General features: G+C 45.1%; 1 protein-coding gene across 3 annotated transcripts; it reads left to right on the top strand.

Moving 5' to 3' along the window:
* The first annotated feature begins 23,316 nt into the window (after nt 1-23,316).
* LOC103641647 (WAT1-related protein At5g64700) lies at nt 23,317-26,842 on the top strand. 3 transcript variants are annotated; one of them, XM_020546094.1, is made up of 7 exons: nt 23,317-23,650; nt 23,749-23,811; nt 23,969-24,085; nt 24,151-24,436; nt 24,556-24,714; nt 24,922-25,073; nt 25,172-25,896. In XM_020546094.1, exons 1-7 carry the CDS (start codon nt 23,475-23,477, stop codon nt 25,386-25,388), a joined length of 1,170 nt encoding a protein of 389 aa, XP_020401683.1. In that variant the 5' UTR covers nt 23,317-23,474; the 3' UTR covers nt 25,389-25,896. The 3 variants fall into 3 exon arrangements, with proteins under 3 accessions (XP_020401683.1, XP_008663201.1, XP_020401684.1); XM_008664979.2 differs by having other exon boundaries at nt 23,318-23,650; nt 24,169-24,436; XM_020546095.2 differs by having other exon boundaries at nt 23,558-23,650; nt 23,724-23,811; nt 25,172-26,842.
* Nucleotides 26,843-60,720: the final 33,878 nt, after the last annotated feature.

Genomic DNA, 60,720 nt, shown 5'->3' on the forward strand with positions numbered 1-60,720 from the left:
GAATAAAATTTTGCTCGTTTGAGAATCCACCGATGTTGGCAAACATTTTCTTCAGTTTATCACAACATTGCGTGGCAACAGAAAAACTTTGCTCTGTTGATAACCGAAGCTCTTCAACATTCTTTTGAACTCTGTTTCGCTCAGTTTTGGCTATTTCACGTTTTTTCTTTTCAACTTCCAATTTTTTGTGAAACTCATCAAGCTTTTCTTCTAGCCTTGATACCTCAGATTTGTGTAGTTCTACCTGGCTAACAGTGCAGATTCTAGATCAACAATACTCTTCGAATCGGCTTTATTTTCTTCTTCTAGTTTTGTAACTTTTGAACTCTGTTTGGAAAAATTAACCAGTTCAACCTGGCTTTCTTTCAGTCTACCGACCAAAGAAAGCAGAATTTTATCTTTCTCAATGGCTTCGTGACGAAGGTTTATAACTTCGGAACGTAATTTTTTGAAGGCTATTTGAGTTCTTTCATCTTTGGCATCCTTCTGTGCTTTCAAAGCCTTGCTAAGAATAAGCCCCTGACGGCAGCAAAAATAAAAGGAGTAAATAATATAGAAAAATATCTGAGCAATCACCAAAGATAGAAGAGAAGATTGAACGCAAACCTTTAATCATCTTCGGATAACCCATGTTGTCCATCATCTTACAACATACATCTATTTCTTTGTTGTCCGGGATATAGTATAGATAATCATCTTCATCATTGCCCCCATATACTAAAGAACCTCGAGTATACTTCAAATCTCGAGCATAATGCTGAACTTCGGTAATTTGCTCCTTAGTCAACTTTTCCCCAAAGCATGGTGAATGATGTACTCAAATCTTTAAATGACATTGCTTTGGGTGCCACCAAACTTTCCTTTCTCGACAACTTATCAGACTCATGCCTTGACGAAGAGGATCCCAAAGGGTCGACTTTATCCAAGCCAGAACTAATTTCCACATTAGTAGTCATCTTTGGCTCCCCGACTATATCGTCGATAATCTTCGGTGCTGCAGGCGATGCCATTTTCATAGGCATCAGAACAGCCTCTAGCACATTCGCCATTCTTTTTCCTTTTCGTGGAGTCCCTGCCAGGGCAGACTCCACCTTCGGCTGCTCAAGCATCTTCGGCTGATCTTGCATCTTCGGATGCTCTGGCATTTTTGATTCTATGTCAATTTTAGACATTTCTACATTTGCTTTTTTTCTTGGGTTCCTTTGACTTCTATTTGAAAATTCCAAAATAAAGTTAGATCATTAACAACCAAGCTCGAAGTTAAAGAAAAAACAAAACTCATCACCTTCGGAAGCACAACAGTTACTTAATTCGGCAGCCTTCGTCCTTCTAGGTTTAGCAGCTGGCTAGGCAGGCAGTTCTGATGCCCTCTCCATATAATATGACTTCGGCCGGTGGGTCAGAATTTTTATTTTCTTTTGTTTGGGAGCAACAGAAGAAGTCTTAGGCGCATTTTTTTCTCTTTAAACCCCTTTTCCGCCTAGGGAAATAGTAGTCAGGATAAACAAATCCAATGACATCAAACACTCTATTCAACCTGCTTTTTCCCTGGGCACCAAAGGCAGTATCCATAGCTTTGTCTTTAGGCTTGGAATATGCCCCCAACAACTCATCACTAGTTGCCTCAATGGCCTCAAGCCATTCGTCATCTGGCTCGCCAAATTGACTCCTATAACGTAAGTGTACTTCAGATAATCGAGAACACCTTTGCTCAAATTAGAGTCGGTCCCCTTCGGCATCTCCCACTCGCTAACAAGGGGCCATACCTTGAAGGCTATGTGAGAGCACCTAGAGGGGGGTGAATAGGTGATCCTATAAAAATCTAAAACTTGTAGCCACAAAACTTGGTTAAGTGTTAGCACAATGAAATCAAGTGGCTAAGGATCGAGCTCTTGTGGAACACAATGGTCACAAGGAAAACAAGCACAAGAGACACAGTGATTTATCCCGTGGTTCGGCCAAGTATAACACTTGCCTACTCCACGTTGTGGCGTGCTAATGGACGAGGGGGTTGCACTCAACCCCTCTCAAGTGATCCAATGATCAACTTGAATACCACGGTGTTTTTCTTTCTTATACTCTTTTCCGTTTGCGAGGAATCTCCACAACTTGGAGCCTCTCGCCCTTACAATTGATGATCACAAAGAAGCACAGAAGTAAGGGTGGGAAGAGCAACACACACAAGACTCAAAGCACGAGCACAATCACGCACACAAAGTCACAACTTGAGCTCACAACACAACTCGAGGAGTTCTCTACTCAAATGGTGCTCAAGTCACTATCTTAAAGAATCGAATGCGCGAGAATGAAGTCTTGGTGCTTAGAAATGATCAAGGAATGCTTGGATGTCTCCTCCATGCGCCTAGGGGTCCCTTTTATAGCCCCAAGGCAGCTAGGAGTCGTTGGAACCCAACAAGGAAGGCAATTCTTGCCTTCTGTCGGGTGGCGCACCGGACAGTCCGGTGCACCACCGGACAGCCACTGTAGCATGTCCGGTGCGGATCTCCTTCCATTCCTGGCGCAGCCGACCGTTGGATCTTCGGGCTGGTTGGCGCACCGGACAGTCCGGTGCCCCCAGCCGACCGTTGGCGTGGGCCACGCGTTGCGCGTGGATTGCGCGGCCGACCGTTGCTCTTGCGGCTGTTGGCTCACCGGACAGTCCGGTGCACCACCGGACAGTCCGGTGAATTATAGCCGTACGCCGCCGACGAATTCTCGAGAGTGGCCAGTTCGCCAGAGCCCAGCCTGGCGCACCGGACACTGTCCGGTGCACCACCAGACAGTTCGGTGCACCCAGACTGAGCAGCAGTTGGCTGTACACAGCCAACTCTTTTCTAATCTTTTTCTTTTGCTGATTTTAGCACTTAGACAAATATATTAGTACACAAAAACCAATGTACTAAGTCTAGAACCATACCTTCTTGTCGATTTGCACTTCATCCATCATTTGGTATATAATTACTCACTCAATATGTGTTGGGCACTTAATCACTAAAATATACTTAAAATGGCCCACAGACACATTTCCCTTTCAATCTCCCCCTTTTTGGTGATTTATGCCAACACATAAAAAAGCAACAAATAGAAGTGCAACATCAATGCAATTGAGAACAAAAATAGTCTTTGACAAGATTTGACATATTTGGATCGTTCTTTGCCACCACATGGTTTGTTTTTGCAAATCAAAATCATTTTCCTATCTCTAAGTTAAACACACATGTTTAGACTCAAAGAGAGATAATCCAAGAGTAAAAATGATCAAGAGCCAAAAAACTCCCCCTTTTCCCATAATCAAACATTCTCCCCATAAGAGACCAAATTTTGATAGTAAGAGTTATTTTGACAAATCAAAAGTTCTACTCTACTCTTTTCAAAAATTTCACAAGTGGTAGCTGATCCATTTGCTTTGGCCTTATTTTCTCCCCCTTTGGCATTAAGCACCAAAACGGGATCAATCTTGGCCCTTAAAACCCCATTGCCTCACCAAAATCGCAATTACGAGTAAAAAGGCAATAAGAGCATGGAGATGAACTTGGAGTAAATTACCCTCTCATCGGAGCGCAGTGGAAGTCTTGCATGGTCCAAGTTCACCTTTCCCTTTCAATCCACCTTTGAGACTAGATTGAGTAAACTCAAGCACACGATTAGTTTCAAAGGGTCAAGTTGTAGCACATCTCCCCCTAAATATGTGCATCACTCACACATGGACTTTTGAGGTCCGGGGATTGCTTGCACAACTTGAGCACCATAAACAACAAAATGCATAAAGGAACATGATCAAAGACATAAAACACATGTATGCTATAGATCAATCCAAGTTATGCGAATCTAAGATATTTAGCTCACTACGCAGCCTGCAAAAGGTCTTCTCATCTAAAGGCTTGGTAAAGATATCGGCTAGCTGGTTCTCGGTGCTAACATAGAACACTTCGATATCTCCCTTTTGCTGGTGATCTCTCAAAAAGTGATGCCGGATGTCTATATGCTTAGTGCGGCTGTGTTCAACAGGATTATCCGCCATGCGGATTGCACTCTCATTGTCACATAGGAGTGGGACTTTGCTCAGATTGTAGCCAAAGTCCCAGAGGGTTTGCCTCATCCAAAGTAGTTGCGCGCAACACTGTCCTGCGGCAACGTACTCGGCCTCAACGGTGGATAGGGCAACGAAAGTTTGTTTCTTAGAACTCCAAGACACCAGGGACCTTCCTAGGAATTGGCACGTCCCTGATGTACTCTTCCTATCAACCTTGCATCCAGCATAATCGGAGTCTGAGTATCCAATCAAGTCAAAGGTTAACCCCTTTGGATACCAGATCCCGAAGCAAGGCGTAGCGACTAAATATCTAAGAATTCGCTTAACGGCCACAAGGTGACACTCCCTTGGGTCGGATTGAAATCTAGCACACATGCATACGCTAAGCATAATATCCGGTCTACTAGCACATAAATAAAGGAAGGATCCTATCATAGACCGGTATGCCTTTTGATCAACAGACTTACCTCCTTTGTTGAGGTCGACATGTCCGTCGGTTCCCATTGGAGTCTTTGCAGGCTTGGAGTCCTTCATCCCGAACCGCTTGAGCAAATCTTGCGTGTACTTCGTTTGAGAGATGAAGGTGTCGTCCTTGAGTTGCTTCACTTGGAACCTAAGGAAGTAGTTCAGCTCGCCCATCATAGACATCTCGAATTTTTGTGTCATCACCCTGCTAAACTCTTCACAAAACTTTTGGTTAGTAGAACCAAATATTATGTCATCGACATAAATTTGGCATATAAATAGATCACCATCACAAGTCTTAGTGAAAAGAGTTGGATCGGCTTTCCCAACCTTGAAAGCATTAGTAATAGAAAATCTCTAAGGCATTCATACCATGCTCTTGGGGCTTGCTTAAGTCCATAGAGCGCCTTAGAGAGCTTACACACATGGTCGGGGTACCGTTCATCCTCAAAGCCAGGGGGTTGTTCTACGTACACCTCCTCCTTGATTGGCCCGTTGAGGAAAGCGCTCTTCACATCCATTTGAAACAACCTGAAAGAATGGTGAGCGGCATAGGCTAACAGAATGTGAATAGACTCTAGCCTAGCCACAGGAGAAAAAGTCTCCTCGAAATCCAAACCTGCGACTTGGGCATAACCTTTTGCCACAAGTCGAGCCTTGTTTCTTGTCACCACTCCGTGCTCGTCTTGCTTGTTGCGGAACACCCACTTGGTTCCCACAACGTTTTGCTTTGGACGTGGCACCAGGGTCCAAACTTCATTTCGCTTGAAGTTGTTGAGCTCTTCCTGCATGGCCAACACCCAGTCCGGATCTAGCAAGGCCTCTTCTACCCTGAAAGGCTCAATAGAAGAGACGAACGAGTAATGCTCAAAAAATTAGCTAATCTAGAGCGAGTGGTTACTCCCTTGCTTATATCACCCAAAATCTAGTCGACGGGATGATTCCTTTTAATCGTCACTCGGACTTGAGTTGGAGGGGCCTGTGGTGCTTCTTCCTCCATAACTTGATCATCTTGTGCTCCCCCTTGATCACACGCCTCTTCTTGATGAACCTGTTCATCATCTTGAGTTGGGGGGTGCACCATTGTTGAGGAAGAAGGTTGATCTTGCTCTTTTTGTTCCTGTGGTCGCACATCTCCAATCGCCATGGTGCGTATTGCGGCCGTTGGAACATCATCTTCATCTAAATCATCAAGATAAACTTGCTCTCTTGGAGAGCCATTAGTCTCATCAAATACAACATCGCTAGAGACTTCAACCAAACCCGATGATTTGTTGAAGACTCTATACGCCTTTGTATTTGAGTCATAACCTAGCAAAAATCCTTCTATAGCTTTGGGAGAAAATTTAGAGTTTCTACCTTTCTTCACTAGAATATAACATTTACTCCCAAATACACGAAAGTATGAGACGTTGGGTTTGTTACCAGTTAGAAGCTCATACGAGATCTTCTTGAGGAGGCGATGAAGGTAGACCCGGTTTATGGCGTGGCAAGCTGTGTTCACAGCTTCTGATCAAAACCGCTCGGGCGTCTTGAATTCTCCAAGCATCGTCCTCGCCATGTCTATAAGCGGCCTATTCTTCCTCTCTACCACACCGTTTTGCTGTGGTGTGTAGGGAGCGGAGAACTCGTGCTTGATTCCTTCCTCCTCAAGGTACTTCTCCACTTGAAGACTCTTGAACTCGGACCCGTTGTCGCTCCTTATCTTCTTCACCTTGAGCTCAAATTCATTTTGGGCTCTCCTTAAAAAGCGCTTTAGGGTCCCTTGGGTTTCTGTTTATCCTACAAAAAGAATACCCAAGTGAAGCGGGAAAAATCATCATCAACAACAAGACCATACTTCCCCCGATGCTAAGGTAGGCGATGGGTTCGAAGAGGTCCATATAAAGTAGCTCTAGAGGTCTTGTCGTGGTCATCACGTTCTTGCTGTGATGAGTACTTCCCACTTGTTTACATGCTTGACAAGCTGCACAAGGTCTATCTTTTTCGAAAGAAACATTGGTTAGACCTAACACATGTTCTCCCTTTAGAAGTTTATGAAGGTTCTTCATTCCAACATGTGCTAGATGGCGATGCCACAGCCAGCCCATGCTAGTCTTAGCAATTAAGCATGCATCTAGATCGGCCTCCTCCTTCAAAAAATCAACTAAATAGAGTTTGCCATCTAGTGCACCCTTAAAAGCTAGTGAACCATCAATCCTTCTAAAGATAGACACATCTACATTGGTAAATAAGCAATTGTAACCCTATTACATAGTTGACTAACGGACAACAAGTTATACCCGAGCGATTCAACTAAGAACACATAGATATGGAATGCTCAGAAGAAATAGCTATATTTCCTAGACCTTTAACCTTGCCTTGGTTCCCATCTCCAAAGATGATCGAATCTTGGGAATCTTTGCTCTTGACGTAGGAAGTGAACATCTTCTTCTCCCCCGTCATGTGGTTTGTGCATCCGCTGTCGATAATCCAGCTTGAGCCCCCGGATGCATAAACCTGCAAGGCAAATTAGGCTTGGGTCTTAGGTACCCAACTCTTGTTGGGTCCTACAAGGTTAGTTACAATATCCTTTGGGACCCAAATGCAAGTCTTGTCTCCCTTGCATTTGGCCCCCAACTTCTTAGCAACCACTTTCTTATTTTTACATGAAAGTACAAAATTAGTGTTGCAGGCATGAAAAACAATACTAGATTCATTAGGCATTTTCTTAGGCATATGATGAATAACATTTCCCTTCCTAGGCCTACTTCTACCATGCACAAAGGTAGAACTTGAAGCAATCATAGCATGTGAATCATAAGCACCATAACTCCTGTTATAGTGAGTATTTCTAGAAACTTTTCTATCATAAATAAACGCATGATTCTTTTGAATGCAACTAGACATAGGGGACTTCCCTTTCTCCTTGTTGAGAATGGGAGCCCTTTGGCTTGTTAAGTTCTTGGCTTCCTTCTTAAAGCCAAGCCCATCCTTAATTGAGGGGTGTCTACCAATAGTGTAGGCATCCCTAGCAAATTTTAACTTATCAAAGTCACTTTTGCAAGTCTTAAGTTGAGCATTAAGACTTGCTACTTCATCATTTAATTTAGAAATGGAAATTAAATGTTCATCACAAGAATCAACATTAAAATCTTTGCATCTAATGCAAATTACAATATTCTCTACACAAGAACTAGACTTGTTAACTACTTCTAGCTTGGCTTTTAAATCATCATTAATACTCTTCAAGCTAGCCATAGTTTCATTGCAAGTAGATAACTCAGAAGATAGTAATTCATTTCTCTTTATTTCTAAGGCAAGAGACTTTTGAACACTAATAAATTTGTCATGTTCCTCATATAAAATGTCCTCTTGTCTCTCTAGCAGTCTATCTTTTTCATTCAAGGCATCAATCAACTCATTAATTTTTTTCTACTTTAGCTCTATCTAATCATTTGAACAAGCTAGTGTAATCTACTTCATCATCACTAGAGTCCTCATCACTAGAAGTAGAGTACTTGGGGAAATCTCGAACACTCACCTTCTTTTCCTTGGCCATGAGGCAGGTGTGGCGTTCGTTGGGGAAGAGAAAGGACTTGTTGAAGGCTGAGGCAGCGAGTCCTTCGTCGTCGGAATCAGAAGATGAGCAGTCCGAGTCCCATTCCTTTCCGATGTGTGCCTCGCCCTTTGCCTTCCTATAGCTCTTTTGCTTCTCTTTTTTCCCGCCCTTTCCTTGTTCCTGGTCACTAGAGTTATCGGGACAATTTGCTATAAAATGACCAGTCTTACCGCACTTGAAGCAGGAGCGCTTTCCCTTTGCCTTGTTCTTGTTTGAGTACTCCTTGCGTCCTTTCAATGCGGTCTTGAAGCGCTTTATGATTAGGGTCATCTCATCCTCATTTAGCCTGGCCGCCTCAACTTGTGCTACCTTGCTAGGTAGCGCCTCCCTACTGCTTGTTGCTTTAATTTGAGAGCAACGGTTTGAGGCTCGTAGATGGGCATTGGGCCATTTAATGCCTCATCAATGTATCTTGCTTCCTTGATCATCATACGCCCGCTTACAAACTTTCCGAGTATTTCCTTAGGCGTCATCTTTGTGTACCTATGATTCTCATGGATTGAGTTCACAAGATGAGGATCAAGAATAGTGAAGGACCTGAGCATAAGTCGGACGACGTCGTGGTCCATCCATCTAGTGCTTCCGTAGCTCCTGATTTTGTTGACCAGGGTCTTGAGCCTGTTGTACGTTTGCGTTGGCTCCTCTCCCCTGATCATTGCGAACCTTCCCAGTTCGCCTTCCACTAACTCCATCTTGGTGATCATGGTGGCATTGTTCCCCTCATGTAATACCCAAATTTGTAAAAGCATAAGAACTAAGATTATTCTCCCTATATGTGTTGCCTTTACTCATTGGTACATGTGAATAACCACATTGAAAAGTGAATAATTAACAAGTGGCACATAAACAACCTGTGCATCATGCTGGATCTTACTTTGTGTGCATTTTGTGATGATATAAAAATATGGTAAACAAAAAATAATAATAATTATGTTAATACCCCAATGGGGAAATTAAATCCTAAAAGAAATTCTAGAGTTTGGAAAAGAAATTCTAGAAGTGAAACCAAAAAGAGAAAAGATATAAAAATAATATAAATAATAATATATCTTCAAAGTAGTTCTGTTTCTGGCGCAATATCATCTGAGAATATTTGGTCACAAGAGTTTGAATTAAAATTTGAACACAACTTGAATTTGAAAAGAGAGAGAAAAAAAAAGAAAAAGAAGAAATCCTGTTTGGGCCGGCTGCTCCCATTTTGGCCCACTATTCCTCTCACACCCGCACGGCCCAACTTGTGCACGCCCCTGTCAGCAGTGGTATTGCGCCGACATGGAGGGCCCACGGGCCAGCCACACCACGCACGGGGCGCCACTGGCTTGTGGGGCCTTTGTGTCAGCCCACCAGCACCCCTTAACTTCGCGCGCCGCAACCTGTCATATGGGACCGCCTTGCCAGGGCCTTCTCCTCCGTGAAGTCCGTGGTTGTTGCAACCAGATCGGCCTAGATCGCCGGAGCGCAACTCTGCTCGGACTTTCCCCCTTTCATCTTGGCCCATAAATCGCGCGCCTTCTCATCAGTTCGTCGATACCGAAACACCTGGGAGAGAGGGCCATCGCGTGCGAGTTGTCGCCCACACCATTATCATAGAATGAAGCTCACGTCGTCGTCGTGGAGATGTGGCCGCCGTGGTCAACTCACGCGGACCTCGCCGCTTGGCCATGGGTGATTGCGGGCGTCCCCAATCGCGTGGCGTCGGGGAGTCCCTTCGCGAGCTCCTGATCCGGGAATCGGCCGTCGGGTTTCACCACCGTCGCAAGATGTCGCGAGCCGCGGAGTCGGATTCCTGTCGTCACCATCTCTGGTACGTGTGTGCTCCCATGTTCGCAACCTCGATAGCTTCGAGTAGGGTCGATTAGAGCCGAGAATCGCTTACTGGCACGGTTTGGGGGAGGGCTCGCCGGCGTATTCCGCCGTGGGGAGTACTGGCGCACCGTGCTACACCGTTGGGGAAGAGGAAGTGCCCTGCCCGTAGATCTAGTAAGGTGCAGTCGGGATCAGGTTATCTCTTTCCCCTTCGCGCGACCAATTCTAAACCGTTGATCCTCAGATGTGCGGTTGGGGTTCGATCTGGCGTAGATGTTCATGCGATGTAGTGTGGTCCGTTGGATCGGTTGCAGAGGGATAGGATTAGATCGTGGTTTTATTAAATCATGGTCGTCGATCTGTGATCCCACGGTCACTGTCCCGTACCCCTTCGGCTGGACGATTTAGCTATTAGGCCCCTCTGTTTTATAGTAATCAACCCGCGGTCCATAGAGTTGTTTTCTGTGTCTCGGGAAAACTTATTCCGAGGCCCCTGCGTTTTCCAGAAAATGAGGCCCCGTCCATAGAGTTATAAAACCAGGGAAAAGATATAGAAAATGAGTTTTTAATGTGAAAACAATTCATAGAATTTGTTTAATTCATAGAAAATGCATATTTAGTCCAAATTAATTCATTTCAATTCCTATAATTTTATAAAATCATTGTTTATCATTTTGTGTCTCTATTTTGACATGAAAACAGTAGGAGAATTAATTTCTCATTTAATCCTATTTCAAGCATATTAAACCTTAGGAAATTCATAATTAAAAATCTATAACTCCAAAACTAATGATTCATGTTCCTTTGATATTATTATAATATGTAGAATATTCTTATATGGTTTGTTCTTATGTTTGGTGTGATGTTAATTTTACCTATACCATGCTTGTTTGTATTGCTACGACTAGCGCGAGGTTACGAGCCACCTGAAGATCATCCTGGTACCTGGAATCTCAAGTCCCAGGCAAGTTGTGCCCTTGATCACTTCTTTTTACCCACTCATGTTCTAATTAATCATAATGATCTGCATAGGTTAATTTTGATGGGACCCAATAGGTTACCCTAGTTTGATTATCTTTATACCTTGTTTACCACTGAACTTTTTGGGTAGTACTTGCTAGTGCTTTATGAGGTTTTGGGTATGAAGATACATTATTCATGATCACACTTTTATTATCTGTTTATTATCATTGTTCATGATAAGATCATTATGTTAATTGGAACATGGAGAACCACCCGGGAAAACAGTGCTACCACAAGGGTTTAATGGGACGCCCTTGGCCGATTAATTAGGAAAGCTAGTGAAAGACTACCTTACCCGAAAGGGGCAAGGGCAGTAGGGGAGTGGTCAGTGTAGGGAGGCCCTCGGGAGGATTTTGCTGCGATGGCGGTCCTGCAAGGGATTCCTGCATTGGAGCTTCCTATAAACTGTAGCGGGTTTTCTGAAGCTAGTGGAACTTTGTAAAGGCCTCGTAGTGTTACCCTGCCTCGCCTCCTCGGTAGAGGTGTATGGGAAGTCGCGATCCCTTGGTAGATGGGTAACATGACTTGTGGGTAAAGATGTGCCACCTCTGCAGAGTGTAAAACTGGTATACTAGCCGTGCTCACGGTCATGAGCGGCTCAGACACTCACATGATTAAATTATGGAACCTAAACTCAATTTGTCATATGCATTGCATCGCAGGTGAGGTTGTTACTTTTGTTCGACTACTTAATTGGGTCGGTATTTACTTATACTTAGTAACTGCTAATAAAATTTTGACCAACTTTAAAAGCAATGCTCAGCTCTAACCATCCTCTTTGGTAAGCCTTACACTTCACGTGAGCTCCCACCTTTGGCGAGTTCATGCACATTATTCCCCACAACTTGTTGAGCGATGAACGTATGTGAGCTCACTCTTGCTGTCTCACACCCCCCCCCCCCCCCACAGGTCAAGAACAGGTACCGCAGGATGAGGCGCATGGAGGATGCTGTGATGAGTTCGTGAGAGGTCTAGGCCGTCGTCTCCCAGTCAACTATGGGTTGCTGGACCGTTGTCTCCTTATAATGTAATTATTTATTTATTTTGTATAGAACTATTGCTATATAGTAAAGATGTGACATTCGATCCTATGCCATGATTCATCATATGTGTGAGACTTGGTCCCAGCACACCTGGTGATTATGTTCGCGCCCGGGTCTTGGTGCCCCAAAACCCGGGTGTGACAGAAGTGGTATCAGAGGAATGTTGACTGTAGGACGAAACCTAGATAGAACTGGACAACCAATACTTACTTACCTTTGCTACTCTGATTCTTTCTAAACTTTTCTTAATCTTTTCTCATCTATTTCCGCTTTACTCTGATTAATCTTACCTTTTCTTTCTAAAGACAAATGTGGATTTCACACTTTGAAATCCTGTGCCTAAAGTGACTTTAGGAATATGAGACATACTCTTAGGAACAAAAACAAAACTATTTTTATAGGTATTTGTATGCTTGAATGTTTGTTCTTATGATACTTGTTTGATTTGGATCTTTGATTGAGTGTGATTAGTTGTGGAGTAATGTCCACAATCACATCTGCATATACATATAGAAAAAAAAACGGTTATAAAAATATCTAAATGAACTAGGTTATCCCTCATCAAAGAATCTAGCCTAGCAAAATCCATCTTATCTTGAAAAAGTCTATCCTACACTCATAGATCCATCTTATCCTAAAAAAAATAGATTCTCATCTATCTTGAAAAGATTTATCTTATCCTAATAGATCTATCTGACCTCAAAAGATTCTACCTTATCCTTATGGATTCATCTTACCCCAATAAGCATATTTATCCCACGCTAGTGTAACAACCATGATCTAGCCTAAAATAAATGAGATCTTATCTAGTCAAACTAGTCACACCAATCTAACCTAGATCTGATCTAAACTAATGTGACTTATCAAACATGTTAGATAATACTAATGAAATAGATTAGACTCTACTCCTATAGAACGGGTCTTAACTTAGTTCACCCTGCACTAAATTAAGAATGACAGATCGACTTGGCCATATGCAACTACCTTAACCATCCAATAGTTGCATAACCCCACAATTTTAACCTAGCAAGAGATTCTAACCTACCTGGCTACCTACACCATACAATCCATCCTACTCACATATGTCCTAGCCATATGTCCTTAACTCGGATGACAACTCCAAGAAATAAAGGCCAAAGAAGACCAACCATGTCAAAGAAGGATAAGCATCAACTCAAGACTTCAAAGATCAAGTTGAATCGCAAGCGGAATCAAGATCCATAGTTTAGGATGAAGTCTTTCCTTATTATACCCTTGCCACAACCTCTACTTGCCATAATCGTACCTGACCTAATGAATATCTAGACATACAATATTCATATCATCTACTACCTGTTAAAAAAAAAACTTGAACAAAACTTTGATTCCCAAAACCAAATGAGAAACTAAAATTCTAGACCAAACCTATTATATCCCTTTTCTTACAAATCTCGAGGACGAGATTATTTTTAAGGGGGGTAGGATTTGTAATACCCAAATTTGTAAAAGCATAAGAACTAAGATTATTCTCCCTATATGTGTTGCCTTTACTCATTGGTACATGTGAATAACCACATTGAAAAGTGAATAATTAACAAGTGGCACATAAACAACCTGTCATCATGCTGGATCTTACTTTGTGTGCATTTTGTGATGATATAAAAATATGGTAAACAAAAAAATAATAATAAGTATGTTAATACCCCAATGGGGAAATTAAATCCTAAAAGAAATTCTAGAGTTTGGAAAAGAAATTCTAGAAGTGAAACCAAAAAGAGAAAAGATATAAAAATAATATAAATAATAATATATCTTCAAAGTAGTTCTGTTTCTGGCGCAATATCATCTGAGAATATTTGGTCACAAGAGTTTGAATTAAAATTTGAACACAACTTGAATTTGAAAAGAGAGAGAGAAAAAAAGAAAAAGAAGAAATCCTGTTTGGGCCGGCTGCTCCCATTTTGGCCCACTATTCCTCTCACACCCGCACGGCCCAACTTGTGCACGCCCCTGTCAGCAGTGGTATTGCGCCGACATGGAGGGCCCACGGGCCAGCCACACCACGCACGGGGCGCCACTGGCTTGTGGGGCCTTTGTGTCAGCCCACCAGCACCCCTTAACTTCGTGCGCCGCAACCTGTCATATGGGACCGCCTTGCCAGGGCCTTCTCCTCCGTGAAGTCCGTGGTTGTTGCAACCAGATCGGCCTAGATCGCCGGAGCGCAACTCTGCTCGGACTTTCCCCCTTTCATCTTGGCCCATAAATCGCGCGCCTTCTCATCAGTTCGTCGATACCGAAACACCTGGGAGAGAGGGCCATCGCGTGCGAGTTGTCGCCCACACCATTATCATAGAATGAAGCTCACGCCGTCGCCGTGGAGATGTGGCCGCCGTGGTCAACTCACGCGGACCTCGCCGCTTGGCCATGGGTGATTGCGGGCGTCCCCAATCGCGTGGCGTCGGGGAGTCCCTTCGCGAGCTCCTGATCCGGGAATCGGCCGTCGGGTTTCACCACCGTCGCAAGATGTCGCGAGCCGCGGAGTCGGATTCCTGTCGTCACCATCTCTGGTACGTGTGTGCTCCCATGTTCGCAACCTCGATAGCTTCGAGTAGGGTCGATTAGAGCCGAGAATCGCTTACTGGCGCGGTTTGGGGGAGGGCTCGCCGGCGTATTCCGCCGTGGGGAGTACTGGCGCACCGTGCTACACCGTTGGGGAAGAGGAAGTGCCCTGCCCGTAGATCTAGTAAGGTGCAGTCGGGATCAGGTTATCTCTTTCCCCTTCGCGCGACCAATTCTAAACCGTTGATCCTCAGATGTGCGGTTGGGGTTCGATCTGGCGTAGATGTTCATGCGATGTAGTGTGGTCCGTTGGATCGGTTGCAGAGGGATAGGATTAGATCGTGGTTTTATTAAATCATGGTCGTCGATCTGTGATCCCACGGTCACTGTCCCGTACCCCTTCGGCTGGACGATTTAGCTATTAGGCCCCTCTGTTTTATAGTAATCAACCCGCGGTCCATAGAGTTGTTTTCTGTGTCTCGGGAAAACTTATTCCGAGGCCCCTGCGTTTTCCAGAAAATGAGGCCCCGTCCATAGAGTTATAAAACCAGGGAAAAGATATAGAAAATGAGTTTTTAATGTGAAAACAATTCATAGAATTTGTTTAATTCATAGAAAATGCATATTTAGTCCAAATTAATTCATTTCAATTCCTATAATTTTATAAAATCATTGTTTATCATTTTGTGTCTCTATTTTGACATGAAAACAGTAGGAGAATTAATTTCTCATTTAATCCTATTTCAAGCATATTAAACCTTAGGAAATTCATAATTAAAAATCTATAACTCCAAAACTAATGATTCATGTTCCTTTGATATTATTATAATATGTAGAATATTCTTATATGGTTTGTTCTTATGTTTGGTGTGATGTTAATTTTACCTATACCATGCTTGTTTGTATTGCTACGACTAGCGCGAGGTTACGAGCCACCTGAAGATCATCCTGGTACCTGGAATCTCAAGTCCCAGGCAAGTTGTGCCCTTGATCACTTCTTTTTACCCACTCATGTTCTAATTAATCATAATGATCTGCATAGGTTAATTTTGATGGGACCCAATAGGTTACCCTAGTTTGATTATCTTTATACCTTGTTTACCACTGAACTTTTTGGGTAGTACTTGCTAGTGCTTTATGAGGTTTTGGGTATGAAGATACATTATTCATGATCACACTTTTATTATCTGTTTATTATCATTGTTCATGATAAGATCATTATGTTAATTGGAACATGGAGAACCACCCGGGAAAACAGTGCTACCACAAGGGTTTAATGGGACGCCCTTGGCCGATTAATTAGGAAAGCTAGTGAAAGACTACCTTACCCGAAAGGGGCAAGGGCAGTAGGGGAGTGGTCAGTGTAGGGAGGCCCTCGGGAGGATTTTGCTGCGATGGCGGTCCTGCAAGGGATTCCTGCATTGGAGCTTCCTATAAACTGTAGCGGGTTTTCTGAAGCTAGTGGAACTTTGTAAAGGCCTCGTAGTGTTACCCTGCCTCGCCTCCTCGGTAGAGGTGTATGGGAAGTCGCGATCCCTTGGTAGATGGGTAACATGACTTGTGGGTAAAGATGCGCCACCTCTGCAGAGTGTAAAACTGGTATACTAGCCGTGCTCACGGTCATGAGCGGCTCGGACACTCACATGATTAAATTATGGAACCTAAACTCAATTTGTCATATGCATTGCATCGCAGGTGAGGTTGTTACTTTTGTTCGACTACTTAATTGGGTCGGTATTTACTTATACTTAGTAACTGCTAATAAAATTTTGACCAACTTTAAAAGCAATGCTCAGCTCTAACCATCCTCTTTGGTAAGCCTTACACTTCACGTGAGCTCCCACCTTTGGCGAGTTCATGCACATTATTCCCCACAACTTGTTGAGCGATGAACGTATGTGAGCTCACTCTTGCTGTCTCACACCCCCCCACAGGTCAAGAACAGGTACCGCAGGATGAGGCGCATGGAGGATGCTGTGATGAGTTCGTGAGAGGTCTAGGCCGTCGTCTCCCAGTCAACTATGGGTTGCTGGACCGTTGTCTCCTTATAATGTAATTATTTATTTATTTTGTATAGAACTCTTGCTATATAGTAAAGATGTGACATTCGATCCTGTGCCATGATTCATCATATGTGTGAGACTTGGTCCCAGCACACCTGGTGATTATGTTCGCGCCCGGGTCTTGGTGCCCCAAAACCCGGGTGTGACACCTCATGAGAAATCTTGAGGGTGTCCCAAATTTGCTTGGCGTTATCCAAGCCGCTCACCTTGTGGTACTCGTCCCTGCACAAGGATGCTAGCAAAACAGTGGTAGCTTGTGCATTTTTATGGATTTGCTCATTGATGAAAACGGGGTTGTCAGTACTATCAAAAAGCATTCCGTTTTCAACAATCTCCCAAATACTTGGATGGAGAGAGAATAGATGACTACACATTTTGTGACTCCAAAATGAGTAGTCTTCTCCATCAAAGTGCGGAGGTTTCCCAAGTGGAATTGAAAGTAAATGAGCATTGGAGTTAACCGGAATACGAGAATAATCAAAAGAAAAGTTTGAATTAACTGGTTTCATTTTCTCGTCGTCGTCTCTTGGGGAAGAAGAGGACTCGTCGCTGTCGTAGTAGACGATCTTCTTGATGCGCCTCTTCTTCTTCCCGTCTCTTTTCTTATGACTCGAGCCAGAGTCCGAAGGCTTATCATCTCTTGGCTCGTTGACGATGGACTCCTTTGTCTTGTCGTTGATCACCATCCCCTTTCCCTTAGGATCCATCTCTTCGGGCGATTAGTCCCTTGCGTGGAGAGAACGACTCTGATACCAATTGAGAGCACCTAGAGGGGGGGTGAATAGGTGATCCTGTAAAAATCTAAAACTTGTAGCCACAAAACTTGGTTAAGTGTTAGCATAATGAAATCAAGTGGCTAAGGACCGAGCTCTTGTGGAACACAATGGTCACAAGGAAAACAAGCACAAGAGACACGGTGATTTATCCCGTGGTTCGGCCAAGTATAACACTTGCCTACTCCACGTTGTGGCGTCCTAATGGACGAGGGTTGCACTCAACCCCTCTCAAGTGATCCAATGATCGACTTGAATACCACGGTGTTTTTCTTTCTTATACTCTTTCCCGTTTGCGAGGAATCTCCACAACTTGGAGCCTCTCGCCCTTACAATTGATGATCACAAAGAAGCACAGAAGTAAGAGTGGGAAGAGCAACACACACAAGACTCAAAGCACGAGCATAATCATGCACACAAAGCCACAACTTGAGCTCACAACACAACTCGAGGAGTTCTCTACTCAAATGGTGCTCAAGTCACTATCTCAAAGAATCGAATGCGCGAGAATGAAGTCTTGGTGCTTAGGAATGATTAAGGAATGCTTGGATGTCTCCTCCATGCGCCTAGGGGTCCCTTTTATAGCCCCAAGGCAGCTAGGAGCCGTTGGAACCCAACAAGGAAGGCAATTCTTGCCTTCTGTCGGGTGGCGCACCAGACAGTCCGGTGCACCACCGGACAGCCACTGTAGCATGTTCGGTGCAGATCTCCTTCCATTCCTGGCGCAACCGACCGTTGGATCTTCGGGCTGGTTGGCGCACCGGACACTGTCCGGTGCACACCGGACAGTCCGGTGCCCCCAGCCGACCGTTGGCGTGGGCCACGCGTCGCGCGCGGATTGCGCGGCCGACCGTTGCTCTGGCGGCCGTTGGCTCACCGGACAGTCCGGTGCACCACCGGACAGTCCGGTGAATTATAGTCGTACGCCGCCGACGAATTCCCGAGAGTGGCCAGTTTGTCAGAGCCCAGCCTGGCGCACCGGACAGTCCGGTGCACCCAGACTAAGCAGCAGTTGGCTGTACACAGCCAACTCTTTTCCAATCCTTTTCTTTTCCTGATTTTAGCACTTAGACAAATATATTAGTACACAAAAACCAATGTACTAAGTCTAGAACCATACCTTCTTGTCGATTTGCACTTCATCCATCATTTGGTATATAATTACTCACTCAATATGTGTTGGGCACTTAATCACCAAAATATACTTAAAATGGCCCACAGGCACATTTCCCTTTCACTATGTGCTCTTGAACCAAATCCCTAGTACTGATGTAGCTGCACACGACGTTGAAGGCCCTAGGCATGCTTGAGCCTTTTTAGTGTTCACAATGGTAGGCCTCTTAATGCCGAAGCGTGATCGAATGGGCCACTGAATCACGTCCTTGATATCCTCCTTTTCAACCAAGTCATTTTAACGTAGAAGCATTGCTTCATCCATGAGCCCGACCATTTTTTCTTAAAAGTTGGCACGGGGAGTTATTGTGGTATTGCTCTTTTCCAGTAGCCTTTGTCTGATAGGACAGCTCATGAATATTGCAAAAGCGATCGACATATGGTTCCAGTCCTTGGCTCCTTATTGCCCAGATGAAGACTCCAACTTTAATCAAAGCTTCAGGAGTGAGTTGATGAAGAAATATTTCAAACTTTTTCAGGACTTCAACCAACATCTTATGCAGGGGGAGCGTAGTCCAGCTTTCATAAAGCTTCGAATAACTACCACTTCATCTTCCTCGGGAAGAGGAATGGTGCTTTCTCCTTCGACTGACACTATAGATATATCATGAAAATACCTACCCTTCATGGCCTCAATATGCCCTTTCATCATGGTAGATTTCCCGAAGTTCACATGACTTGGCCTCCACGGCCGATCTTCGGCATCTTCATTACCACTGTCAACATCAAAATTTTCGTTGTCTTTTGAATCATAAAATAGCCCGACCAGAATCTCATTTGTATTCTTTTCAATATTGGTCCTTTCCATAGCTTCATAAACTTAGCCAGAGCAAGATCCTCACTGTTCTTACCTTCGACCATCTCGGTCTAGACTAGAGGAGCAACCGAAGCTAAAAACAAATGCAATTCAATGGCTCAAAAAGCAGCAAGACAACTCAACAACATGTTAAATTATTTTATGATGACCGTCATATTTATACACGAAAAACCACTCCAAAGTGGCCCCCACAACTCAGAAACTTTTGTTATTCTAGCGACGGGAAGGTGTTTTTTTGAACCTTCGGCATAAGACCTCCGTTCATTCCACAGTCTGAGTTTGATACAAGGAAACAAACTAATACTGCGAGGGGCTACTGTTGGGGGCTTTGTCGTTCGAAGGTCCTCAAAAACACGTTTAACCATTGGCTGTCAACATGTTATTAAGTGTTGTAGGAGCTTCGGCAACAAAACACCTTCGATGCAGAACATGGAGAAGGATGAAGAAGCTAGCTTTGTCATAACAACACAAAGAGATAATAACTGGAGAAGGTTTCATCCTGAACACTAAATCCCAAAGACAATATTGCCCTCACGTTATTTGTAAATCATGTGTATCATTTCTATGGTCATACATGTAATTTCATACGAAGTTGTACGGTACCCTATAAATAGATGAACAGTGTACTCCATAAAGTACATTTTTGTGGGCTGGATAATTGCCTCGTGTAATCTCTTCTCGAGAACATCTTCGTTCCAATTCACTTTGTAGAACCAAATGTACGATTGTAAATTTATTATATAAAAGAGAGGAAATAAAATATTGAGATATCTGAGATGAGTTAACATGTTTAAATTATTTACATTCCTTGTAAATTCATTTATATAATGATGAATGATTTATCTGATTAAAATCGCAACCCTCATCTCCGAAAGAGTTATTTCGAAGGAATAACTGTTTGAGGACAAATGTTAGTTATCTTTTTAACATTGTGTTGTTTTGTTTTCAACCGTGTATAACAATTGACAACAAGTGACCAACAAGCAATTCATTAATCAAAGAAATTTTAAAGACTCGCAATTCTCTACTATAATTAAAGCACCAGTTTCAACGGTCGTCCCGCGTCATTTTTTTTAAAAAAAGTCCCTACATTTCTTCCAAATCAACTCAGCGTAAAATATTAAAAAGTGGTGCAGGAGGTGGGGTTTGAACCCTGATGGAAGAAGGATGAGAGACACTAGGCGAAACTGTCCAACAAGTAGAACATCATGCTCAAGTGTTTATAATATTGAATATAAATTATATATATGTATATATGATTTTTTGTAAAATAAAAAAATAATCGTGTCGGGCTGAGCCAACACTACGGGCCGAGGCTACGGCCCAAGCACCGTACGACGCTCGTGCCGGGTTGGTCCAGGCACAATTAAATGGGTCTTGCCTCGTTCCGGCTCGCCAGACACGGCCTATTTGGCCATCTATACCTCCGCATGATAATGATGGTCCTTGCCTCAGTTGCACATCGTTCGCCATTCTACTTTTTCTCTCTCCCCTCATGGCTCTACCTCTGCGCCACCCCATTCTCGGCAGAGGGCGTAGGAGCATGCACCTCCTCCCCGTATTCGTCCGACACCAGCCTCGACACCGACTCGCGCAGTGGCTATTGTACGTCCACGAGGATGTTTCACATCATGCGCACCATCATTTTCGCCATCGTCGGACGTCCCGTTCGTCTTCCCGGCCTTCGCCTTGTTCTTCCTCCCCAACCTGCTGCCCTCGCCCACGGTCGCAGCCACGAGCCGACCGACGCTCGCCGACGCGTACGGAGCGAGTCGGTCATGCTCCTGGCCTTTGTCCGTACGTGCCGTCGAGGAGGACATGGTGATGTCTGTCATGCTTAGGTTATCTTGGCAATGAGGAGTCCAGGTCTAAAATATTGGACAACCAAGGCCCATAGCGTGACAGCAGTCGGCATATACTACAGAGTTGATGGTGGTATTGTGTCGCTTCGGCGGGTTCAGGGCTGGGAAGACACTCGCATTCTCCGCTCTTCTCGAATTGATGCTTCGTGCGGGTGCCTCTCGGTTTGGAGCTGCTCCTGCTGGCTTCTTTCTCCGCTTGCATGCTATCTCCCTATATATCTAGCGGTATACTACCTATGTCGTCTCCAGATGTCCAGGTCTTCGCGTCGTGTCTTTCTCCGGCAACGAACATATATGTCTACCTCTTCCTTTCTCCTCCTTCTCTACGAAACCTTGGAAGCGAGGAAGGTGAGGGATGGAGGTTTCTGATTTACTGCCTATGGTACCGTTGCGTTCATAAAAAGTATTATGTGAAGGGCGGAGACAATAAATAAAAAATCTTGAGATTTTTTTGGTAGATAATTTATGTGGGTATTGTTGTGAGCCGTTGCAACGCACAGGTAACCAACTAGTAGTGCTAAAAATAGAAGTGAGGTTAGTACCATACGTTAGACCACAAGAAATATGCTTAACTTAAATAGAAAATTATCGTGCGTTTATTTCCGCCCTGCTGATCTCTCTAATGCCGCTTTTATATCTACTCACATAGGTTTGGGGCAGTTTATCCTCGAAAATTTCGTTTTCGGATAAGTACCGTGGCAGTTGCAGCGAGGCGTGAGATCAACGTTTGCTTGACAGATTGTCTCATCCCAACATCTCTACTATATCTCTGTCCTCTCTTTATATTTATCTTTCTTAGTTTCTCTGTTCCTCTTATATCTAAGAGTCTATCAACATGTGCTTTCACACGGGCTAGAATTTTAGAAGATATAAACATAAATTGTTATTTAATAACTTTTTCTAACACAATAGGCATAATAAATTTTCGCAAAAAAATAGGTATAGTATATACTTTGTAGTTCTATACAACTGTTATAAACTTAACAGAGTTGCTGATCTATATGTTTTTCATCCATATTTATAATATTTTCCTTTGCACAACACACTTGTGTATCTTCAATATGTATTTAGTTGAAAACCTTAGCTTAAATTGCGGTGACTTTTATTGCACCTCAAGTCTGAAAAATGCCATGAATCTAAATCTTGATTTTCAAAAATATTGAGATTGTTCCCTACTCAGTTTAGGGTTTAACCTCTATAAATATACTTGTAAGCCGCAGGAGATAGTTATATCATTATACGTTTTCTCTGATCTGTAACCACCCAAAAATAGTGAGATTGTTGCTCACCGGCGTCCGTGGTTTTTTTCCCTTCGCCTTGGAGGGGTTTTCCACGTTAAATCTGTGTATTCTTTGTGTTTATTGATTCATAACAAGGTCTCTAGTCACTTTGTCGAGTGTTACATTCAGCAAAGAGTGCCTTTACCGAGTGCAATGATCATAGCACTTGACAAAGAAATCACATCTATGAACCGGTAAATCTTTTTTTGCCGAGTGTTGTGGCCGTAGCACTCGACAAAGGCTCCTTCTTTGCCAGCCTGCACACTCGGCAAAGCGACTAGCTTGAGGGCCCACTAGAGCTCCATTTGCCGATGTCAGGCTAGCGCACACTCTGCAAAGACTCCTTCTTTGGCGAGTGCCAGTTTGAACACTCGGCAAAGAAACTGACGTGGGTCCCATGGAGCTCGCTTTGTCGAGTGCCTACTAGCCTTGCACTCAGCAAAGGCTCCATCACCGTCGTTTGGCGCCGTTACAACGACTTTTCTTTGCCGAGTGTCACCTAGCACTCGGTAAAGTCTTTGCAGAGTATTCGATATAAAGTACTCGGTAAAGAGGCTGTTGTCGATAAATTGTTCACCGATGTCTCTTTTGCCGAGTGCTATACTCGGTAAAGAGTTTGTCGAGTGTTATCGAGACGTAGGCACTCGACAAAGAACTCTGTTCTAGTAGAGAGTGCTAAAGTTACCATATCTGACAAAGACAAAATAGATAGATGTCATATCTGTTAAATATGGTTTGTGGAAGGGAAGTGCGAGCTGATACGGAATGCTTTGCTTTACACATTGTGTATGATAAATGCCCTCCCATTCCCTAGCGCACTTTGCAATCATAGCATTTTATTACTATTAATTTCGGATCCTATCAAAAGTTCCACGAGAACTCAGCAGCTATAATGCTATATACATAGAGAGAGAGGGAATTATAGCATCAGAAACACATTTTAAGCCCTCTAAGTCTCTAGCTGTGTAACAGCAGATTATCTGTAAACTAGATCGAAATGGACGACTGGAGAAAGCCTTACATAGTGGCCATCATCGTACGGGTGATCATCACCGGCATGTTCGTTATCAACAAGGCAGCAATGGACCACGGATTCAACAGCTTCGTCTTCGTCTTCTACCGCCAGGTAGCCGCGTCTGTCCTCATGGTGCCCATCGCAGTCCTTCTCGAGAGGTAACTCGATCAGTCACCCGCTGGCTGCTGGCCGACTAAAAGCCACAAAAACAATCAAAACCATGATATGCAGATGTGATTTGTTCAATCTGTGGCAGGAGAAATGCAAGATCCATGTCGTCCGTGTTGCTCTTCAAGATCTTTGTGTGCGCCTTGATCGGGTATGTAAGCAGTGAGATGAGCATATGGATGTAGCTTCAATTTATTACGTAATTTATATAGGTTCAATGAGTGATTGTTGGATTCCCTCCTCCGGAGCCCGGAGCTGACGAAGAGGAAATTTGAGACCGAGCTGACGGAGTGATTGTTGGTTTCCAGGATCACAGTTAGTAGCAACCTGTACAACGTGAGCCTGAAGCTGACGTCGGCGACGGTGGTCGCAGCATCGACCAACGCCATACCCGTTATCACTTTCTGCCTGGCGCTTCTATTAAGGTGTCTAGCTAACATTATAAACCATGGAATTAAATGGGTATATACGTGTGCTTCAGTTGCTTTAGTTGTTGGTGCACACGCAGGATGGAGGAGGTGAAGCTGAGGAGCGCGTCAGGCATGGCCAAGCTGACTGGTGTGGCGTTGTGTCTCGCCGGGGTCTTAGTCATCGCCTTCTACGCCGGGGAGCTGCTGAGCGCCGTCAACCATCACCATGCCTTCGGTGCTCCTGCTCCCACCCATGCTGCCTCTTCCACCGCAGCGGCGAAAACGATGACGGGAGCCGCGTGGATCAAGGGGACGTTCATCACGGTGCTCGCTACCCTGGCGTGGTCCCTGTGGCTCGTCCTGCAGGTCTCACGAACTGCAAACGCTCTATTAATCAACTGAGCTATACCTTACGCTATATATATATATGTATATCGATCTATGTTCGTATATACTCCGATCCATGTATATATATATATATATAGGCCGCCGTGCTCAAGGAGTTCCCGAACAGGATGCTTGTGATGGCGACGCAGTGCTTGTTCAGCGTGGTGCAATCGTTCTTCGCCGCAGTGGTAGCTGAGAGGGACTTGTCGATGTGGAAGCTCCGGCTAGACGTCGCCTTGCTCGCGGTCCTTTACTCGGTGAGTTTTTTTTTTTTTTTTTTGCATCTGGTGAGTTAATTAATTACTAGCTAGGCCAGGTGTAATTTCTTGTGTGTGTGTTTTTTATGTAACGAGTAAACTGGTGGGCAAGATCGTCCTGATGATCTAGTTTAGAAGAACTCGTTGCACTAGTCAGAGATTAATTAATAAAATTGCTGACATAGATTTTGAATTTCAATGGGCTAGGGGTTTGTGGTGGCTGGAGTGAACTACTATCTCCAAGCATGGTGCATGGAGATGAGGGGCCCTGTCTTCCTCGCCGCTTGGACGCCACTCAGCTTTGCCCTAACAGTATTCTGTTCCTCCTTCTTTCTGGGAGAGATGGTTCATCTCGGCAGGTAGGTAGCTATATATATCTACTTTATTGTATGTCGGATAATAAGGAAATTAATCAAACGAATATAAGCCTCCCAATTTTCCCCTCCCAAAACTGCAGCATTGTTGGCGGAATCCTGTTGTGTGGAGGCCTTTACAGTCTGCTATGGGGTAAAAGCAGGGAAGCAAAGACCGTGCAGCGCAACATAGAGGCCTCCACGGCCGATGGCGATGCTCAAGATGAGGTTCACTGCTGGGAACTAGAAGGGGAGAAGGAAAATGAAGGCAGGGAAGAGCGAGAGAATGGAGACTTAAGAACATGTGTTCAACAAGATTGAGATCAGTTGTCAGCTAAATCAGGAATTGTTCCTGTTTTTGTTAATTTGTTTCAGTATATTTATGTATCAAAACATCACGTGTTCCTTAGAAAACTATTTTTTTAAAATCTAAACTCGTAAAGAAAAAGTATTGTATGTAAAATATAGGTGATCCGTGCTTTCTCTCTGATTGCGAATGTCTTTTTTCTGCAGAGTAATAAATTTCATCTATCATTTTTTTTGAAACACAGGCATAGGAGCGAGAAAATGTGTGCGGTTGCATGCCACTACGCCGCTCTCACAACTGTGGCCCACAGTGGCGGATCCAGGATTGATTCAAGTGCGGGGCTACTAAGTTAAGGCTATAATTTTTTTTTAAACTAAACAAAAAATATAATTGATGTTTAATATGACACGAGAATTAAAATATAATTTAAATATTTAAGAAATTTGTAGCCTAAAAATAAGTTGATACGAATTATAGAAATACAATAATCAATACGTACCGTTTATGAGTTGATACTGCGAGGTAAATTTATCTTCCGAGTTCTTAGGCCTTAAAATGCTTCAAAATTTGTCCTAATTGTTTTAGAATTAGAAGCATCTTTTTCTGGTTCTTGATGATAAATTTGTCCATCTTATTCCTATAATCAAATCAATTCAAAACTTCAAATCAAGCAATTAAGCAAACAATAGCACACGCAGTCTGCACACGTCTGCACCTTCATGGCGTATGCAGTCTGCTCGGCTTCATGGCTTGCTTGCTTGTCTGCAGTTCGCGCCCGCCCGGCCGTCCCTGCTCGCTGCTCACCTGGACTTGCTTGCTTTGTTTTGCTTTGCTTGTCTGGACTCTGCTTGCTTTGCTTCACGGTTCCAGGAGGCTTCACCTTCACTGCTTTGCTTCACGGTTTCACTGCTTGCTTGCTTTGCTTCACGGATGGAGGCTAGCCGGCCAGGAGCCTAGGACCTGGAAGGAGCGCCCGCGGCGGTGCTCCGGCCTCCGGGCGCGACACGGCGCGAGGCGAGTGACGGCTACCGGCCAGGAGCCCAGGACCAGGAGGGAGCGCCCGCGGCGCCACGGGCCCACGGCGGTGCTCAGGCCTCCGGCCTACGGGCGTGAGACGGCGCGAGGCGAGTGGCGGCTGCCGGCTACAGGGAAGGCGTAGACGCGTAGTGGCAGGCTGGCGGCTGGACGACGACTGCGTGACCTGATGGGCTGTGACCGCCTATTTGCTGTAGCTGGGCCGCGACCGGGGCTGCAGCCTAGGCAGCCCCGGACGTAGATCCGCCCCTGGTGGCCCAGAAGAACCAATCCTAACTCAAATTCCCTTCCAGATTAAAGGATACTTTGGAGGAAATAAACAAATTCCCCCTTATCTCCTCTAATTTCGATTTCCTCTAATTTTGAAGAGAATTTGAGTTTCCTAGCCCTGATTGGAATCCAGATATAGAGAGGAAAAGAGAGATATAGGGTCTGTTTGAATTGTTACCTAACTCGCTATATTTTAACTAACTTTTCAGTCTAAATTTAGTTTTTTAATTCAAACGACTAACCTTAAACAAAGTATGTCGCAGATAGCCCGAAGATGGAAGCCAACGCTGACAGTAGGGACCCAGGTGTCAGTGACTCAACGGGGAGCGCGTGAGATCGGAAGATGGAAGCCAACGCTGACAGTAGGGACCCAGGTGTCAGTGACTCGACGGGGAGCGCGTGAGATCGGACGACGCCAACAAGCGGTCCAGGCTAGTCAGCGACTTCGAAGCACGGTGTGTGCCTGCCGTCAACTTGGGCCGAGTGGGCACACAGTAACAGGAGTACAGGACGACTAGACCGAAACCGAGAGGGGTGTGCGAGAGTTTTTTTTCCTTCTTTTTCCACTAGTACGATGCCCGTGTGTTGCGACGGTACACAATCTTCTTGGACGCGAGGTGTTTGGATTTTAAGTAATTCTTAAACAGAAAAATATTCAAATGACATACTCCTACTAATATGTTGATCTGGATACCACTGAGATGAGAGAAACGCTAGAGACCAAGGATAAATTTGATCAACTCGATGAAAATGTCCTTACATGTAAGCATCTTCGTATTGGATGCTTGCGGAGCTTTTACAACACTCACCATTGAATCAGTACCCTCATATGGAAACCTCGTACAAGGATCAAGGCTTCACCCTTCAGGAACAACAACTCTGACAGTTCGCGTTAGTCATTTTTTGGTGTTGTTCATCCGACAAGTTCTCCTCCTGGATATGCTGAATGAATGCAACCCATGTGGCTAACAGTATGTGGGATAAACAACAATTTGCTACGGAGACACAAATTAACAACAATTAAAAAGGGGTACCACTGGAAAATGGAGTTACTCGATTACAATAAAAGTGAAAGCATGCTATGATCACATCATGCAGTTCAGATACTCTTTAAAAAATAAAGAGTAATGTCACTGTTGTTAACTATAAATTAAAATGGCTTTCAGGTGGTTACTTGTAGTTTAATAAGGGCTGCTCGTAGCTGAGGGGCATATCCAATGTTCTTGGCAAAGGCATCAACCTAGAATTGAATTAAAGTGAGTGCAAGGCAGGTAGAATAATGACCTGAAATTCAAATGCTATGCTCACAAGGTTAAGGCAAAAGCTCAGAAGGTGTTGGATGGGCATTATGGTGTGCTGCAATCATAATAAAATGACACGGTCCCAATGGGAAAGACCCACTGATTGTAAGGCTGTTCTAAGTTGTACAACAATGTCTATTGTTGTCATAGTACAAGTCACTACTACTGTAATAGCCACAAAATGAGTGAATAAGTTGTACAGGCTCTGCTTTGTCACCCCACAAACATTTAAGTACACAGACAAAATCTGGCAGTTGCACCATTTTAATATACCCCCAATCTGTTCCCTTCTGAACATTTGTCAGTTTGATGTACTTTACAAAAATAAGGTTTGAATGCCAACAAACACCCAACACAAGAGTTCACCATTGTGCAAAAAAGCTAACCATGGAAGGAAAAAAAACTTTTGCCAGCCTTTAGTCTTACTAGTCCAGTTGCCCACACCTGGTGGGAAGGGAAGAATCAGAATTATAGTAATGACTTAACATCGATCACGAGTCAGCTTCTACTTCTGTTGTTGTATCTGAGTTCAACTTTTGGCTTACAAATTGTCCCTTAACTCTTGGCCTTTGCTCTGCGAGCTTCTACCTGCTACGATATCTAACCTATAGAAATGAAAACAAGGGTTAGATAAAGAAACAAATCCTTATATAGAAACAAATCGACATGGATAGAGAAAGCCTTGCATTAGCAGATAATAGTCAGATGCCCGTGCATTGCTATGATTCCAAAATATAACATGAATATACCTTGTTTTAATAAAAGACAAAATATGTGTTTTTCATTGGTTATGTGGAACCTACAATCAAGGTATGAATTCCCCACAATGCATAATTTTACCTTTATTTTTTCATAAAACATGAAAGGAAAGGATAATGACAACGATACACGACGACTATAGAACCATGAACGTTATACAGTAGAAATTTACCTCATTCCATGTATATATAACAGATTAATAGATATATTTCCGATTGACGATACATTCAAGATAAACAAGCAAGAGCAGCAAAGGATAAAAGTTGAAAGGTCACCTGGAGCCCGCAGTATATGTAAATGGCACAATTAACTTATGAGTTTGTTTCGCTATTGATAACCTATCATAAGGTCATTGAAAAAATCTAGAGAATAAAAAATGCTTATTCCAGAAGTGTGCTGAACAGAAGTGCTGCCTTTTATAATTTCCAGTCATACATATGATGGTAAGCAGAAGAAACAGATGTCAAGTGTGCCTGCACCAATCATCTAGAATTGATCAACGAGTCTTACAGTCTCCACCAGATCACTTAGTACCTGCACTAATCATCTAGAATAGATCGGCAAGAGCAAATAAGCAACATAGCCCCTAGAACTGAACTTTTGCATTCACAGTCCTAGGAGATTGTATGCATTTTTTTCAACGCTACAGGCTGAAAGTAAAATAAATATGATGAGCACAAGTCCATGCGAAAGTGATTATTAGAAGAGAAGTGAAACATTGTGAATTGTCTCTATTTTGCACTGCATTTAAAGTCTTAAACAATATGTAGTAACCATGCTCGTGTTATATTACGTTATTACATCACCCATAGTAAATCAGGAGCGGATACAGGGGCAGGCCACCCGGTCTGTGGCCTGAGATGTGATCCATATATCTCTGTATAACTTGATTACATTTAGATCAAAACACATTACAACTCTAGTAGATTAAATAGACCGGCTCAGGGCATGATCAGATCATAGATCCACCCCTGTAGTAAATGCTGAAGCTAGATGCAGACCATGAGAGAAACATTTTTAACTCACACCGGTTCTATCTTATGGTAACAAAGAAGTCCTAACTTCACCATTCCAAACCAATGTAAACAAAATAATTACAAGGAATACTACTTCCAAGATGCCAGGACAGTATGACAGTTTTAAAACTTATAAGTACAAGTACAGAATCCCAATGTTTCTCAGTAATCAATTCATACAACAACCTGTATCAAAACTATATAATTTCCACCTAATGTTTCTCAGTAAGCAATTCAAACATATGATGGATACTCTAGCTTGGGGAATTAAATAAACATAAAAAACAGTAAACAAGAATTTAGGACAGTTTGAGGATACATTTAGAGGAAACATAACTTCACTTCTTTATAACAACTAAAAACTTTCCACGCGGCCATGTATTGTAGTAGCCTCGGAGCGAAGACCTACTTTGAGCCAGATGGACCATGTTCTTGGTCGTCGAAGCCTGTGGCTCATGGGCAAGGAGACCTGGACCGAGGAGTTGTCGCGGCAGCCGTTGTAACCTGTGCCAGCAAAGTTTTGTGGTAAATCCAAAGAAAACATATTAAAGTACGATTATTGAAAATCATTTTGTTAGTACCTGTGAGAACTAACATAAGATTGTAGCAATTGATCCCTAGTTGTGATTGCATTTTTTCCTTGCTTTTAGATCCAACACAGCCATAGCCAATGTGTCACCGCAGTCCACCGTGTGCAGAGGTGCACATCCTACACCGGTCTCTCACTTCGCTCAAATCATCTCCATCTGATTGGTGAACAAGGCCTGTCTATCCCCATCTAGCCACCAAATCAACTCTTGCCGGACCTAGCTTCGCCAAAATCCATCCCAAATTGCTCTGTTCAGCATTGAAAGGAAGGCCACGTGTAACGCCCCGAATTTTGCAGTTGAATTTTTTCTTTTCTTTACTCGCCAAAATTCGGGCGTTACCTTTTCTTTTTCTTTTTCCCTCGCTAAACCTTGACCTTTTCCAAAGTTCTAGCGGGATTCGGTTTGGAATTCCCGTATGTATAAAAACCCTAAATACTTTATGTTGTTTGATGCACCATGCCGAACCTTGCATTTCTTTTGATTGCTTTGAAAGTGCAAATGCATTCATGTAGAAAGATCGGATTTCGAAAATGTTTTCTTTCTCTTTTCTTTCTCTTTTCTCTCTCTCTTTCTCTCTCCTTTTTTTTTTTTTCTCTCTCTCTCCCGCGCCGTGGGCCGACCCCGGCCGGCCCAGCCGCCCCCTGGCGCCCCCCCCTGGGCCCAATAGGCCCAGCCGCCCCCCCCCCTCTTTCCCTTATCCCCTAACCCTCTCCCTCTCCCCCCTCATTTTCTCCCTCCCCACCCAAGCCGCCGCCCCCTACCCGCCCCCTGCCCTAGCCGCCGCCCCTGCCTAGGCCGCCGCCCCTCCCCGTCGCCGTTCGGCCGCCCCGCTCGGCCGCCCCGTCCCCGTCGCCGGTGAGCTTCCCCCCTCCCCCTCTCCTCCCTCCCCCATCCCCTTCCCCCTTTCCCCATGGCCGGTTCGGCCGCCTCCCTGCCCGCCGGTTCGGCCGCCCCGCCCCCCGGCTCGGCCGCCCCCTGCGCCGCCCCCCTGCCCCGCCGGTTCGGCCGCCCCGCCCCCCGGCTCGGCCGCCCCCTGCGCCGCCCCCGCCCCCCGGTTCGGCCGCCCCTGCGCCCAGCGGCTCGGCCGCCCCGCCCCCTGCTCGGCCGCCCCCCTGCGCCGCCCGCGCCCGCGCCCCGCCTAGGGCCGGTTCAACCGCCCTAGGGCCGGTTCAACCGCCCCCCCCCTCTGTTTTTTTTATTTTTTTTATTTTATTTTATTTACTTTCTGTGATCATAATTACTGTATTTTAAGTAGGCTAATCACTGTTCATGCTATGGGAAAATAGGAAGTTTAATTTAAAATTCCGTTATGCTATTGACGCACGTAGTTAATTGTTTACCCTGTGCAATGTTGATCAACTAAAAGTGATTAGGTTTCCATTAGTGTATATGTAACAGAATTATTTTGTTAAAAACCAATTGTAATTGATCGTTAGCGCATAAGATTTAACCCCCTGCGAGACCTTTCCCGTTTCTTTCTAACCATAACAAATGCGTTATCGAATGTCATACTTGATGCATATTCGCTTTATTTGTTATCTTGTATGGTGTACTGTTCTTTTGTATTAAATATGTGGATGTATGTATGTATGTTTGCGCTCGCATAGAGAACGATCCGGTCGAAGAGCCCGAGGAATTCGCAGGAGAAGCCCCTGAGCAGCAGTCGTTTGGTGGAGGCAAGTGTCCTTTGACCTATCTATGTCCTATTCATTCTTTAATTCACCTCCCGCATTACACATTTATACCTAAGGATTGACTAGCTTTTGTTATCCATGTCCTTGTTTACCTATTTGGGTCGGATTATTACTACTTAGTCTGATGCTATTGCTCAACTCTAATCAATGAACATGATGTGATTATCTATGATACGCTGTTTTCCCGTTCTTCTTTATGATATACTTGTGGTTTTCAAGGGGACTCGAGCGGTTTCTCGAGTGCCTCTCCGTAAGGACCTGTTCTATGGATGACCGCCCGGGAAAACAGTGCAACCATGAGGGTGGAATGGGGTGCCCTTAGCTGAATAATTAGAGGATCCGGGGTGTAGTTCACTTAGCCGTCGTGCCGTCAATGGGGCTCGGTGTATGCGGCTCGCTCTGCCAAGTTTGGGTTCGCCCCTTGGGGAGGAGTGCGGTGCATTTAGGAAACCTAACGGGTGGCTGCAGTCCCGGGGAATCTTTGTAAAGGCTTCGTAGTGATGCCCTGCTGGATCACCTTGGTAGTGATCAATGGAGAGTCATGATCTCCGGGCAGGATGGGAATCACGGCTTGTGGGTAAAGTGCACAACCTCTGCAGAGTGTTATGAAACTGATATATCAGCCGTGCTCGCGGTTATGAGCGGCCAAGGGAGCTCCAATGATTAGTGATACTTGATCAGAGACATTGTGGTACAGGTGGTTATGAGATTGATGGTTCTGGTTATGGTGCTGGTAAGTGGTATTCTTTCCGTTTGGAAAGGATACATTGGGTTAATAACTTGGGTTAATGTTAAAACCTGGCTTTCTACTAGTAAGTAATAACCTGACCAACTAAAAGCAACTGCTTGACTTATCCCCACATAAAGCTAGTCCACTACAGCCAAACAGGATACTTGCTGAGTATGTTGATGTGTACTCACCCTTGCTCTACACACCAAACCCCCCCCCCAGGTTGTCAGCATTGCAACCACTGCTCAGGCGAAGATGAAGCTGTGGAAGGAGACTTCCAGGAGTTCCAAGATTACGACGAGTTCTAGGTGTGGGTTAGCGGCAACCCCCAGTCGGCTGCCTGTGAAGGCCGCGTTATCTACGTTTCTTTTCCGCACTTTGATTTATTGTAAGAACTATATGGACGTCTCAGACGTATGATGTAATCGACTATTTCCCCTTATTAATACTATTTTGAGCACTGTGTGATGATGTCCATATTATGTAACTGCTGTGTACGTGAATAACTGATCCTGGCACGTACATGGTTCGCATTCGGTTTGCCTTCTAAAACCGGGTGTGACATAAGTGGTATCAAAGCCGTGCTGACTGTAGGACCGCTAACCTAGAGTAGAATGGTCGTTCTAAGGACTATAGACCTCTGTCTCTTCCTTGACTTTGATATCCCTTCAAAAGTTGGTCCTACTGACCAAACTTATGTTCTACTATATATTATACCTTGCTGAAAACCATGTTTTATTCCAATCCTTCATTTACTTATGATTCATTACTTGCTGGTCACATTAATTCTGTTCTCACCCTTTTGCTTGCGATGTCTTTTGTAGATGGCTCGACTTAGACACACTGCACGAAAGTCAGTCATCCCCTTCTTACCCTCCCGCCTTGCTGAGCGTCCGCTTCGCCGTCCCGTGGCCGGACAGTCCAGCCATTTGGAGAGACTACACCACCGCCTGCGTGAGGAGCAGGAGCGTCGACGACAGGAGCAGCGGAGCTCTTCCCTCTCGCTCCACCAGGAGATAGAGTCTGTGAGGAGCTGCTCCCCTGTGCTTTCTCTGGAGCCGCCCCCTGCACCACCACTGGGCGCCCCAGCCTCTGGAGTAGCTGCTGGAGGAGACCCAGACGACGGAGGAGGCGACGACAGCTCGAGCCACGACACCGACTTCTCTGCTAATCCTGAGCCGGAAGGATGGGTTGCTCGACCCATCACTCGCGACGCTGCTCGCGGGTGTCACTTCCATGATGCGCTCGACACCCTGCTACGTCGGGCATTTGACCGGCATACTTGGTCCGTCGAGTATCGCTGTGTGGTCTACCAGCATAGTCGCGGGGTCTACCCGGACCGCTGGGAGGCGACTTGCTTGGTGCGCTGCCCGGAGGACAGTCTCCAGGGTGCAGAGGCCTGTTCAGAGCACTATTCTATCTCTGAGCGGGACTCAGCTGAGGCAGCCATGCAAGATGCTGCACGGCGTGCGCTTTCGCACTACTGCTCGGTTTTCGGTGGGGCAGCTGACGGCCTTGACCTGAAGTATTACCCCCGCCGTTCATCTGGCAGCACAGGAGGCGTGATTGTCTCACCTGTCGGTGAGGGCAATCCTAGGTTGAGCAGCACAGTCAACCTAGCCGCCGTGCTAAACACGGAGCTGGACCATGCATTAGACGAGCTGAGTAGGGCTCGTGCTGAGATCGCCCTGCTGCGGGCTGAGCGCGCGGAACGTCGTTTTCTGGACGGTGGTTCCCCCGCTCCCGTTGGGACTCAGCACCCGTACCGCTCACCTCAGCGTGGACACCAGTCTTATGGCAATCCCGCCTGCAAGACCAAGATAAACCTAGAACCATAGATCGTTAGAGTTGGATCTTGTAATTAATACGAAATAAATATATACATGGAAGCTTCAGTCTTAGCGTTAGTCTCGATCTTAGTTAGTTTTAGTTAGACAGGGTAGTTTGCTATATCCTGTGCATTTATGTTTGTCATGATGAACTATGTTTGGTTTGGATCTTTGTAATGATTGTCACCAGAGTGTGGGTATCCCCTGCATTTTGGTTTACATACTATGTCAATAAAGTTAGTTATATAATTGGGAAACCCATTATTCTCCTTTCCTCTTTATCTGAGAAGCTGTGTGGTCTGTGTTGGAGATCAGTGAAGATGCTCATCTGTTCAGTGCTGTTGGAGAATTCTATACTCTTTTCTTATGCTGCAAGCTTTGCCAGATCAGTTCTGATGTGTGATTGCGTTCTGCAGATGTCAGAGAACAGGCGTAGAGGAGGAAGGCGTGCTCAGCAGGAGCGAGCCGCTCCACAGGATGAGGTGCCCCAGCAGCAGCACCTGCCGCCCCCGCCCCCGATGTCGATTGAGCAGATGTTTCTGATGCAGACTCAGGCAGTTCAAGCCATCGGTCAGACTCTGGCCGCCATTCAGCAGCAGCAGCAGCAGCAACAGCAGCAAGCACCACCCCAGCCTCAGATGCCTCAGATGCCTAGAGACAAGCGTGCTGAATTCATGAGAGGTCATCCACCAACGTTCGCTCACCCTTCTGACCCCATGGATGCTGAAGATTGGCTGCGCACTGTGGAGCGGGAGTTGCATACCGCTCAGTGCGATGACCGGGAGAAAGTCTTGTATGGTCCCCGTCTGTTGAGAGGAGCAGCCCAGTCATGGTGGGAGTCTTACCTCGCCACCCATGCCAACCCCGACACCATCACCTGGGAAGAATTCAGAGGTAGCTTTCGTCAGTACCATGTGCCTGCAGGTCTGATGACAGTGAAGAAGGAGGAGTTCCTGGCCCTTAAGCAAGGGTCATCGTCTGTCAGTGAGTACCGAGACAGATTTCTGCAGTTGTCTCGTTATGCTCCTGAAGATGTCAACACTGACGCCAAGCGACAGTACCGTTTCCTGAGAGGCTTGGTTGACCCTCTGCAGTATCAGCTGATGAATCACACCTTCCCGACATTCCAGCACCTGATTGACAGAGCAATCATGACAGAAAGGAAGCGCAAGGAGATGGAAGATCGTAAGCGCAAGATCAGTGGACCGCAGTCTGGAAGCAGCAGTCGCCCTCGCTTTTCAGGCAATCAACCTCAGCAGTTCAGGCAGAACCAGCGTCCACCTCAGCAGCATCAGCAGCGTCAGCAGTATCAGCAGTTCCAAAGGCAGTACCCTCAGAATCAGTACCAGAACCGTCAGAGCAATCAGTCAGGAGGTCAGTTTCAGAAGCAGAATCAGCAAGCACCTCGTCTTCCTGCCCCAGCAAATCACCAGAACAGTCAGGCAGCACCAGCTCAGGTTGGAAACAGGGCATGTTTCCACTGTGGAGAGCAAGGCCATTGGGTGATGCAATGTCCGAAGAAGGCAGCCCAGCAGCAGTCAGGCCCCAATGCCCCAGCAAAGCAGAATGTGTCTCAGCCTGGAGCAGGCAATCGCTCTCAGCAGCGCTATAATCATGGAAGATTGAACCACTTGGAAGCTGAAGCAGTTCAGGAGACCCCCGGCATGACAGTAGGTATGTTCCCAGTCGATTCCCATATTGCAGAAGTGTTATTTGATACTGGAGCAACACATTCTTTCATTACTGCATCATGGGTAGAAGCACATAAACTTCCAATAACTACCATGTCAACCCCCATTCAAATTGATTCAGCCGGTGGTAGAATTCGAGCCGATAGCATTTGTTTGAATATAAGTGTGAAAATAAGGGGGATAGCGTTTCCCGCCAACCTTATAGTAATGGGTACTCAGGGAATAGATGTCATCCTAGGGATGAATTGGCTAGATAAGTATCAGGCAGTTATCAGTTGTGATAAAAGGACAATCAAGTTAGTGTCCCCACTAGGAGAGGAAGTGGTGACCGAGTTAGTCCCGCCTGAGCCAAAGAAAGGAAGTTGTTATCAGATGGCTGTTGATAGCAGTGAAGCAGACCCAATTGAGAGTATCAAGGTTGTGTCTGAATTCCCAGATGTGTTTCCAAAGGATTTACCGGGTATGCCACCAGAGCGGAAAGTTGAATTTGCCATAGAGCTTCTTCCTGGAACCGCCCCTATCTTCAAGAGAGCTTACAGAATATCTGGACCAGAGTTGGATGAGCTTAAGAAGCAGATTGATGAGCTGTCAGAAAAAGGTTACATCCGGCCAAGCACCTCGCCTTGGGCCGCCCCTGTCTTGTTCGTGGAGAAGAAAGATGGCACCAAGAGGATGTGTATCGACTATCGAGCTTTGAATGAGGTCAGGTTATCATCAGCTCAGGATCCGACCTTCGGACATTCCGAAGACGGCATTCATTACCAAGTATGGTTTATATGAGTTCACAGTGATGTCTTTTGGTTTGACCAATGCGCCAGCATTCTTTATGAACTTGATGAACAGTGTATTCATGGATTATCTTGATAAGTTCGCGGTGGTATTCATTGATGACATTCTGATTTATTCTCAAAGCGAAGAAGAGCATGCAGATCATTTGAGGATGGTGTTGCAGAGATTGCGAGAGCACCAGTTGTATGCAAAGTTGAGCAAGTGTGAGTTCTGGATCAGTGAAGTCCTGTTCTTGGGTCACATAATCAACAAAGAAGGATTGGCTGTGGATCCGAAGAAAGTGGCAGACATTCTGAACTGGAAAGCGCCAACAGATGCTAGAGGAATCAAGAGCTTCATTGGAATGGCCGGATATTATCGGCGATTCATTGAAGGGTTTTCGAAGATTGCGAAGCCAATGACAGCGTTGCTAGGCAACAAGGTTGAGTTCAAGTGGACCCAGAAATGTCAAGAGGCCTTTGAAGCGCTGAAAGAGAAGTTGACAACAGCGCCTGTCCTAGTCTTGCCTGATGTGCACAAGCCCTTCTCTGTGTATTGTGATGCTTGTTACACAGGTTTGGGATGCGTGTTGATGCAAGAGGGAAGAGTTGTGGCTTACTCGTCCCGACAGCTGAAGGTTCATGAGAAGAATTACCCAATCCATGATCTAGAGTTGGCAGCAGTGGTTCACGCACTGAAGACATGGAGGCACTATCTGTATGGACAGAAATGCGATGTTTACACGGACCACAAGAGTCTGAAGTACATATTCACTCAGTCAGAATTGAACATGAGGCAACGAAGATGGTTAGAATTGATCAAAGACTATGAGTTGGAGATTCATTACCATCCAGGCAAAGCAAACGTAGTGGCAGATGCTTTGAGCAGAAAGAGTCAAGTCAATCTGATGGTCGCTCGTCCGATGCCTTATGAGTTGGCCAAGGAATTTGACAGGTTGAGTCTCGGATTTCTGAACAATTCGCGAGGAGTCACAGTTGAATTGGAACCTACCTTGGAGCGCGAAATCAAAGAAGCGCAGAAAAATGATGAGAAGATCAGTGAGATTCGGCGATTGATTCTAGATGGCAGAGGCAAAGACTTTCGAGAAGATGCAGAAGGTGTGGTATGGTTCAAAGACCGCTTGTGTGTTCCCAATGTCCAGTCTATTCGGGAGTTGATTCTTAAGGAAGCTCATGAGACAGCCTATTCGATTCACCCTGGCAGTGAGAAGATGTATCAGGATCTGAAGAAGAAATTCTGGTGGTACGGAATGAAAAGAGAAATCGCAGAGCATGTGGCTATGTGCGATAGTTGTCGAAGAATTAAGGCAGAACACCAGAGACCAGCTGGATTGTTGCAACCGTTGCAGATCCCTCAGTGGAAATGGGATGAAATTGGCATGGATTTCATAGTCGGATTGCCTCGCACTCGAGCCGGCTACGATTCCATTTGGGTAGTGGTGGACCGTTTGACCAAGTCAGCCCACTTCATACCTGTCAAGACCAACTACAACAGTGCAGTATTGGCAGAATTGTATATGTCTCGGATCGTTTGTCTTCATGGTGTGCCAAAGAAGATAGTGTCAGACAGAGGAACGCAGTTCACCTCTCATTTCTGGCAGCAGTTGCATGAAGCCTTGGGCACGCATCTGAATTTCAGTTCAGCTTATCACCCGCAGACAGATGGCCAGACCGAAAGAACCAATCAAATTCTTGAAGATATGTTGAGAGCATGTGCGTTGCAAGATCAGTCCGGATGGGACAAGCGATTGCCTTATGCGGAGTTTTCCTATAACAACAGTTACCAGGCCAGTTTGAAGATGTCACCGTTTCAAGCGCTGTATGGAAGGAGTTGCAGAACTCCGTTGCAATGGGATCAGCCTGGGGAAAAGCAAGTGTTTGGGCCAGACATTTTGCTCGAAGCCGAAGAGAACGTCAAGATGGTTCGAGAGAATCTGAAGATAGCGCAATCAAGGCAGCGAAGCTATGCAGACACAAGAAGAAGAGAGCTGAGTTTCGAAGTCGGAGACTTTGTCTATCTGAAAGTGTCACCGATCAGAGGAGTCAGAAGATTCGGAGTGAAAGGCAAGCTAGCACCCCGCTACATTGGTCCGTATCAGATTCTTGCAAGACGTGGAGAAGTGGCCTATCAGCTCAGTTTGCCAGAGAATTTGTCTGCTGTGCATGATGTCTTTCATGTGTCTCAGTTGAAGAAGTGCTTGCGTGTGCCGGAAGAGCAGTTGCCAGTGGAAGGTCTGGAAGTCCAGGAGGACTTGACCTACGTTGAGAAGCCAGCTCAGATCCTTGAGATTGCAGACAGAGTCACCCGAAGGAAGACCGTCAGAATGTGCAAAGTCAGATGGAGTCACCACTCTGAGGAAGAAGCAACCTGGGAGCGTGAAGATGATCTGAAGGCCAAGTACCCGGAGCTCTTTGCTAGCCAGCCCTGAATCTCGAGGGCGAGATTCTTTTAAGGGGGATAGGTTTGTAACGCCCCGAATTTTGCAGTTGAATTTTTTCTTTTCTTTACTCGCCAAAATTCGGGCGTTACCTTTTCTTTTTCTTTTTCCCTCGCTAAACCTTGACCTTTTCCAAAGTTCTAGCGGGATTCGGTTTGGAATTCCCGTATGTATAAAAACCCTAAATACTTTATGTTGTTTGATGCACCATGCCGAACCTTGCATTTCTTTTGATTGCTTTGAAAGTGCAAATGCATTCATGTAGAAAGATCGGATTTCGAAAATGTTTTCTTTCTCTTTTCTTTCTCTTTTCTCTCTCTCTTTCTCTCTCCTTTTTTTTTTTTTCTCTCTCTCTCCCGCGCCGTGGGCCGACCCCGGCCGGCCCAGCCGCCCCCTGGCGCCCCCCCCTGGGCCCAATAGGCCCAGCCGCCCCCCCCCTCTTTCCCTTATCCCCTAACCCTCTCCCTCTCCCCCCTCATTTTCTCCCTCCCCACCCAAGCCGCCGCCCCCTACCCGCCCCCTGCCCTAGCCGCCGCCCCTGCCTAGGCCGCCGCCCCTCCCCGTCGCCGTTCGGCCGCCCCGCTCGGCCGCCCCGTCCCCGTCGCCGGTGAGCTTCCCCCCTCCCCCTCTCCTCCCTCCCCCATCCCCTTCCCCCTTTCCCCATGGCCGGTTCGGCCGCCTCCCTGCCCGCCGGTTCGGCCGCCCCGCCCCCCGGCTCGGCCGCCCCCTGCGCCGCCCCCCTGCCCCGCCGGTTCGGCCGCCCCGCCCCCCGGCTCGGCCGCCCCCTGCGCCGCCCCCGCCCCCCGGTTCGGCCGCCCCTGCGCCCAGCGGCTCGGCCGCCCCGCCCCCTGCTCGGCCGCCCCCCTGCGCCGCCCGCGCCCGCGCCCCGCCTAGGGCCGGTTCAACCGCCCTAGGGCCGGTTCAACCGCCCCCCCCCCTCTGTTTTTTTTATTTTTTTTATTTTATTTTATTTACTTTCTGTGATCATAATTACTGTATTTTAAGTAGGCTAATCACTGTTCATGCTATGGGAAAATAGGAAGTTTAATTTAAAATTCCGTTATGCTATTGACGCACGTAGTTAATTGTTTACCCTGTGCAATGTTGATCAACTAAAAGTGATTAGGTTTCCATTAGTGTATATGTAACAGAATTATTTTGTTAAAAACCAATTGTAATTGATCGTTAGCGCATAAGATTTAACCCCCTGCGAGACCTTTCCCGTTTCTTTCTAACCATAACAAATGCGTTATCGAATGTCATACTTGATGCATATTCGCTTTATTTGTTATCTTGTATGGTGTACTGTTCTTTTGTATTAAATATGTGGATGTATGTATGTATGTTTGCGCTCGCATAGAGAACGATCCGGTCGAAGAGCCCGAGGAATTCGCAGGAGAAGCCCCTGAGCAGCAGTCGTTTGGTGGAGGCAAGTGTCCTTTGACCTATCTATGTCCTATTCATTCTTTAATTCACCTCCCGCATTACACATTTATACCTAAGGATTGACTAGCTTTTGTTATCCATGTCCTTGTTTACCTATTTGGGTCGGATTATTACTACTTAGTCTGATGCTATTGCTCAACTCTAATCAATGAACATGATGTGATTATCTATGATACGCTGTTTTCCCGTTCTTCTTTATGATATACTTGTGGTTTTCAAGGGGACTCGAGCGGTTTCTCGAGTGCCTCTCCGTAAGGACCTGTTCTATGGATGACCGCCCGGGAAAACAGTGCAACCATGAGGGTGGAATGGGGTGCCCTTAGCTGAATAATTAGAGGATCCGGGGTGTAGTTCACTTAGCCGTCGTGCCGTCAATGGGGCTCGGTGTATGCGGCTCGCTCTGCCAAGTTTGGGTTCGCCCCTTGGGGAGGAGTGCGGTGCATTTAGGAAACCTAACGGGTGGCTGCAGTCCCGGGGAATCTTTGTAAAGGCTTCGTAGTGATGCCCTGCTGGATCACCTTGGTAGTGATCAATGGAGAGTCATGATCTCCGGGCAGAATGGGAATCACGGCTTGTGGGTAAAGTGCACAACCTCTGCAGAGTGTTATGAAACTGATATATCAGCCGTGCTCGCGGTTATGAGCGGCCAAGGGAGCTCCAATGATTAGTGATACTTGATCAGAGACATTGTGGTACAGGTGGTTATGAGATTGATGGTTCTGGTTATGGTGCTGGTAAGTGGTATTCTTTCCGTTTGGAAAGGATACATTGGGTTAATAACTTGGGTTAATGTTAAAACCTGGCTTTCTACTAGTAAGTAATAACCTGACCAACTAAAAGCAACTGCTTGACTTATCCCCACATAAAGCTAGTCCACTACAGCCAAACAGGATACTTGCTGAGTATGTTGATGTGTACTCACCCTTGCTCTACACACCAAACCCCCCCCCCAGGTTGTCAGCATTGCAACCACTGCTCAGGCGAAGATGAAGCTGTGGAAGGAGACTTCCAGGAGTTCCAAGATTACGACGAGTTCTAGGTGTGGGTTAGCGGCAACCCCCAGTCGGCTGCCTGTGAAGGCCGCGTTATCTACGTTTCTTTTCCGCACTTTGATTTATTGTAAGAACTATATGGACGTCTCAGACGTATGATGTAATCGACTATTTCCCCTTATTAATACTATTTTGAGCACTGTGTGATGATGTCCATATTATGTAACTGCTGTGTACGTGAATAACTGATCCTGGCACGTACATGGTTCGCATTCGGTTTGCCTTCTAAAACCGGGTGTGACACCACGTGTGCTGCATCCTCTCCACAAAGAGGGACGCAGAGTCCCTGGACCACTGCAGCGTCTCCTTGAGGTTGTCATGTCTGTCGTGTATAGGGGAGCGGTTCTTGTAGCTGGATGCAATATCATTTGCAGTGTGCACATGAAGATTACTGATCACATAACTGGACGACAAACTCACTTACCTTAGAGAGCTCAGCGCCAGTCACCGCCTTGGACAGCTCGCCGCTCCTAGCGATGTCCACGACATCCTTCGAGGAGAAGGCAGCGAGCGACTTGGGAGCTCGCCGCTCTTGATCACCCTCGCTGCCGCGGGCAGAGCCGCAGAGGGCCCGCGCCAGGGTGAGCACCTGTGAAGAGGGATCCAGGCTATCTCGGATCTTAGACCCCTGGTCCTCCTCCTTGCGGCTGCCGGCGGCACCCCGGTTACTACCGGGCCCGGGAGAGAAGGCACGCATGCGAGATCACAGTGGGGGTGCCCGCGTCTTGAGGTGGTGCGCTGCCATGGGCGGCGGCTTCGCCCTTGGATCCACGATCGTTTGCACACTACGATGAGGCGAGTGGGGGAGGTGGTGGACAGTGGGGATGTCGCTGTCGAGGGTCTGAGATCGTGGCGCTCCTTGCGAGCGGCGACAAGCGCGCCCTTGAGGGCCAGTTGTGGCGGCACAGCCAAGGAGAAGCAACATGGAGCCCGCGTACTTGCAGAGCTCTGCATCGGAGGATTGGGCACAAATCAGGGGAGGTGATGGTGGCGGCCAGGGGAGGGAATCACGGTGTTGTCTCCGGCGTGCACGGCGGGGACGGGCTGACAACGCGGGGCAGGGCGAGGATCCAGCGCGCCATCCGCCAAACGAAGCCTGTCAGCCACCTCCTCGTCCTCCTATGGCATCAGAGAGGCAAGAAGAGTGAATCAATCGACGAGCATGAACCATGTGAGGAACTAAAAAGCATGGGAACATGATGATGCATGCACCCATGGGTTGATGTCGAGGAGGTGGCCCTGGCGACCCTCGGTGAAGTCGTGGCCCTGGTGGTGGAGCGCGACAATGGCGGTAATCTCAGGGGGCGAGGGTCACTGAACTCTGGCCAGGGTGTGCGGCAATGTTGGGGGAAGGGTGGGTCGGTGGGCGCTGCGAGCTCACTCATCTCGTCGCTGAACCGTGCGACGGTGAGGACGGCGTTGTCTCGGTGGCGCGGGGGAGGGGCGGGGAGCACGCTGGATGCAGGGGCGGGGGCGGCGTCGAGGTGGGGAAGAGGCAGGCGGGCAGGGCGAGGAAGAGGCCACCAGGTTTACCGTGCGGACGGAGGAAGCGGCGGCCGCGGTATTGATTGGAGGATGAGGCAGCCGCGATTCGCGGCGCGACAGTCGGGGCGGGGATGGACGCGTCTGGGTTTGGCAGAACTGTGCGCCATTCTATTGTGGACGTCTACACTATGTACATAATAGTAGTAGAGATTTAAATTTTCAAATCCAAAATCAATGAGTTCTGAGATTCTATTTAGATTTTGGTCAAACTCACTCAATACAAAAATTCAAATACAACAACATAAGCGCAGAACATGTGTCTAGCCTTACGATTGCTTTTAATTTTATGAATAAATTATTTGTGACATATATTTCCCATACACCCATAAAAATACAAAATCATTATTTCAAAAAAATGGTGCATTTTTTTGATGTCACGATCTCGTAGCTCCTCTCATCTCACCCCTCTTTCATAATAAACTAGTCGATTGACCGTGCGTTGCGACGGCTTACAGCAACATCCACATAAACTATCCACCAATAAATTTCAAAATTTTTTATTAATTTTCTCTGCTCTTCGTATAATATGTTTTTGATGCTACCTGATGTTATTATTTACTCTATGCAATATGTCTTGGTACAACATAGCCAATAAAGTGAGCGATTAGAAGAGAGTTCACAATGACTGACTGAACGAACAGAGATTATAAAATGACATAATTCCACCATACAGAGACCAAATAGAGAGTTTGTGAGCTCAAGTTTCTAAAATAAGTCACATGAACTCAAACTTATAAAAAAATAGATTAAAATATGGAGTGATTGCTAAAGTCAGGCATCAATAAAAACTAGATGCGCTCCATATAAATTATGCTACTTTGTAGCAATTACTAACGTTTAAAACCAACAAATAACTTTTCATTTTACTGTTAGTGGGACAAATCATTGTTGCTCCATCTAATTCAGCAACCTCAAACACTATGGAGTCCATTGCGCCAATGTGGTCTCAGAAACGACCTAATGCTTGCAAGAGCCAAGAACGTCGTGTCGTGCTTGAGCTGTAGCCTCGGACTGTAGTGCTGGCCCGACCCGACACGATTATATATTTTTTTATTTTACAAAAAAAGTATATACATATACAATTTATATTCAATATTAAAGCATCTAAGTATGATGTTCTACTGGTTAGACAACTTCACCTAGTGTCTCCCGCCCTTTTTCCATCAGTACATGGGTTCGAACCCCACTTCTTGTATCGTTTTTTAACATTTTACGTTGATTTAATCAAATGGACCGACGGACTAACGGGCTAGCCCGACATAGTCAACAGGCTGGCATGACATGCCTGCGCCAGAGTTGTGGACGTCTTGCCCGTGCCGGGCGCCGTTTGGCCATCTGAAATAGTTGTGAGAGGTTATTTATAAAAATATGACGCGGGACGACTGTTGAAACTGGTGCTTTAAGTATAAGTATAGAAGTATAGATTCCTCGACTAGTCCTCCTATCTATCGCTTTGAGACTAATTGTTTGATAGTTCAATCAGTCGTACCCCTTCATATATATAAGGAGAGGTTTGAACCGGTTCCTAGACGCCTTCCAACAACACCTGAGTTTAGAGGGATAAACACACATGGAGATTGGATTTGCCTTATCTGATCTAATTGCAGATTGTCTGCGCCTAAGGGCATCTACAGGAAGGACCGTCCGGGCCTTAGGGTCGGACTATCCTGCCGTGCTCAGTGTCACAAACGGTGCTCAACACATGCCCCTGCCTTTTGGGGAAGCTGAGCGAACCAAAAACACTGGTGCAGGTTGGAAACAACTCGATGTGTCGACATCGGTTTTCCTAAGCATCTTGCTACATACTAGGATCATTCGTCGCCTTGGGTAGGTCCTCACCTTGCAATGTTTGCAGCATGTAGGCATTACCAGTTATTACTTGTATGATTCTGTAAGGCCCTCCCAACTTGATGACCATTTTCCGAATTACTGGTCCCTCCTTCTTAGTAGCAAGATAGTCTTCCACACCAGATCGCCAACTTGGAATGACTTAGCCTTGACCTTATTGTTATAAGCTTTGGCAACCATAATCTTGTCTTTATCGATCCCTCCTTGAAAGTCGCCTAGAGGGGGGTGAATAGGGCGAATCTGAAATTTATAAACTTAAGCACAACTACAAGCCAGGTTAGCGTTAGAAATATAAACGAGTCCGTGAGAGAGGGCGAAAAACAAATCGCAAGCAAATAAAGAGTGAGACACAAGGATTTGTTTTACCGAGGTTCGGTTCTTGTAAACCTACTCCCCGTTGAGGTGGTCACAAAGACCGGGTCTCTTTCAACCCTTTCCCTCTCTCAAACGGTCACTTAGACCGAGTGAGCTTCTCTTCTCAATCAAACGGGACACAAAGTCCCCGCAAGGACCACCACACAATTGGTGTCTCTTGCCTCGGTTACAATTGAGTTGATCACAAGAAAGAATGAGAAAAAGAAGCAATCCAAGCGCAAGAGCTCAAATAAACACAAGTCACTCTCTCACTAGTCACTATTTGATTTGGAATGAACTAAGGACTTGGGAGAGGATTTGATCTCTTTGGTGTGTCTTGTATTGAATGATATAGCTCTTGTAAGGTGTAGGAAGTTGGAAAACTTGGATGCAATGAATGGTGGGGTGGTTGGGGTATTTATAGCCCCAACCACCAAAAGTGGTCGTTGGGAGGTTGTCTGTCGTATGGCGCACCGGACAGTCCGGTGCGCCTGCCACGTCACGGAGCCGTTGGATTCTGACCGTTGGAGCTGAAGTCTTCTGGCCCACCGGACAGTCCGGTGGTGCACCGGACAGGTCCTGTAGACTGTCCAGTGCGCCTTCTCGCGCGTGCCTGCCTTCTGTGCGCTCTGGCGCTCATTAAATGTCGTTGCAGGTGACCGTTGGCGCGGAAGAAGTCGTTGCTCCGCTGGCACACCGGACAGTCCGGTGCGCCACTAGACACTGTCCGATGTTACACCGGACAGTCCGGTGAATTATAGCGGACTGGCCTCCAGAATTCCCGAAGGTGAGCCGTTCGCAGTTGGAGTCCCTGGTGCACCGGACACTGTCCGGTGGCACACCGGACAATCCGGTGCGCCAGACCAGGGCACACTTCGGCTGACTTTTGCTCTCTATATTTGAATCCGTTTCGGTCTTTTTATTGGTTTGTTGTGAACCTTTGGCACCTGTAGAACTCATAATCTAGAGCAAACTAGTTAGTCCAATTATTTGTGTTGGGCAATTCAACCACCAAAATCAATTAGGAAAAAGGTGTAAGCCTAATTCCCTTTCAATCTCCCCCTTTTTGGTGATTGATGCCAACACAAACCAAAGCAAGTATAGAAGTGCATAATTAAACTAGTTTGCAAAATGTAAGTGCAAAGGTTACTTAGAATTGAACCAATAAATATTCTCTTAAGATATGCATGGATTGTTTCTTTATTTTTAACATTTTGGACCACGCTTGCACCTAAGGATGAAAACGGTCGGTAACGGTCGGAAAAAACCTGTCACCATTTTCACCCGCATAAATTTTTGTTCGGTCGGAATCGGTAAACAGGAAAGTCGGAAACGGATAACGACCGGTAAATTCCGGTATATCGAAAACGGATAAATCCGAGCAAAATAGCTCGAAATTGATTGGGAAACGGTAACTGTAATCGGAAAAGCTCACAATAAACAAAATCTAACCACACATTTGTTCATTCACATCCACATACAAGTCTCATTCACAAAAGTACACAAAACACAATCTTGTCCACATATAATTAGTCATACACTCATACATGTCCACTCTTAAATTTTAACACAACACATAATTCTTAAAACACGATTGTTCATTCACATTCACATACAAGTCTCAACCACACAAATATACAATACATAGTCATGACCACACATAAAAGATCATACATGTTCACTAAAGTTTTAACCACATAGTATATAAGTCTTAAACACACGATACATAAACTAGAAATCATGTGGCATGTCGTCTGGATCACTTGATATATCTTCTATGACGTCTAAAACCCTAATCTCTAAACCCTAATGAATATAGGTGCCGTTTGGTTCAAAAAATGTAACGCAAATGGTAATGGTAATGGTTTCGGCTCGATTACTGGCGGTAACAAATTTGAATAGGCTGGTATCAAATTTTAGTGTGGTATCTGATTACGGTTGAACTAAAACAAACATGATTTACCGTTATCCGTTACCCATTACGTTACAAATATGTAAACCAAACACCACCATAGTTCTTGCCTCCTTTGTTTTTTTGTGGACCGGGAAAATACGGTTAAAATACGGGAAAATACCGGATTTTCCCGAAAATTCCGAAAACGGACGGTAAATATGTCTCATCGCTTACCGTACCGTTTTCGTAATAACACATCCCGTTTCCGTCCCATTTTCCGTATATCCCGAAAAATCTGAAAACGGCCGGAAAAATCTGGTAAACGGTACCGGAAATTTACCGAATTTTACCGACCGTTTACATCCTTACTTGCACCACATGTTTTGTTTTTGCAAATTCTTTTGTAAATTCTTTTCAAAGTTCTTTTGCAAATAGTCAAAGGTAAATGAATAAGATTTTGAGAAGCATTTTCAAGATTTGAAATTTTCTCCCCCTGTTTCAAATGCTTTTCCTTTGACTAAACAAAACTCCCCCTCAATAAAATCCTCCTCTTAGTGTTCAAGAGGGTTTTAGATATTAGTTTTTGAAAGGGTTGTACCAATTTGAAATTTTATCAAAAATAAGATACTGATTGAAAAATCACCAATTGAAAAATCTTTTCTTAACTCAAAATTTTTGAAATTGGTGGTGGTGCGGTCCTTTTGCTTTGGGCTAATACTTTCTCCCCCTTTGGCATGAATCGCCAAAAACGGATACTTGAGTGAAATATAAGCCCTTAGAACTAATTTCTCCCCCTTTGCCGAACAAAATATGAGTGAAGAGTATACCAAAGACGGAGAGTGGCTCGGAGCGACGGCGAAGGATGAGTAATTTGATGGAGTGGAAGCCTTTGTCTTCGCCGAAGACTCCAATTCCCTTTCAATCTATGACTTGGTTTGAAATACACTTGAAAACACATTAGTCATAGCATATAAAAGAGATATGATCAAAGGTATATTAATGAGCTATGTGTGCAAAACATCAAAAGAAATTCCGAGAATCAAGGATATTTAGCTCATGCCTAAGTTTGTTAAATGTTTGTTCATCTAGTGGCTTGGTAAAGATATCGGCTAATTGTTCTTTGGTGTTAATATATGCAATCTCGATATCCCCCTTTTGTTGGTGATCTCTTAAGAAATGATACCGAATGGCTATGTGTTTAGTGCGGCTATGTTCAACGGGATTATCCGCCATGCGGATTGCACTCTCATTATCACATAGAAGAGGAACTTTGGTTAATTTGTAACCATAGTCCCTAAGGGTTTGCCTCATCCAAAGCAATTGCGCGCAACAATGGCCTACGGCAATATACTCGGCCTCGGCAGTAGAAAGAGCTACTGAATTTTGCTTCTTTGAAGCCCAAGACACCAGAGATCTTCCCAAAAACTGGCAAGTCCCCGATGTGCTCTTTCTATTAATTTTACACCCCGCCCAATCGGCATCCGAATAACCAATTAAATCGAATGTGGATCCCCTAGGATACCAAAGCCCAAACTTAGGAGTATAAACTAAATATCTCAAGATTCGTTTTACGGCCGTAAGGTGAGCTTCCTTAGGGTCAGCTTGAAATCTTGCACACATGCATACGAAAAGCATAATATCCGGTCGAGATACACATAAATAGAGTAAAGAACCTATCATCGATCGATATACCTTTTGATCTACGGATTTACCTCCCGTGTCGAGGTCGAGATGCCCATTGGTTCCCATGGATGTCTTGATGGGCTTGGCATCCTTCATCCCAAACTTGTTTAGAATGTCTTGAATATACTTTGTTTGGCTAATGAAGGTGCCCTCTTGGAGTTGCTTCACTTGAAATCCTAAGAAGTACTTTAACTCCCCCATCATAGATATCTCGAATTTCTGTGTCATGATCCTACTAAATTCCTCACATGTAGATTCGTTAGTAGACCCAAATATAATATCATCAACATAAATTTGGCATACAAACAAATCATTTGCAAGTGTTTTAGTAAATAAGGTAGGATCGGCCTTTCCGACTTTGAAGCCATTAATGATAAGAAAATCTCTTAGGCATTCATACCATGCTCTTGGGGCTTGCTTGAGCCCATAAAGCACCTTAGAGAGTTTATATACATGGTTAGGGTACTCACTATCTTCAAAGCCGGGAGGTTGCTCAACATAGACCTCTTCCTTGATTGGTCCGTTGAGGAAGGCACTTTTCACGTCCATTTGATAAAGCTTGAAGCCATGGTAAGTAGCATAGGCAAGTAAAATGCGAATTGACTCAAGCCTAGCTACGGGTGCATAGGTTTCACCGAAATCCAAACCTTCGACTTGTGAATATCCCTTGGCCACAAGTCAGGCTTTGTTCCTTGTCACCACACCATGCTCATCTTGTTTGTTGCGGAAGACCCACTTGGTTCCTACAACATTTTGGTTAGGACGTGGAACTAAATGCCATACCTCATTCCTAGTGAAGTTGTTGAGCTCCTCTTGCATCGCCACCACCCAATCCGAATCTTGAAGTGCTTCCTCTATCCTGTGTGGCTCAATAGAGGAAACAAAAGAGTAATGTTTACAAAAATGAGCAACACGAGATCGAGTAGTTACCCCCTTTTGAATGTCGCCGAGGATGGTGTTCACGGGGTGATCTCGTTGAATTGCTTGGTGGACTCTTGGGTGTGGCGGTCTTGGAACTTGTTCATCTTCCTCATCTTGATCATGGGCATCTCTCCCTTGATCATTGCTCTCCTCTTGAAGTGGCTCAACTTCTTGATCTTCTCCTTCATCATTTTGAGCCTCTTCCTCATCTTGAGTTGGTGGAGATGCTTGCATGGAGGAAGATGGTTGATCTTGTGCTTGTGGAGGCTCTTCGGATTCCTTAGGACACACATCCCCAATGGACATGTTCCTTAGCGCGACGCACGGAGCCTCTTCATCATCTAGCTCACCAAGATCAACTTGCTCTACTTGAGAGCCGTTAGTCTCATCAAACACAATGTCACAAGAAACTTCAACTAGCCCAGAGGACTTGTTAAAGACTCTATATGCCCTTGTGTTTGAATCATATCCTAGTAAAAAGCCTTCTACAGCCTTAGGAGCAAATTTAGATTTTCTACCTCTTTTAACAAGAATAAAGCATTTGCTACCAAAGACTCTAAAATATGAAACATTAGGCTTTTTACCAGTTAGGAGTTCATATGATGTTTTCTTGAGGATTTAGTGTAGATACAACCGGTTGATGGCGTAGCACGCGGTGTTGACCGCCTCCGCCCAAAACCGATCCGAAGTCTTGTATTCATCAAGCATGGTCCTTGCCATGTCCAATAGAGTTCGATTCTTCATCTCCACTACACTATTTTGTTGTGGAGTGTAGGAGAAGAGAACTCATGCTTGATTCCCTCCTCCTCAAGGAAGCCTTCGATTTGTGAGTTCTTGAATGTCGTCCCGTTATCGCTTCTAATTTTCTTGATCCTTAAGCCGAACTCGTTTTGAGCCCGTCTTAAGAATTCCTTTAAGGTGTCTTGGGTATGAGATTTTTCCTGCAAAAAGAACACCCAAGTGAAGCGAGAATAGTCATCCACAATAACTACACAGTACTTACTCCCGCCGATGCTTATGTAAGCAATCGGGCCGAATAGGTCCATGTGTAGGAGCTCGAGTGGCCTGTCAGTCGTCATGATGTTCTTGTGTGGATGATGAACACCAACTTGCTTCCCTGCCTGACATGCGCTACAAATCCAGTCTTTCTCAAAATGAACATTTGTTAGTCCCAAAATGTGTTCTCCCTTTAGAAGCTTGTGAAGATTCTTCATTCCAACATGTGCTAGTCGGCGATGCCAGAGCCAGCCCATGTTGGTCTTAGCAATTAAGCAAGTGTCGAGTTCAGCTCTATCAAAATCTACTAAGTATAGCTGACCCTCTAACACTCCCTTAAATGCTACTGAATCATCACTTCTTCTAAAGACAGTAACACCTGTATCCGTAAAAAGACAGTTGTAACCCATTTTACATAATTGCGAAACTGAAAGCAAGTTGTAATCTAAAGAATCTACAAGAAAACATTTGAAATGGAATGGTTAGGTGATATAGCAATTTTACCTAATCCTTTGACCAAACCTTGATTTCCATCCCCGAATGTGATAGCTCTTTGGGGATCTTGGTTTTTCTCGTAAGAGGAGAACATCTTCTTCTCCCCTGTCATGTGGTTTGTGCACCCGCTGTCTATGATCCAACTTGAGCCCCCGGATGCATAAACCTACAAAACAAATTTAGTTCTTGATTTTAGGTACCCAAATGGTTTTGGGTCCTTTGACATTAGATACAAGAACTTTGGGTACCCAAACACAAGTCTTTGACCCCTTGTGCTTGCCCTCAACATACTTGACAACTATTTTGCCGGATTTGTTAGTCAAAACATAAAATGCATTAAAGGTCTTAAATGAAATGTTAGAATCATTTGATGCATTAGGAGTTTTCTTCTTAGGCAATTTTGCACAAGTTGATTGCCTAGAGCTAGATGTCTCACCCTTATACATAAAAGCATGATTAGGGCCAGAGTGAGACTTCCTAGAGTGAATTCTCCTAATTTTGTGCTCGGGATAACCGGCAGGGTACAAAATGTAACCCTCGTTATCCTGAGACATGGGAGCCTTGCCCTTAACAAAATTAGACAATCTTTTAGGAGGGGCATTAAGTTTGACATTGTCTCCCTTTTGGAAGCCAATGCCATCCTTGATGCCAGGGCGTCTCCCACTATAGAGCATACTTCTAGCAAATTTAAATTTTTCATTTTCTAAGTCATGCTCATTAATTTTGGCATTAAGTTGAGCTATGTGATCATTTTGTTTTTTAATTAAAGCTAGGTGATCATGAATAGCATCTGTAAGGAAAATGGACCCCGGGCCTTTTGGCTAATTGAGTTTTGGTGTTTGATGAACAACACAATCCGTGAACTAATAAGTTTTCTAGTGTTTGTGTTTGTAGTTCACAGGATGCGAAGAGAATTGGACCAAGGCACTGAGGATGCAACACCTCAAAAGAAGACATAAAAAGATGCATAGGAGTCCAATACTCAAGAACAAAGAAGCCCGAAGAAATCAGCGAAGAAATCCAAGATAAGGGCTGTCAGCCAGCGCCTGGTGGCGCACCGGACATTGGTGTCCGGTGTGCACCGGACTGTCCGGTGAGTCACCGGACAGTCTGCGCAGAGAGGCCGCAGACAGGCGCTCTCTTGCTGTAGCACCGGACTGTCCGGTGTGCACCGGACTGTCCGGTGTGCCAACGGGCAGACGGCAACGGTCGGATCCAACGGTCGACTGCTACAGGCGCCAACGGTCGGCTGACGTGGCGTGCACCGGACATCTACTGTGCAGTGTCCGGTGGTGCACCGGACTGTCCGGTGCACCCGATGACAGAAAGCTGCTGCTTTCTGTCCAACGGCTAGTTGGGGGTGTGGAGGCTATAAATACCACCCCAACCGGCCATTCTCAAGTGTGAGAGCCCAAGCAACATACCAAGACACATAGTGCATATTTCCAAGTGCTCAAACACCCAAGTGCTTAATAGAATCACTCGGTGATTAGCGTAGGTGCTTTGCGAAGTGCTTAGGTTAGTTAGACCGCTTTAGCGCTTGCTCTAGGTGAATCCTAGTTAGTTGAGTGAGTTTTGTAAAACCACACAACCCCTCGGCTCTTGCGTGAGCCGTTGTAGTTGTACCGAGTGGGGCGAGAGTCTTGCGAGACCGTGACAACCGCGTTTGTGTCACGGCCGCCACCGTGTACCGGAGGGAACGAGGCCCGCCGCGTTTTGGCCGGAAGCTCGATAGTGGAGACGGCGGGGAGCGTCCGAGAGGAGCCGGAAGCGGAGCACCACTTGCGCGTGGAGAAGGCCCGTGGCTCTCTACGGAGTTACTCGACCGTGGTGCTTGGCCCTCGCGTGGGCTTCCCTTTGCGTAGGGGCACCAACGAGGATTAGTCGGGACCTTGCGTGGTTCCGGATACCTCGGTAAAAATACCGGCGTCATCCACGAGAGTTTGCTTCTCTACTTAGCTCTTTACATTCCGCATTTATATTAAGCATTTAAGTTTCAATCTTGTAGTCATACTTTTTTAGTGTAGATTGAAACTTAGCCTTTGCGGTAGAGATAGCAACACTTAGACAAAACCTAGTTTGCACATTCTAGTTTTGATTATTTGCATAGGTTTTGCTCTAGGGATTTAATTGTGGCCTAGTTTAGTAAAAGTTTTAGAAGTCCTAATTCACCCCCCCCCCTCTTAGGCGTCACCCGTTTCCTACAAGTGGTATCAAAGCCCGGTTTGGCTCATTTGAAACGCTTTAGCTTCACCGCTAAAAGAGCCGACGCTTTTTGGAGGAAGGGATGGATACCCATAGGCCACCACACTTCGACGGCACTAACTTCCCATATTATAGTGCTAGAATGGCTTGTTACCTAGAGGCTGCTGATCTAGGTGTTTGGAGAGTCACTCGTGACGGGATGAAACCCCTCAAGAATCCCGAGAAACCCACCACGAGTGAGGAAAAAGAAATTCATTTAAATGCTAGAGCCAAAAATTGCTTGTATGAATCTCTTAGCATGGATATTTTTAATCAAGTATTTACCTTAAAAACTGCTAATGAGATTTGGCTAAAATTGCATGAGCTCCATGACGGCACATCCAATGTCCGTGAGCAAAAACATTGCCTTGTCTTAAATGATTATAATTCTTTTGCTATGAAAGATGATGAGCTTGTTAGAGACATGTATTCTCGTTTGAATCTAATTATCAATGAGCTCAATTCGATTGGCATTAATAAGCTAGGTGATGCGGACATTGTGAGGAAGATTATTTCCCTGCTACCACAACAAAGATATGGGAGCATCATCACCATCCTTCACAACATGGAGGACTTGAGCAACATGACCCCGACCATTGTGGTTGGGAAAATCGCGGCTTTTGAGATGTCACGAAAAATGAGTCGGGGAGAGGAGCCAACATCCTCAAGACCATATGCTTTTGCATGTGATGAAAGGAAGGGCAAAAAGAAGGCTCCCACTCCAAGTTCCTCAAGCGAAGAAGAGGAAGAAGAAGAAAGTGATGATGATGAAGATAATCAACCATGCACATCATCCTCCGAGGACGAAGAAACAATCCGACGCGTCGGAAAGGTAATGAGGATGATCCGCAAGATTAATCTAATGGGTGTGCCCCTACAGGTCGAGGATCTTCTCTTTAACATTGACAGGAAAAATCAAAGGAAGAGAGGATGCTTCACATGTGGGGAGAAGGGCCACTTCAGGGACAACTGTCCAAATATGGCCAAACCCAAAAAGGAGAGGAGCAAAGGCAAGGTGCTAACAAGTGTTAGAACTTGGAATGATTCTTCAAGTGAAGATGAACCTCCAAGGACGCGTAGCCACCGGTCCTCATCACGCTCATCACGGTCATCACACAAATGCCTTATGGCAAGAGGTAACAAAAGCATTCCATCCTCTAGTGATGAAAGTAGTAGTGATGATGAAGGTGAGGGAAAGCCCTCTGTAGATGAGCTTGCGGAAGCCGTAGAATTTTTCCAGGATGTTTGCACTAAGCAAAAATCTCAACTTAAACCTTTGAAAAATAAGTTGATTAGCTCCCAAAATGATTATAAAGGTTTGCTAGAAAAATTTGAAACTTTTGCAAACTTAAATAGTGAGCTGTCAACTAAAATTGAGCTATTAGAATCTAGTGCTCCATCCACTGCTACCGATGATAGCCTTATTAAAAAGAATGAAAAACTTAAGGCTAAGTTAGCTAGCTCCCAAGAAGCTATTGAAAATTTACTAGAGAAAATGGAAATTCTTAGCATACACAATAATGAGCTAACTACTAAGCTAGAAAACATTGGTAGCACCCCAACAGCATCTTTAGTTGAAATACCTGAAATAATTAAGAAAGATGCTTCTACTTCCTGCTTTGATTTAATTGATGATTCTAACTCCTGCAACCAAGTCGTTGTTGAGAATATTGTTGTAGAGAAATGTTCGGATGAGGTTGCAAAGGAAAATGAACAATTAAAGCAAGAAGTGGCTCGCCTTGGAAAGGCTTTGTATGACAAGAAAGGCAAAGCCAAACAAATCCGACCTCCACAGGATAACACCACTGCGGGAGTGAACAAGCCTGTAGAGGGAGAAACTGTGATTTGTAGGCTATGCCACATGGAAGGCCACAAGTCTTTCCAATGCAAGGTGCTGACCAGGGATAATCAAAGGCAAAAGCTCAAGCAAAAGCCATCAAGCAAAATCTCCAGCACCTACATCAAAAAGGTGAACAAAAAGGATGCTACACCATATTTGATCAAGAAGAAAAAGAATGGAAATGTGATAGCAATCAAGGCCAACAAGCAAGGCAACAAAGGAAAGGGGGCCAAACGCATCTGGGTGCCAAAGGAAATAATTTCAACCATGAAAAGCACCAAGAAGGTTTGGATCCCAAAAGGGAAGTGAGTGGACCGAAGGTCTGCGGGAAATTTGGAGACTTGGCAAAGTTGGGATGTATATCATGGGATACATCATATTGGATCAAGTTTATTGCCAAGTGGGTTAGTGAAAATTTTGGACCCAAATTTCGCACCCATGACTAAGGTAACTAGATTTATTGTATCTCTTGTTTTTAGATATGCGTATCTATTTACCTTTTATCTAGTTTACCTTTCTTGCCTAGTATTACATTTGTTATGTACTTTTGTTCAAAATCATGCATACTAGGTAAATCATATGGTAGGATTGCTAGTTTTTAAATTCATATACTTAAGCAAACCTACATGGCTTAAAATGTTTAGTTAAAGCACGGCACATAGCTTTTATATCACTCCATAGTAAATGATGCATCAATTGAAAATTTTGATTTCTACAAAGTGTATCATTTAACTTATATGTGCCAAAGTTTGGATTATTGATAATTTGCCCCTCTTGATATCAAATCAAAGTGCATGTCTCCTACAAGTATTCAAAACTTCTATGCACACCTTTAGGGGGAGGTTACTCTATAATCTAACACTTTGAGACTAACACCTTTTCAAGTCTATTTCATGTGATAGTCTCATTGTAAGGAAAATGAAGTCCCCGGAGAAAGACAACAATCTTCCACTGCAAAATCTCCAAGAACTCTCATGTCTCTCAAGCTCACCATTGATCTTCAATTGGTATCTTTTGAGACTACATTCAGTATCATTTACATGTCTTCTCCAATATTTGATTAGACTATATTTCATATCATATGCTTCCATGTTGCTAAAAATGCATAAGTAGTTAACTCATATTCTGTAACCTATGCATAAGGGAAGTTAGTCTTTTCAAATCATGTCTTGCACCTCTAATTTTCACATGCTTTTTCCTAAGTAGAGGATCTCTGTCAAGGGGAGTATTTCTTCATCTCTAAAGGGGGAGAAAAACTCTTTCTAAAGGAGGCAACTCATTTAGGGGGAGTAATCTTTTGAGGACTCCTTCAAGTGGTATCATTCACATAGTTTAATTTAATATCCTTCTAGTGATATCATTTGATACAATTCTTGATAAGGGCAAGCTTTTATTTACTTCCTACATGCTTTTAATGTCTTCCTTTTCGGTGGTTGATGCCAAAGGGGGAGAAGTTTAGAGACCAAAGCAATGAAAACTTTATCAAACACCAAACACCACCAATTTACAATTTTATATCTACAAATGGCTTTTCAAATGGTTTTGGTTATTTGGTCCAAAAATAAGAAGTAAGTGAATTATGGAGTTAGGGGGAGGCTTAAGTCCATAATATCACATTTTGGGGACAATCATGCATCTTAGCAAGTAGATTGCATATTTTCACTCAAATACTTGTATTATTTGCTTGCTTTGGTTGTGTTGTCATCAATCACCAAAAAGGGGGAGATTGTAAGGAAAATGGACCCCGGGCCTTTTGGCTAATTGAGTTTTGGTGTTTGATGAACAACACAATCCGTGAACTAATAAGTTTTCTAGTGTTTGTGTTTGTAGTTCACAGGATGCGAAGAGAATTGGACCAAGGCAATGAGGATGCAACACCTCAAAAGAAGACATAAAAAGATGCATAGGAGTCCAATACTCAAGAACAAAGAAGCCCGAAGAAATCAGCGAAGAAATCCAAGATAAGGGCTGTCAGCCAGCGCCTGGTGGCGCACCGGACATTGGTGTCCGGTGTGCACCGGACTGTCCGGTGAGTCACCGGACAGTCTGCGCAGAGAGGCCGCAGACAGGCGCTCTCTGGCTGTAGCACCGGACTGTCCGGTGTGCACCAGACTGTCCGGTGTGCCAACGGGCAGACGGCAACGGTCGGATCCAACGGTCGACTGCTACAGGCGCCAACGGTCGGCTGACGTGGCGTGCACCGGACATCTACTGTGCAGTGTCCGGTGGTGCACCGGACTGTCCGGTGCACCCGACGATAGAAAGCTGCTGCTTTCTGTCCAACGGCTAGTTGGGGGTGTGGAGGCTATAAATACCACCCCAACCGGCCATTCTCAAGTGTGAGAGCCCAAGCAACATACCAAGACACATAGTGCATATTTCCAAGTGCTCAAACACCCAAGTGCTTAATAGAATCACTCGGTGATTAGCGTAGGTGCTTTGCGAAGTGCTTAGGTTAGTTAGACCGCTTTAGCGCTTGCTCTAGGTGAATCCTAGTTAGTTGAGTGAGTTTTGTAAAACCACACAACCCCTCGGCTCTTGCGTGAGCCGTTGTAGTTGTACCGAGTGGGGCGAGAGTCTTGCGAGACCGTGACAACCGCGTTTGTGTCACGACCGCCACCGTGTACCGGAGGGAACGAGGCCCGCCGTGTTTTGGCCGGAAGCTCGATAGTGGAGACGGCGGGGAGCGTCCGAGAGGAGCCGGAAGCGGAGCACCACTTGCGCGTGGAGAAGGCCCGTGGCTCTCTACGGAGTTACTCGACCGTGGTGCTTGGCCCTCGCGTGGGCTTCCCTTTGCGTAGGGGCACCAACGAGGATTAGTCGGGACCTTGCGTGGTTCCGGATACCTCGGTAAAAATATCGGCGTCATCCACGAGAGTTTGCTTCTCTACTTAGCTCTTTACATTCCGCATTTATATTAAGCATTTAAGTTTCAATCTTGTAGTCATACTTATTTAGTGTAGATTGAAACTTAGCCTTTGCGGTAGAGATAGCAACACTTAGACAAAACCTAGTTTGCACATTCTAGTTTTGATTATTTGCATAGGTTTTGCTCTAGGGATTTAATTGTGGCCTAGTTTAGTAAAAGTTTTAGAAGTCCTAATTCACCCCCCCCCTCTTAGGCGTCACCCGTTTCCTACAGCATCAACATTAATGTCTCTACATCTAGTGCAAATAGAAACATGCTCAACAGTAGATGTAGAGGGTTTGCAAGATTTTAGTTCAACAATCTTAGCATGTAAAATGTCATTTTCACTTCTAAGATTGGAAATTGTAACATTGCAAACATCTAGGTTTTTAGCCTTAGCAATTAATTTTTCATTATCATTTCTAAGGCTAGGAAGAGAGATATTCAATTCTTCAATCTTAGCAAGTAAACTAACATTATCATCTCTAAGATTGGGAATTGAAATATCACAAACATTTGAATCAACCTTAGCAATTATTTTAGCATTCTCATTTCTAAGGTTGACAATAGTATCATGGCAAGTGCTTAGCTCACTAGATAGTTTTTCACATTTTTCTACTTCTAGAGCGTAAGCATTTTTAACCTTAACATGCTTCTTATTTTCCTTAATTAGGAAGTCCTCTTAGGTGTCCAAGAGTTCATCCTTCTCATGAATAGCACTAATTAATTCATTTAATTTTTCTTTTTGTTGCATGTTTAGGTTGGCAAAAAGGGTGCACAAGTTATCCTCCTCATTTTCACTAGAATTATCTTCATCACTAGAGGAAGCATATTTAGTGGAGGATCTTGATTTTACCTTCTTCCTTTTGTCGTCCTTTGCCATGAGGCACTTGTGGCCGACGTTGGGGAAGAGGAGTCCTTTGGTGACGGCGATGTTGGCAGCGTCCTCGTCGGAGGAGGAGTCGGTGGAGCTCTCGTCGGAGTCCCATTCGCGGCACACATGGGCATCGCCGCCCCTCTTCTTGTGGTACCTCTTCTTTTCTCTCCTCTTTCCCTTCTTGTCGTCGCCCCTGTCACTATCACTTGATAATGGACATTTTGTAATAAAATGACCGGGCTTACCACACTTGTAGCACACTTTCTTGGAGCGGGATTTGTAGTCCTTCCCCCTCCTTTGCTTGAGGATTTGGCGGAAGCTCTTGATGATGAGCGCCATCTCCTCATTGTCGAGCTTGGAGGCGTCAATGGGGAGTCTACTTGATGTAGACTCTTACTTCTTCTACTCTGTCGCCTTGAATGCGACCGGTTGTGCTTCGGACGTGGAGGGACCATCTTGCTCGATGATTTTCTTTGAGCCTTTGATCATCAACTCAAAGATCACGAATTTTCCTATTACTTCCTCGGGAGACATTAGTGTATATCTAGGATCACCACGTATTAATTGTACTTGCGTAGGGTTAAGAAAAACGAGTGATCTAAGAATAACCTTGACCATTTCATGGTCATCCCATTTTTTGCTCCCGAGGTTGCGCACTTGGTTCACCAAGGTCTTGAGCCGGTTGTACATCTCTTGTGGCTCCTCCCCTTGGCGAAGTCGGAAGCGACCGAGCTCCCCCTTGATCGTCTCCCGCTTGGTGATCTTGGTCACCTCGTCTCCTTCGTGCGCGGTCTTGAGTACGTCCCAAATCTCCTTGGCACTCTTCAATCCTTGCACCTTGTTATACTCCTCTCAACTTAGAGAGGTGAGGAGTATAGTGGTGGCTTGGGAGTTGAAGTGCACGATTTGGGCCACCTCGTCCTCATCATAATCTTCATCCCCTACGGATGGTACCTGTACACCAAACTCAACAACATCCCATATACTTTTGTGGAGTGAGGTTAGGTGATATCTCATCATATCACTCCACCTAGAATAATCCTCACCGTCAAACACCGGTGGTTTGCCTAATGGGACGGAAAGTAATGGAGTATGCTTATTA

The sequence above is a fragment of the Zea mays genome, chromosome 10, assembly GCF_902167145.1.
Source record: "Zea mays cultivar B73 chromosome 10, Zm-B73-REFERENCE-NAM-5.0, whole genome shotgun sequence".
NCBI lineage: Eukaryota > Viridiplantae > Streptophyta > Magnoliopsida > Poales > Poaceae > Zea > Zea mays.

Bases quoted from the DNA above. Each gene is read 5' to 3' on its own strand.
- LOC103641647 (XM_020546094.1), top strand. From the start codon at position 23,475: ATGGACGACTGGAGAAAGCCTTACATAGTGGCCATCATCGTACGGGTG. The intron at 23,651-23,748 runs GTAACTCGATCA...AATCTGTGGCAG, and splicing joins ATCGCAGTCCTTCTCGAGAG to GAGAAATGCAAGATCCATGT. The intron at 24,437-24,555 runs GTCTCACGAACT...ATATATATATAG, and splicing joins CCCTGTGGCTCGTCCTGCAG to GCCGCCGTGCTCAAGGAGTT.